Below are 58,506 nucleotides of genomic sequence, written 5' to 3' on the forward strand. Positions count from 1 at the left end.
GAACTTCATTAAAAGTTTATCTCAGCCTCTCATCATAACGGACATCATTGTTTATGTTGTGATGGGAAATTTCTCAATGTCAGTGCTAACAGTCACATTGTTGTAACTTGTTGTTACCCATTAAACCCAATACTGATGGATTTTCAATTCAGGTTGGATTACCATTACAGGTGACTAAGTAAAGGGTTTTAATCTCATCTCTTTGGTTGTCATTCTTACCAATTCTTTGGCCAAACCCTTGGTAAGAGGATCAACCAAGTTTTTACTTGACCTCACATAGGTTATAGTGATGACTCCATCTTAAATCAGTTGCCTAACAAATTCATGTCTTAGACTTATATGTCTAGACTTACCATTGTAGGTACCACTATAGGCCCTTGATAGAGTTGCCTCACTATCACAGTAAATGGAAATTTGAGGCATAAGACTAGGCCAAAGTTTTATATCCAATAATAAATTCCTAATCCATTCAGCCTCTTTTCCAACAGCCGCTAAGGCTATGAATTTGGATTCCATGGTCAAGTGAGATATACAAGTTTGTCTCTTGGATGCCCAAGAGACCACACCCCCACCAAGGACAAAAATCCATCCAGATGTGGACTTGTTATCTCCATTATCGGTAATCCAACTTGCATCAGTATACCCTTCTAGTACAACTAGATAATCATAATAAAACAAACCAAGTTCCAAGGTTCTCTTGAGATACCCAAGAACTCTCCCAATTGCCTTCCAGTGCTCTGCACCGGGATTACTTGTAAACCGACTGAGTTTACTTACTGCAAATGTAATATTAGGTCTGATACAAAGCATAGCATACATCAAGTTCCCTACTGCACTAGCATACTCAATTTGTGCAATTGCTCTACCAGTATTTTCTACTAGTTTTGTACTAGAATTATATGGGGTGCTATATTCTTTAAAACCTAAATGCTTAAATTTCTTAAGTACTTTCTCAATATAATGTGATTGGCTTAGTGCATAGCCCCTACTATGCTTTTTAACTTTTATTCCCAAGATGGTATCTACTTCTCCTAAATCTTTCATCTTGAAAACAGAGGATAAGTAGTTTTTAGTTTCATTTATGCCAACCATATTTGTACCCACAATAAGCATATCATCCACATAAAGACACACAATTACTCCATAATTTTCAGTGAATTTTGAGTAGATGCATCTATCAGCACTATTATGTTTAAAACCAAAAGCTAGAATGCAAGAATCAAATTTCTCATGCCACTGTTTAGGTGCTTGTTTTAATCCATATAGTGATTTAACCAGTTTACAGACTTTCTTCTCGTTTCTAGGAAGAACAAATCCTTCTGGTTGTTCCATGTAAACCTCTTCATTTAAATCACCATTTAAGAAAGCAGTTTTAACATCTATTTGGTGAACAGATAAGTGATAAATGGATGCTAATGCAATAAGTGTTCTAATAGAAGTTGTTCTAGCCACTGGTGCATAGGTGTCAAAGTAATCAATCCCTATTGTCTCTAATTCGAGACTCTTTTTCAATACGAAGGTGTTGCTGAATTTGCTCTAAGGTAAGTTCTTCAGCCTTGTGCAAAAGCTTCTTCCTGTGATCCTTCCAAGAGGGTGGAAGTTTGGCAATGATTACTCCCACTTGGAAAGATTCAGGAAGGATGATGTTAAGGGATCAAATTTTATTGACTATCACCTGTAGTTCATGAACTTGCTCTAGTATAGGTTTATGGTTGTTCATGGTGAAATCAAAGTATTCTGCAATAAGATACTTATTCGTACCTGCTTCTTGCACCTTGTATTTGAATTCTAGGGTCTTCCAGATTTCTTTTGGAGATGTAAGTTCCTTGTAGAAGTTGTAGAGCCGGTCTGATAAGGCATTCAGTATGTGTCCTCGGCACAGAAGTGAGTCCTCTTCCGTTTTGCTCTTTCCTTCTTTAGTTTATTAGAGTCTTTGTCAGTGGGTTCAGGAAGTGATTGCAGATTCGGGTCCAACAGATAGTATAACTTCAGTGTGGTCAGAAAGAAGATCATCTTGTCTTGCCATCGGTTGAAATTTGCTCCATCGAACTGGTCTAGTTGAACAAGATCTTGGTTCATCATTTTGATCGAAGTCATGCTTGCCTCCGCCTCCATTGCAGAATAACGTTCTAAAATGTTGGGGAAGATGGGGTCACTGTAACTTAGGAGGAGAAGCTCTGAGGCACGTCTGAAGACACTGTCTTTAGAACATTATTTGCCCCCACTCAGTATTACTGAGTTTGCTGTTGGGTTACAGGCAAATTTGTTCCCAGGATACAACAAAGCCTTGGGCGAGAATCTGCAACCAGCAAAGTTGAAGAGTCTCCAAAGAAACCTTCTGTGAGACTGTAGCAGACCGGACTGAGAGAGAGAGATAGTGAATTCAAAATTGTGTTTTTGAAGTCTGGTTCATGCTCCTTAAATAACTTGTGAAGAGGTATGAGGAAAAGGTAGGTGTTGGTTTAGAGAAGGCACCTTGAACAGTCACAATTTCAACCAATGTGACTGTTTAAAAAATTGTTAACAGTTGGTGACTGTTAACTTTGAATTGTGCCTCTTGATCACACCCAATTGAATCGTGACCGTTGATCTCATCAATGGTGATCAACGGTCATCAATGTACCAAAACTAGAGCCGCCCATCGCAAGCCATGCGGGTGCGCCTCATTGCGCCACACACACGCGTGCACACGCATGCGCACGCATTGCACGGTATCGAATCCCCATACTCTCCTCTACTAATTCTAAGGAGTGTAAATCAGCTCCTATTGAAATATTGAAAACAAAACTTATAATTTTCCAATGTGGGACAAGTTCAAAACTGAGTTTTTGTAAAAGAAAAACTGATTTTTTCAAACAAGTGTACAGGTGCAATTTCTCATGTAATTGACCAATCAAACCCATTGGATTTAATCTCTTATGAGATTAAAATCCAACACCTACAAGCAAAAACTCTGCTCACATAGCATCTGGCCACATGTTGGGAATATCTCTCATACATGTATGTTAAATTCAATGGGAGATTTTCCCACTGTGTGACTGGATTAATCCCATGCTTTCGAAGCGTGTGCAGAATTATTTCTTGTAATTACATGAAATGACATTGCCTCCCTAAACAATTGAACCTAAAATGGTAATGGTATCAAACATAACCCAAGTTAATAGTTTTTTTTTTTTTTGTAATATTGGTTTAGGTTGAAATATACTCAGAAATTAGTCTAGGTCACAAGTCAATCAATAAATTGTTTGGTTCAACTACAACTTGAAAAGGCAACAAATAATCCTTGAGTATACCATGATTAATTTGACTGTCATTGTTACATGGGTTCTAATTAAAACACTGAAATTATTATTGTTATTATTATTATTATTATTATTATTATTATTATTATTATTATTATTATTATTATTATTATTATTATTATTATTATTATTCCAATCAGTCCCTAGAGCATTTTTAAACAAATCTAGGAAAAATGGTGAAGAACAGTTCCTCAAAATTTTACTCCAAAGAAAAAGGACTTTGTTCATCTCAAAAGCACATCTCCCTAATGTAGGGATGAAATCTCTTAGAATTAAAATGTTTTTAGGAATCCAACAAACATTGTTTTCCATAATACTAGGCTCCGATAATGACCTATTTTTTATTATTTTTTCATGGCATTACACCAGCGTTTTAAAAATCGACCTAGAGGTTGAAATGTTTCTGCCTTTGGGTTATGGTTTACTAGTTTCACTATATGGGTCGAATGGGTTAGACCATGCCAGCAAATATAATACACACACATATATGTATGTATATAAATACACATATTTTATCAATAAAAAATGTATCATTATATTCTATGTTTAATTTTTAATTCACTTTTTTTATTATTTTTATTTGTAAACAAATGCTAGCTAAAAGTTACAATTTGAGGAAAAAAAATCACCCCAATCGTATTTTCTGGGTGCAAAGTTATGGCCACTGGAAGTTTGTAATGCAATGAGTGTGCAACTTGTGGTTCAATGATTAGATTAAATGGGTCAATGGTTCAATCGTCTGGGTTGAACGCGGTTTTTGGTTTTTGACCAAACCCTAGATTTTATCCAGCTCAAACCTAGAATCATGGTTAGATGACACAGTCAATTATCTCTAGTAGTATGGTGTGTGGTATTACAATCTCGTTAATCTGAGTCATGGAGCAGATGGAGCAGACCATGACATATGTAGCTAAACACACACACACACACACACACCCATCCAATATATATATATTAAAACCAACTATTCCAAGTTAGCACTTATCTTTTTCTCCAACATTTTTTTTTATTTTCTAATTTTAAAATTGAAGAAAATAACTTAAGTGACAAATCACCTTTAAGAATTTTAACACTCTTCATTAACTCACCATGAACTCTCTCTCTCCCCTTTTCCATTAACTCTTTTAATAATCTCTCCTCATTAATTAAGCCATTAACTATTTCCTTCAATAACTCATGCCACAAATAAAAAAATCACCACAATCGGATATCTGAGTGCGAGGTTATTGCCTCCAAAATTTACATTAAGTGTGCAACTCATGATTCAGTGACTAGGTTAAATGGGTCAATGGTTCAATCGCCCCAGTTGAACGGTTTTTGACCAAACCATAGGTTTTATCCAACCCAAACCTAGAATCATGGTTAGATGATGATTTAGATTGTTTGTCCATCTGGGTTAATGGTGGATTGAAAACACTAGGCTATATAATGGGTGTAACCCATCACCCCTAACCAGTGGAATTTGATCTCATGCATTCACTACAAACATCCAAAGAACCTACCAACTACCCTATACTTCTTTGTTTGAAAAAGGGTATAAAAGTTATTTTATTACAACTTTAATGCCATCTTTTACGGCTACTAAAATGCACATAATCGTGTATTTAGTCTATCTCTAATGGTGAGGTTGAAAATGTAACTTCAATTATTACTTCCCACCTCATTTAATCCCCTCTCATTAAGTCTTATACTTAAATTATTAACTCCCATTTTTTATTATTAAATTTGTTTGACACTTTTTCTCTTATTAATTAAATTAGATTTGTGTCAATATTTTTAACAATACAAACACATATATTTTAAAACTGACTCAAAAACAAAACCATTTTTAATCAAAGTGGTGGAAAAACAATTCAACCATCCAAACCAAATTGATCAACCAACGAAGTCATAATTAGATAATAAAATTTTGAAAATAGAAATAAATATAGAAACTTACAAAAATGTAGAAAAAATAACACATTTATGATATTTTTGTTAATCAAATTAAAAAAAAAATAAGTGTAATAAACAACAATTATGTTTATTGGTAATGAAAATGAAATACATAATTTAGAACTAACCAAAAATGAAATTATTTTACTGTTTGACAAAGATCAATAGTTCAAATTTTGGGTCAAACATGTTAACCTTTAATGTCATGAATAAATTATAAATGTTAATAAAATATAAAAATACAAAAGTGAAAAAAAATACATAAATTTAAAAACATTTAGGCACATGTATAATATCATATATTTATCATATTAAACAAAAAGCAAGTGTGACATATTAGAATTATTTTTACACTCAAAAATACAAAAAGTTTATAGAAAAAAGTGTACACATCTATAATTTTATATTTACACTATATTAAAAATATGAATAACATTGTGGAACTTTCTTTTGACTAAAATACTTATTTTTGGATTTGGCCAATACTTAACTATGAGGTTTAAATTGTAAATTAAACTACTACTTTTCACCCCATTCAATTTCCTCTATTTAAATCTTTTATTTTTTGATAAATGAACAAAAAACAGATACACCAAAAGATTAAATATTACAAAAAGAAGAATTCAGCCAAGCGATTAGGCCTATCAATGATACTTGAAACTTCATGACTCGATCCGATTATCACATATTTGCATGAGGTGTTTATGTAATCAGATTTGGATTTTCAATCCGCATCCGATTAATAATAATAAAACAAAAAATAAAAAATACATAAAGTTTATAGAAAATTTATACATATATATATATATATGCCAAGTTGGCATTTATCTTTTTTTTTTATATTTTTTAAAATCTTTTAACTTTAAAATTGAACAAAATAACTTAAGTGACCAATCACCTTTAAGACTTTTAACGCTCTTCATTAACTTGCCATTAAATTTCTTTCCTCTTTCCTATTAACTTTTTTAATAATTTCTCCTCATTAATTATGTCATTAACCCTTCCCTTTAATAACTCATGCCACTAATAAAAAGCCACCCCAATCGGATATCTTAGTGCAGAGTTATGGCCTCCGAAAGTTACACATACATTGAGTGTGCTACTTGTGATTCAGTGACTATGTTAAATAGGTCAGTGGTTCAACCACCTGGGTTGGACAATTTTTTACCAAACCCTAAATTATATCCAGCCCACACCTAGAATCATGGTTGGATGATGGTTCAGATGGACCATCTGGGTTAACGGTAGTTTGAAAACATTGGGATAAAGAATTGGAAAATATTGGGATAAAGAATTGGAGTAATCCCTCCCCCCAAACCCATAAACCCCAACCCTGGTGGCGGTATCATTTGATCTGCCATTAATGACCTAGTTGAAAAAACATTTAAATGTAAGATAGAAAATAGGAGAAAAACATTGTCAATTGTCTCTAGTAGTATGGTGCACGGTATTGCAATCTTGCTAATCTGGGTCATGGAGTAGACCATGACATATGTAGCTAAAAACACAAATATAACCAATTGTGCCAAGTTGGCACTTATTTTTTTTCTAGCTTTTTTTTTTTAATTTTCTAATTTTAAAATTGAACAAAATAACTTAAGTGACTAATCGCCTTTAACACTCCTCATTAACTCACCATTAACTCTCTCTCCTCTTTCCCATTAAATCTTTTAATAATCTCTCCTCGTTTATTATGCCATTAACTATTTCCTTCAGTAACTCATGCCACTAATTCTCTCTGATATCCATTTCTCCATTAAATTGCATAAAATTCATTAAACTTATCTATATCTATATCTATTTGAGTTTAACTATATATATATATATATTTACATTAAAATGTAATTATTAGTAAAGATTAACTATATTGAAATGGATATATTCAATGATGTATTATTGCGCTTAGACTTGCTTACAAGCCGGGGTGGGCCTAGTTCGGGTTTGGCTTTGTCTTTTATTAGCAGAACACATTCAGACCCAAGCCCAAATCTGGCCTGACCATTGGACCTAGGTATTGAGCCCAAGCCTACCCCTCATATAAAGCCTAGAACTCAGGCTTGAGCCTCTAGAAATTTAGGAAAGAAAGATTTTCTTTTCTTTTTTATTCAATAAAATAAAACTATTTTATTTTATATTTAAAGACCTCAAAACCCAAAAATAATGAAAGATCTCACTATGATTTGAAAAAAATACAGGAAAAACAAAGAAAAAAACATATTGTACATATATTTTTATTATATAAGATATTATTAAATCGGGCTTGGGCTCAGGCTGGGCTGTTTTGAGAAAGCTCGAGCCCGACCCATAACAAAGTCGATCCTGGTGTTTTGTGCCCAAGTTGACCCACATGCTTAAATTCATGTCCAAGCCCAACTTAGAATGGGTTGGGTTGGGCTGGCTCATTGGTCTACTTTGCCATTGAACACGTCTAATTACGCTAAATAATCTACTTTCATTTAAAATTATAATCCAATTATCTTCCATTTGAAAATAATAAAATCGATTAACCAAAATAAAAATAATTTAGTAAGCTACTTAAATAAAATAAAAATAATTATTAATTATTGTTATTGATATAAATACTTTTATTAATATAATATAAGGAATAATATCAATTAAAAACTAATACAAAATTATCTAACAATTATTAGTTTTTTAATTAATTTTTACTAATTTAAAACCAACTTAATTTCCTCAAAACAGCCCAGCCTTAGCCCAAGCCCGATTTAATAATATATTATATTATAAAATCAATTAAAAACTCCCTTATTGTTTTGAAAAAAGGTGCAAATATGTTCCTTTGTCAGCATTGCAAATAAAAAAAATATTGATGTGATGCATTAATTTTACTTCACTTCAGCCTTTTTACATTACTTGTCTAGGAGGAGTAAAGAGAAATACTCTTTGAAAGTTGTTGGCAAAATAAATTAATGGAGGGTAAAGTTGAAACTTTAAATTGTTATAAGAGGAAGTCTTTTATAATTTTACCAAAAAATAATAATAAATCAATACAAATTTTTCTAGAGAATAGGAAATTGATCACTCTCACTAGTTAAAGACTTAATAAATTTGAGAGAATCCAATCCCATGTATCAGCAAGGTTTCCTTAAAAGAAAGCTACACCAAAGGAACGTTTCTGTAAGTTAAAGTTTGATGGAATCGAATCCCAGATATTTGGCCTTCATTATTAATTAGTATAATAACAGCTGATATTTTTCTTAGGATCCGTTTGGTTTGCAGTCAAAATCGGAATCGGAGTCGGAATAAGGAATGGTCCATTCCCATAGCCTGTCTGTTTCAGACAGAAATGGGAATGGGAAATGGAATCAACAGGTATAGGATTTCATTCCCAAGGGAGGGGCAGGAAATGGGCATTCTCACAAATGGGGAAATACCAATGGAAATGGGATTTCGATTCCACCCAACCAAACGGGGCCTTAATTTCCCAAAAGCAATTGCACAACAAACGAAAGCCTTTTTCTCTCTTCCATTAATGCTAAGACTGGACAAAGTTGTGCTATTTAAACTGGGCAAGGTATGCACTCCATCGCAGTTCTAATTAAGAAACTTCAAATCAGCCATTGCCCAAGTCTTGTGTCCAAATTTCATCATCATGGTCTCCTCAAAAATTCTCATTTGCATGTTCTTCTTGCTTTCTGTTTCTCTAATGGAGGCCCAAGCAGCAACCAATCGCATACCAGTCCATTTGGACGACATTCCTGAGCTTCAACAAGTTGATCCCAGTAGTAAGCTCTCCATTTTAATTCTCTGTTTCTTATCCATCGATTTCATGTTTAATTAGTAGATTCATTTCTTGTTATTTTCTTCCATTACACAGAGTGCAGCTCCCAGTGTCCAAGCAAGAAGTGTTGTTTCTGCACGGTAAAGCAAATGAATCTGTTATGTCTGAGTTGCTGCTAAAATGATGAGGATACTTCTATGGCCTATGCATGCCTTCATTTGTTTATTATCATTACTTTGGTGATGGAGAAACAAAGCAAATGGAGGAGAATAAAATTTTAATCTCTCTCTGTGTAAATGAAATAAAAAATGCTTATGATTCATATGGTTTCAGGCCCAAAATATTAACGGAAAAGTACGGACAGACCCATTGCAGATTTCTGAATTAATGTCACATACCCACGCTCTATATACCAATGCCCCCATGTAAATTGACATCAATTCTGAACTGATACCTACCCCAACTGTACTTTAGGCCTAAGAATTATGACTCTGGGCTTAACCTTTGTTCTCCCAAAAATTAAACACTATGCATGCACTAATCACTGACCAATCAATCCACAATTAACAAATTTCAGTCGTTGGTTCAACATGAAAGGCTCGTGTTATATGTTCAATATAAGTTCATTTCTAAACAAATTTTAAATTAAACACTTTTTGGTTTAAATAGTTAAACTCAACTAAATCATCAACAATTTCAAAATTGACTTTGAGAATTCCCTTGACTGGGGGATTATATTCCATATAATCCACAATTTACATTTTTCTTTCTTTTCGAATAAGAATTCTTTATTTGCTTCTAGGTAATTTCTTAATTAACTTAAACATCTATTTTTCCAAATAAACCATTGAAGATAATATATTTTTTTTCCTAGAAATTGGGCCAAGACCTATAAATTTCAGATTCATCCAATCTAATTCACCATTTGTTATGATCCATTTGTCCCGTGTTGGTAGTATGGGATGCTAATGTGAAGTATCTCATATTGGTAGTATGAGATGTTGTAGAGTATATGTGTTTGGGTTCCTTCCCTCTAACAGCTAGCTTTTAGGGGTGAGTTCTCTTAAGGCACATATATAACAAATGGTATCAAAGCCTAAATTATGCCTTTCAGTTGCAATCGTGTGGCCTAGGTGGTGATGTTGGTATTGTAGTGTTCAACCGAGATTAGGTGGATTAGTGCAAAGCCAGCCTACATGGGCGCTAAGGCTGCAACTTGGGCCGGGTTGGCCCAAACCAAATCCTAACCCAACCCGAAAAAGTTGGGTTGGGTTGACATTCGGGTTAGGATTAGAGTTGACCCCTTAGCCAACCTGAACCCGACTCTGTAGTACATGTAATATATAAATAAATGTTATATGTAATATATAATATACATGGATTTGTTTAGATGCATGATATTTGTATAGCCCTCACCACATAGTATCATGTATTTCTTTTAAAATAATCAGTTCACTTAATCCTAATTAGAAAGACTAAAACCTTAATAACATTATTTTATGTTTTTATTTATTCTTCATCTCTTCTGTGTTGTTTCCCGCCCAAGGAAGATCTATCGTAAGTCATAACTCATAATAAACTATAGTCGTTTCTAACACTTGTTTTTCTGAATTTTGTACCAAAAGAACAAAAAAAAAACGTCAACAAACAAATACTAATGAAATATGGGATTATGTAGTGAAAGTTGAGTTAAGATCTAAAATCAAGAAATTCTACGAGGTTTTAAGGGATGGGAAGAAGGTTGGGTTGGGTTAGGGTTGAAGGAATTTAGTTAGGGTTAGGGTTGGGTTGGTCAGATCGAAAGTCGGGTTGGGTTGGGGTTTAGAACTTAGGGTTGGGCTAGGATTAGCCTCAACCTGACCTAACCCAGCCCGACTTGCAGCCCTAGTGGGCGCCGGGACTGTGGAGTGTGGTGGAATGTTTCAATCCATTTGTCCCATATTGATAATATGAGATTCTAATGTGAGGTATCCCACATCGGTAGTATGTGATGTTGTTGTGGGGTATCTTCTACTAAGGCACATAACACCATTCTAACAAGTTTTCATTACTATTCAAAGGATTCTGAATTGTTTTATCCACAATTATCCAGACCTGTTTAGCAACAGGGCAATCCCTAAAAATGTATCTACATTTAGTCCTATTCTTTTGAGCAAATCTTTAGTGGGAAGTTTTCCTTCTAAGATAACCACATGAAGAATTTGACTTTTGGGGATATTTTACACAGGATTTTCTTCCACATCCTAATTTTCTCCCTATTTGTATTTGTGGCTTTATAAAGCGCTTCATTAGCTGATTTCACAGTAAATTTTCCTTTCTCGGTCCAGTCATTTTTAAGTATCTACTTGATCACTTGATATTGGGATTGCCCTAATTTACTTCTTTATTTATTCCGGAATCCAGATACTGATTTGATCAAGATTCCATGTCCTTATGCTTTGATCAATCAAATCACTAACTTTCATTTTAAAAAAATCTTTTATTTAGGCTATGTTTGGTTTGAAGAAAAAGGTAGGAAAAGGAAGGGAAAGACAGGTAAACCGATACAAGGTTTGTAAAGATTTTCTTACCTTTCCCTTCCTTTCCTTACCTTTTCCTTCAAACCAAACATAAGCTCTCCTTGTTTATCTTGTCTATTATTGGTATCCTCGAAGCTTTTGTTTCTTAAATACTTTTTTCTCATAACTTCAGTCCATAGGCTATTCTCTTTGGATCCAAGCTTTGCTACATTAGCTAGGTTGGCTTTCTCCAAACGAGTTCACATTTGTGCCCCACAAGTGCATCCCCCAAATGCCCCACATGCATATCTCAGTGTGCATTGGGAACATCTGCCATACTTGTCAATGGAAAATGTTTCCAATACACGGTTGGGATGTGCTGTGGGGCATTTCTAGGGCACACTCTGTGGGGTGCAGATGTTAATTCTCTCCAAACCCCTCATTCCCAGTCCCTCTTGAAAACATTACTCCACTTGACCAATGCACAATTAATGATAATTAATTTGTATTTAATAAAGAGAGAATAAATGCAACATTTGAAAATGCACAATTAATGATAATTAATGGGCTTAAATTTGAAATTTGGAATAATTAATGAGGAGTGGGATTTTATTGGTTGGCATAATTAGTGAACATTCTAATTCAAATTTTTAAAGAATATGGTTTGTGTCAGCCAATACAGACCAATACTGTCTATACAATGGCCAATAGACTACCTATGCGACATGTTGGAAATCGGGATTTGCTCCTCACAGAGCACATCTCACACCAACCTCACAGCCCTATACCACTTATGTTGGGAATATTTCCCTATAAATAAGTCCCTTTCGAAACTCATAAGATACACCTTGCATATTGGAAATACCATATTCATATTTTAAACCATGTATCCTTACAGATCCTGTATAAGATTCAAGGGATGTTTTGGGAAATGAAGAATTTAAAAGTGACAAACTATGTATTGGCCTAGGGTAGAAGAATTTTAGGTCTGGTTGGGTTAGTGTTGATCACATTGGGTTAAAGGTCTGGTTAGGTTAAAGCTTGTACTTGGGTTGGGATTAGGGATAGTAATGGTTAGGTTAAAGCTTATATTATCTTTCATGTGAGTTCACTTCTCCACCCCACAACGCCTCACAGTACATCCCCGCCGTGTATTAGGAACATCTCCCGATGATAATACCAATCCTGATGATGTCATCATCAAGAGATGTTCCCAATACGTGGCATGTATGTGCTGTGGGGCGTTGTGGGGCGGAGATGTGATCTCCTTTCATGTAGCCTAGCCCATATATGGATGATGCGATGATTTTAAATTCAAAATTCAAATTCAATAACTTAATTAATGCCCATTAAACATTTAAACCTAGCTAACCCCATTTAATTAACTCCACGTTTACCATAATTAATTGTCTCTATCTTGTAATTAAATCATTTAATTCCATTTAAGGCTATTTAAAACCAAAAGCACATAAATTAATATATTGTTAGAAGAAATTTTAAACAAGGTTGGTTATTTCAAATATAAGCATTCTGAAGCATCAAAATTTATATTGAGAAGAAGTAAAAGAAGAAGAGAGAGCTTCAACAACATTTATCGTGGTCAAACCAATAGAGTACGCTTTAGCATCGAGCACATCCCCCAAATGGTTCTTGGCAATGCAAGCAATCGAGCAAATCCCATTATCATTTCTTGAAGCATCAAATTTTATTTTAATAACACACTCTCCTTGGACACTTCCAGCTCATGGGTTTCCACAATTTTCTTTTAATAAGATTTTGCTCACAAGCATCACCGGTTCTGAAACGTTTTTTCATTTCTATTCTTTCAAAGATACCAAACAGTAAAACTACACTTCTCATGAGCCATAGCCCCCCTCGTTCCAATACCACTCACTATTCAAATTATTCCACCATTCCAAGGTTGATAAATCACTCTCTCCTAGGCCTATAATGCTAAGATTTATGGCTAGTCAAACTTGCCTAGATAAGGTATAGATTTTAAAACTATGACCAATGTCTTCTCACCACAAATAGTACAATCCTCATCAATGGGAAATCTTTTAGGCCCAAAATATAAGGTATTGCACTCTACATATTTGCATTTGTACTCCTTCCAAACTCAACCTTGAAAACATGGAAGGCTTTAGTGGGCAAACGAGAACTCAACAGTAAGAACATAAATGTTTTAATTTTGGAAGGAATAGTAAGACTTCAAATCCTACTAAGAACCATGTTAGGACCTCTCGATCCCTTCTCAATCACACTAGCTTCTTTATAAGTAGACTTAATAGTAAACTTTCCTTTAGGCTATGTTTTGTTTGAAGGAAAATGTAGGGAAAGGAAGGGAAACCTTTACAAACCTTGTATAGATTTCCCTACCTTTCTCTTCATTTCCCTATTTTTTTTCCTTCAAACTAAACACAGCCTTAGGGTCAAATCTCCATATCATCTTGTTCTCATTTGACCGAAATGGGAAGAAGACGGGTCTAATTTTATCCCAAACATGCATAGGGACTAAGTTATGAATTTATCCTCCTTCCAAACCATCCTATCATGATTGATAAATTCACTCACATAGACTTCATTTTCCTCACTTGTGGTGGTTCTATTCAATATTTCATCTGTTGAATCTGAATCAATCCACCTATCTTTCCAAAAATTTATTTTATTACCATCACCTATAATCCACCCAATTCCCTTCTTTAATAAAGGTATATCCATTCCCAAGAGATTTCATTTTTTATTTTTGTATTCTAAAAATTTACAGATTTCAAATGTTTTTTTAGGAATCGCATGCACCCAAAGGTTTTGACTATCATTTAAGATTTTCCAACCTAATTTGGCAAGACAAGCCTCATTAACCCAATGAAAGTTTCTCTTGATCCCTTAAGAAATTTAAAAGACTTCATAAGAAATTGAGGCATGGAGCTGATAGGTGTGTGTTCACCTATAAGTTTATTAATTTTTTCACTAAGGTCTTCATAAGAATTTTCCTTGTTCCCTCCCATAAGTTTATTAATTTTTTCACTAAGGTCTTCTTGGAAACTCTACCATTGATGATAGGGGCACCAAGATAGGTGTGTGTCAGATTTAGAATCAAGGGGAATTCTCATTCGAAAAATTTAATATTTTTCTAAACACCAAACTACTACATGATATCTTTTAAAGTTGTAATCGATTAGCAAATTATATTATAGGGAATTTTATAAAAAAAAAAAGGGTAGAATACAAAATCCTCCCCTGAAATTTCTAACAATCATGAAAATATCTCCTCTAGTTTCATTTTAATAAATACATCCTTTGAATTTTTGAGAAACTCGACAAAAACCTCCCTTCTGTCACAGTTTTTTCCAAATATCCATTCTACCCTTTTAAGCAACCCGTATAATACACAGATTAGACATGTATGATGCACGGATTTGGTTGTACGGATCGGATTTCGTATTCAGGCTTTTCGAAAACAGGTCTCACTGACCCGCGTAGGTCGCCTTCTTCGCCCGAACAGTCAATCCCTCAATTTTGTAGGAGCAGTTTTTCCCAGCAGTAGAAGGAACAAGAAGATAGAGACTGCCTCCAGATCTCTGACTCCGATCCAAATTCTCTACGATACGCCGCTCAACGTGCACATTTTAACAAAAGATGATTCATACTTCTTTTCCGTCATCTTCCCGCTCCTTCTCTGCTCTGACCCTGATTGGAGAGAGGAAAACCCAACCTCTCTAACCATTGACGAATTCTTTGAACCCCTTCTCAATCTACAAATCTCTCTCTCTCCTCTGGCAGTCTGGTCACCCGCATGTGCAAATCGAAAACAGACATTGATGCAGTGGAACCGGCCAGAAACTCGCGAACCTCCCGGACCCCTCGAACGCCCAGAACCCCTCGGTGACCTTTCGACAGCCCTAGAACTACGAGATCCTCATTCACGAACCCTTCAAGCAATTATAACACTAGAGGCAATTACACGATCGGTTCCAGCTACAAAGCTTCATCGGAAACTTCGATTTCCAGTAGACCTTCCTTCTCAGGCCTCCGACATACCTTACCCGAGAAACCTCAGTTCTACGACTTGTCAGAAATCTACTCCGCCACCAACAATTTTGCCAAGCGCCTCTCCAACGCCACCTGGAGATGCAACCTGCGAGGCAAAGACGTCCTCATCTTCCAACGCAAGTTCCGCTGCCCAATCCGAACAACTGCAGCTCCGGGAATGGCTTGCCTCCATATGCAAAGGCCATCATGTCACAATCATCAAGCTTCTCAGAATTTCCATCTCCGACGACCACATCTACCTCGTCTACGAATACACCGAAGGCGCTAGCCTCGCCGATTGCCTCCGAAACCCTAAAAACCCTAACAACACGGTACTTTCTACCTGGCTCTCACGAATGCAGATCGCAACGAATCTCGCTGACAGTCTCGAGTACATTTACAGCAGCACTGGCTAAAATGTGTGTTTCGTTCACAACCACATCAAGAGTAGTAATGTAATCGTCACGGAGCCTTCACTCGACGCCAGAATCTGTCACTTCGGTACCGCTGAACTATGCGGAGAAATCCCTGAAGACGAGCCAAAAGAAGAACAGAGCGGGGATATTACGGTGGAGAAACCATCGTCAAAATACAAAAGATCAAACAGCTGGTGATGAAAATCGAAGGGAGGAGAGGGTACATGGCGCCAAAATTCCAAACAACGGGGATCCCAACGCAGAAATCCGATGTGTTCGCATTCGGAGTGGTGTTGCTGGAGCTTCTATCAGGAGCAGAGCCTCTCAAGTACATGGTGGATAGGGAGAGGGGTGATTACAAGAGAATCTCCATGATCGAGACGGCAACGGAAGCGGTGGCAATGGAGTCCGGCACCGACGGGGAGGGAAGAATATGGAGATGGATCGATAAAAGACTTAAGGATTCGTTCCCGGTGGACGTGTAGGAGAAGATAACACGCATCGCCGTAGATTGCATACTGGTGGAACCCAATAAACGACCCGACATGAATATAATGTCCGGCAAGATCTCGAAGCTTTATTTAGATTCGAAGACTTGGTCGGAGAAGATGAAAATTCCAACCGACATCACATTTTCATTGGCTCCTCAATAACCATTCAAGACTTCTAGTCCATTAAAATTGAAAATTTTTTATTCTTTTTTTTTTAATTTTAACTAGATTTTATTAATTTTTGGTTCTTTAAAACAAAATTGATTGAGATATATGATTAAATAAATAAACAATCTTGTTGTACATTCTGTAAATTTACACGAGATTCAAAATTCTTTTTTGAGTACCAAACAAATTCATTCGTTAAGCTCAGATCTGTTCTTGATAATAGTTCCTCTCCTTTCAAGTAAATCGTTTCAATCTCTGTATTACAGTTTGAATGTTCTCATGACCCGCCATTGCCTCTGCTTCTCGTTTCGAACGGGGAAGAAGATGAACAGTGTTCTAGAAAGGATAAATAGGTATTTTGAAAAAAAAATATCATCTCTTTAATTTTTTTTGGTCTTGATCATTGACGAAAGGGAGAGATTTATTAATTTTATCAAAAATAGAGAGGAGATTTTTATTAAAATGAAATTATAGGGGAGGTTTTTATGATGGTTAGAATTCAGGGGAGGTTATTATATTTTATCCAAAAAATAATATTTTACAAATTTATACAATCGGATATGTTTTGAAACATTAAGAAACAGTAAGAGGGATAAAAAACAATTTTGTTTGACAAAATTGCCCCTTCTTAAAAATATATACAAATCAAATGGAAGAAAAGACGAGAGGTAGAAGTTTCCATTTCTTCCAACTCCTCTAGATCGACAAACCTAGTAAGGAGGGGCAAGATTCCCATTTCCATCCTCACTTCCAACAACTAATTGAATAGTGACCTTATATAATATAAGGTCTCTAAGATTTGTTTGTGGTCTCTAAGATCATATCAGAGATCTTGGTCGCAACCCTTAGGCCCCGTTCGTTTCAAGTAAGTTGCTTACCCGGGTAAATGCAATTATCTGGGTAAATTTTTTTTGGGAAACACTTACCCGTGTAACTGAATTTATTCATTTTCTTTTATTTCTTATGTAAATAAGACAATGACCATTTTAGCCATAAAAATCCATTATTAAAAAGGGTATTTTTGTCCCATTCAATCGTTGACAACTTTCCTCCTAGGTGGGAGTGTTATTTACTCACCTAGGAGATGGGTATCACTTACCTAGTTAAATGATTCTTGATCCCCACATGAATCTAGAAAAAGAGCATGGGATTCTTGGTCAATGGGAACCAAAGTCCCATTTGACCAACTTCCCCCCCTCCCCCTCAAAATCCGAAAAAAGGACGCCCCCTTAGATACAATGAGTGGAAAATTGTTGAACATAAGCCAAGTTGGAAATACTAGAAAACCAACCAACTTGAATCAAGTTGGGTCAGGTTAATCAATTTGGTTGGTTTCATTAGTTTTAATAATTTTTTTTATAATACAAAAATAACAATAATTAATTTCAGTTAGGTTTATTCATCAAACTGAAGAAACCGACCAACCCAATCAACTCGATCCAAATTGGTTAGTTTTCTAGTATTTTAGGTCGGCTTTAGTTAAAAAATTTCCCAATTGACCAAGTTGGATCAATTTCACTTTGTCCATTTGTAAACCAACTAAAATCGAACGATCTAACTATGGATATATATTAATATTTTATATTTTAAATATAATTTTTAATATGAAAAAGTAAATTTCTCATATTTCTTAGTCGAAAATGTTCTATATCACAAATCTAATTTATTTATTTATTTTTTTAATAATTGCACAATAACTTTTATAGTTAAATTTAATTTTTAAGTTTAAATCTTTGGAATCGACTAACCAAAACAAAAAAATCGACCCAAACTAATAAAACTTGAGTGGGTCAATTTTCACAAAAGGTCAGTCGGTTTTAGTTGACCAACTCCCCAACCTAACTAGGTCAATTTGGTTGGCCAAATAGCCTACAATCGAACCGAAGCAACTCATTTACATTCATAATTTCAGCTAAATTAGTAGTCTCATCTCTAGTAAATTACAATAGTTTAATCTCCAATAATTTTTGAAAATTTATAGCAAAAATACATAATTATTGAAAATATATTGATAATGGAAAAAATACAATAAGTACTAAAAATATATTAACTTAGTCAATAAATACTATAATTTCAAATAATAGTTTAATCTCTAATAAATATTAATCAATAAGTTATAACAAAAATACAATAAATACAATAAGTACAAAAAATTAAATTTAAAAACTTCACTAATAGAAGTTTAATCTCCAATAATTATTGAAACTTTAATATTAAATAATAAAACAAAATAAATTTATACATAATCATTGAAAATAAATTTATCACAAAACAATAAATAATTACTGAAATATAATAAATTTTAATTTTAGTATATATAATTATATAATAAATACATATTAAGAGTTTAAAATTATTATTAATAAATATTAATTTTTTTGAAAGTTATTTTCTCGAATTATTACTTGATATAAGTTATATTATTTATTTACAATGTTATGTAAAAATATTAAATTATTATTAATTTCAATATTATGTTATAATTATTTTTCTACTTTTTAGAATTTTTTTTTTAAATTTATTACATTATTTCCTTATTTTAACTATTTAAAATCTAGTTATGTTAAATATTTTATTATTTAAAATACCCAGTTATTTAAATACTTAAATAATATGTAAAATATTTAAGTTTTAAAATATTATTCATTTATGGAATTTAATTATACATAAAATCATAATTTTTACTATTTTTACATAATTTCATTATTAATTTAGTTATTTTAACTATTTAAAATCTAGTTATGATAAATATCTAGTTATTTAAATATTTAAATAATCTATAAAAAAATTTGATTTTTTTATTTGAATTTTATTTATTTAAAGCTGTTACATACTATTAAATGTTTGAAAAACATTTAAATCAATGATTCGGAAAAACATAATTTAAATCGTTAGTACATAATTTCGTGATGTATTTTGTAAAAGTATAAAACTATTTATTAGATAATTTCATTATTTTAACTTATTAAAATATAGTTATGATAAATATTTAGTTATTTAAATATTATAATAATCTATAAAATATTTAACTTTTTTTGTTATATGAATTTTATTTATTTAAATCTATTGCATAATATTAAATATTTGAAAGGCATTTAAATTGATAATTCGGAAAAACATAATTTAAATTGTGAGTACATGATTTCTTGATATATTTTATAAAAATATAAAATTATTTTTTGTGTTTTTAATAAATATTTTAAAGTTATTATATAATTTTGTTAGAATATTTAAATATTTCTTGAATTTTTTAATCCAAACTTTCTTTAGATAGATATAGATAAAAAGAATGAGAGATGATAAATAGGAATTAGAGATAATTTAGAAGATAAATAGGAATTAGGGATAATTCTGGAGAAAGTGGGGGAGGTAGTTTAGGATAAATTTTAGAAGAAGAGATTATTTAAGTTATTGGGAAAGTACATCTCATTGGTTGTTTAAAAAATGACATGGAATAAAAAAACAAAAAATTCAAAAACAGGAGAAATTTTCTTAACCGTGGGTCCCATGAGAGAGAGAGAGAGAGAGAGAGAGAGGGACCGGGAAAAGCATAGGACGAAAAAGAAAAGTGGGTCCCATGAGGTGGGATTCTAGTGAAGGAAGTAGCTTGCCCTTTTGGTCAAATGGTTCAACATAGTCCCTTCTTCATCTGTTTATCTCTTGCCCACTGTCTAGAGGCTAGAGCTATCTGTTTTTCAAGTATGTAGTTTGAATTATTTAGAAATGCTTTAGGCTCCGTTTCAAAGGAGTACAAATACAAATATATAGAGCGCAAAATCTTTTATTTTGTATGTATTTGCAAGGTTTTTAAAACTGATCTGGAGGCTGAACCGGTTAGGGGTTAGGTTCGAACGATCAGACTATTCTGACAAAAAATAAAAACGGCCAAAACCGTTGAATGGTTCGAATGATTCAACCACCTGAGTCAACGATTTATTGATCAAATCAACGTTTTTTTTTGGAAAAATCCAATTTTGAGAAAAAAACAGAACCAAGCACCCGGTTTTTCCAGTCCAACTGTCTGGTCCAGTCCAGTTTTGAAACCCATGTGTATTTGTATGTATTCCTACTCTTACTAAACTGAGCCTTATTAATTGTTTTCCACTATGACTCAATTTTTTGATTTCCTATCCTTTGGTGGCTACAGGAGCAAGCTTAGGAGGTGTTGGAACCGCTTTGGATTCGGAATTGAGTGCACTTCTTAAAAGCGCTTCATTTTGCTGAGAAAGAAGGTTGGAAGGATTTAGTTATAATTTTTTATTAAAAAAATGACTTTTGATGGTTGTTGGGAAAATGGAAGAAGTTTCTTGGTCCTGTCAGGAATTATTTGATGTTATTTTGAGACTGTCAAACAATCCCTTGAGTATCTTTCACTCTATAGTGCAGATGGCTAAATTTGTTGATAAATGATGATTGGCTTGAACATCTTCCTTTATTTTGTTTTCTTGGTTTGGTAATAGACTTGTATCTTTCCAAAAAGAAAAATGTAGGGGTGGTTATTTGATTAGGGGTTTCAATGTATTCTAAAATCTGATTTTGAATTTGAAATTTGACATAATCAAATTGAATTTAGGTATGATCTGATTTGATTTGATAAATATTTGAATTCAATTGATTATTTAATTCTTATATATAATATATAAAATATTTAAGTATTTTATATATAATAATTATTTTATATAAATAAATATTTATTTTATATAATTTCATTCGAATCAAATCAAATATTCGAATTTGAATTCGTATATTGCCTGATTCGATTCAAAAATACAAGGCTGGAGAGAAAAAAAATCCGATTTATTTTGTGTAGGACATTGGAGTCTAAAGAAAAAATAGCAAGGCTAAAAGGGCTGTGAGGTGGGTGTGAAGACGAATTTTGTGATGAGGAAATCCGAATTCTTTACCAGAATAATGCTGGTGTGTAAAGCATGTGCTTCCCCATCCATACTATGGCGTAAGACCCCTTGATTTTTGGATTCAAAATTAAAAAAAAAAAAGAAAAACAAAGAAAAAACAATAATAATATGGCCTGAACATAATCACCCACGAGATCGGATCTGCTCCTTACATGACGCGTCTCACACCGATCTCACAGCCGTGCATCTGGAACATCTCCCCAGAATTAAAGTTTACAAGGTATCAGGTGCACGGCTGATACGTGCTGCTGTGAGGTCAGTGCGAGGCGCGTTCAGTGAGGAGCAGATCACGCACCAGTCCCCCACGGAACCCCATTAAACTAGTCGTTGCATAACGTTGCTCCCTTCAACGGTCATATTTTCGCTGCTCTCAAACTCTAAATATGACCGTTGCCCCACACATCCTCACTCGGGATTCAGAAAGCATTGCCTCAGAGTTCACTTGAAAACCGCTCTAAACCATCAACCTATCGCCGGAAAATTCCTTCCTGTGGCTTCCCATCGAATTTCTTGAAACCCAATTTCCGAATTTCTGACGCTACTTCTCGTCCTTTGCGTAGAAATCCTTCACAGGTACTCAACCGCTCAATAACCATAAACCTGTTGCAGGCCGGACTCAGGCGAATTCCGACATGGGGTTGGCTATCGACAGCGGGTCTTCGTCCACCGGTCAATCACACTACCACACTCACAAGGTCTTCCTTCTGTGCAATTACATCCTTCTTGGAGCAGCTTCCAGTTGCATCTTTCTGACCCTCTCCCTCCGGCTCGTGCCATCGCTATGTGGGTTCCTCCTCATTCTCCTCCACATCTTCACCATAGCAGGGGCTATCTCCGGCTGCGCAGCGGCATCAGAAGGGACCAGCCGATGGTACGCAGCCCACATGGTAGCAACAGTCCTCACTGCCATATTTCAAGGCTCTGTGTCGGTACTCATCTTTACAAGAAGCGGGGAGTTCTTGGGGGAATTGAAATCTTATGTTAGAGAAGAAGATGGAGTGATGATCTTGAGACTGGCAGGTGGGCTCTGCGTGTTGATCTTCTGCTTGGAATGGGTGGTCTTATCTCTGGCGTTTGCGTTGAGGTACTATGCTTATGTTGAAGGAGAAGGTGGAAATGGTGGTTCAGTGAAGAGGAGCGCAAAGGTTCATCAAGGGGAGGACATGAATGACTGGCCATGGCCTTTCCAGGTGTAGACAAGACTGTTGTTATCAGTGGCACGATGATATCCTTTCTAATTCTAAATCTCTTTTGAATTTCATCTGTGTAGAAACTGATGAAAGTATATTATTCAATTATATTCATTTCATTTTTTTTTTCTCTTTGGGAAGAATTATATTCATTTCATTTTGTGACTGATTGGTTGTAATTGATTTGCTGATATTCATTCATGCCTTCAATTGTTATTAGGCTTTTGTTTCTTCTCTTCTTTCCTTTTCCTTTTTTTTTTTTGAATTTCATGAAGAGAAGATAAGCAGATTGGTTAAAAGAGAGAATTAGAGAGAGAGAGAGAGAGATTTCAATTGAAAATAACGAAAACATCTCATTTTTGAAAATTTTTAGGCAGGGGCTTCAACAAGTAATTGTCTCTTTTAGGATGAATATATTTTCCTTGTGCTGTAATAGGATTTAATATGTAAGAAAAATAGTTTATATTGTTATATTATGTAATATGTAAGAGCCATTACTAGACCAGATTATCATAAAACACATCAAGATCAGAAATTTCTGAAAAGGATCGTGAGGCAAAATTGAAGTTACACACACAAGTGCTTAAGGGGGGAGACATAAAATTGTGTTAGGCTTTTACCCTACCAATTTGGGTTGGCCCATTCCAACAGGTTCAGATAAAGCCCAGCCCACTGGTGCAGTTAAGCCAACCCAGCTCATGTGCAGTCTGGATGGCAAATCCGTATTCATATTTTGTTGTTAGATTAAATTTTGTGTTACTTTTTATTATTTAACTTAATTTTTACTATTTTTATTGCATTTTATTATTCTTAAAACTTTGTTAAATGACATTTAGATGGGAATCTTATAACATTTGCACAAGGCCAAGCTGAACCCTATCCATTGGATCTTGTTAAACAACAAGGCCAACTGAAACAATAATACCTATAAGCAAATCAAAAGAATCAGAAGAAACGAACAAATTTTCAATAAATACACAACAAGTTTCAAATTTAAATGAACAAATTTCAATTAACCAACAATCATCTTAACGAATTTCAATAATTTTAAACTAGCAGTAGTCATCAACAATAATTACCAATAATTTTTGATAACTGATAATTTATGATAAATTGAAGTAATTACTAAAAATTTCTGGTAGTTGATCATTTTCATAAATAATTACAATTTACTATTTAATTCTTGTAATTTTGAATAGCTACATTTAAGTTCTGGTAATTACTAAATAATTTATTGATAATTTCTAACAATTTTCTATAATTACTAATAATTTACCAATTTTGATATTTTATAATTACCAATATAAACTCAATGTTAAATAATTTCTAGTAAATTTTGATAATCAATTGATAAATTTTTTATAATTATTTAATATAATAGCAATAATTTACTGATATTTATTTTGCTAATTTCTAGTAATTTTCAATAATTCCTAATAATTTATTCTTAAATAGTTAATGGAAAACTCAATGTTAATACTTTATGGTAATTTTCAATTGTTGAGTAATTTTCAAAAATTACTCAATTTATTTTGCTAATTTCCAAAAATTACCACAAAATTCTGATAATTTTTAATAATTAGTAATAACGGTTTAATGTTCAATGAAGAGAACAATTACTGATAATTTAAGTAATACATAAAAAATAAAATGACAACAACAATTTAGAGTTTAATTCTTGTAAATTTGAATAACTATTGTTAACAGTATTTTTTTTAAATAATTAATGATAATTTATTTTTGAAATTGATAAAATTTACAACTAGAAATTACTGTTAATAAGTAATTACTATTAATTAGTTGAAAATTTCATTAATTACAATTAGTAAAGAGATTAATAGTAATTCAAATTTCAACTAATATTAATAGTAATTAATTAATTAATCATAGTTTTAATTACTTTGCTGATTTTTGAAGTAGTTAATCATTATTAACAATAATATATCATAACAGTAATTAATGGGTCATTACAGTAATTTATCATAGTATTACTGTTATTTACTGTAACAAGTCATTAACACTATGGATGGGTTTTTACTTAACTAATTAGTGTTAACAGTAATTACCCATAATAATAATAATTAAAAGTATAAACATAGTGTTAATGACTTATTACATTAATTAAGAAATTAGGTTTTTGTTGGGAACGATGGCTTTAGCCAAGAGGGAGTGAATTTGGTAGACTCTAAAAACTCTAGTTGTGCTAGAATTAAATTTGAACTCACAAACTATTAAACAAACCCTAGCCCTCAAACTAAAATCTAAGCCTTTTCACATATAATATGCAATGGAAGGTTGAAGGCTTATTCAATTAGGTTCAACAATTAATCAAGATGGTAAATTTGAATTAACCAAATTATTGAGCTAGTGAACCTACAACTACAAAATAGATAAACAATATAGTAGCAAGAGTTACAGGGGGTAGCGTTTAAACAAAAGATCACAATAGTAAATATAAAGACTACTAAGAAGAAGATAACAACTAATAAAGAATTAAACAATTAAAGAGCTGTAGCATGGTTTTCAAAACCGGACTGGACCGAATGATCGAACTGGAAAAACCGGGAACTGGTTAGGTGACCGGTTCCGTTTTTCTCCAAAACCAGAATTTTGCCCAAAAAAAAGTGTTGATTTGGTCAACAAACTGTTGACCTAGGCGGTTGAACAGTTTGAACCATTCAACGGCTTTGATCATTTTTTTTATTTTTTATTTTTTTGTCAAAATGGGTTGAACCATTCAACGGCTTTGATCATTTTTTTTTATTTTTTATTTTTTTGTCAAAATGGGTCGTTCGTTCGATTCTAACAATCAGACCGTTAGACCTGGAAACCGGACCCCTAACCAATTTGTTGTCCAATTCGGTTTTAAAAACCTTGAGCATCCACAATTAAGAAATAAATGTAAATAATTTCAACCAATACGTTATCCAATATGTTATCCATTTAATAATTCTACAATTAAGAAATAAATGTAAATAATTATAGAAATGTAAAGGAGTACCTAAAATGTAAATGGTAGTTGCACCTAGTAGTGTATCCCATTGCAACTAGAGAGAGGAGCAGCCACAAACAAGTTAGGAGAGAAAAAGGACATACTACTCAAGATATTTGAGATGTTGACTAGCTAGCAAGATAATCTAAACTAATTGTAGAAAAGTAAACATTGTTGAAATATAAATGAACAATAAATGTAAGCAATAATAATAACAATAGATATAAAGACAAGCAGTAATATTAGTGATGTTAGTGCAATTGATTTGAATGCTTGTTTGTTTCCTCTTATCTCTTATTTCTTAAAGTGCAATCATACAATATTTTATTTTCCAATGATAGTCCCAAAAATACAAACAAAAACTCTCATACGTAGGATCAAAATAGATATTTGATATTTTCCAGAATTCAGAGGAAAGAAAAATTCATCAATACTAATATACCTCTTAATGTAATTATTGCACTTTCAGAAATCAGACTTCAGGACTTCAGAGCAACAAATAAGCCTTGAGTTAGTAAAGAAGACAACAAATAAAGAGCATATTTGCAAGACCTCAAGGTTTCAAGTATTGAAGTTGAGAGAAGTTAGCACAAGAAAAATAATCTTGAAAAAAAAAAAACAAAAACACAAAAAAGGCACATGGAAGTTTTTATAGAGGTTCAACAACCTTATCTCAAAACACCACTAAAGATTTTCTACTAATTGATTGGACTTCCCCAGTGCCAACCAAGCCTTTATGACTATTAAGACTTTACAATTAATTGCATACAATACCTTTCTAATTGGACTTATAGTAGGAACCAACAAGACCCAAACCAGTAGGGCTTCTAGGTGCCTGTAAGACCTTGTAGTTGGGCTTAGCAGAGATGCTAACAAGATCTTAATCGTCTTCCACTAACAAGATCTTGTTGAACACCTATCTACTTAAAGATCATCCATTAAGTATAGGAGAACGTTTACCTCTTAATAGGCATATATAAATAATTACAGCTCAAACTAATCAATTTCTAGAGTACACATAGATGCTTAGCTCAAGGAGGATGATGCCAACATATGGGTAAGAGCGAGCTCAATTGCTTCTCTACGAAGCTCACCTTAAAACCAAATAAAAGCTCAAGGATCTCCTCCGAAAGGACTCTAACTCTTAGCTTGCACTCTCTTTGAAAGACAATTATATACAATATGTATAAATGAAAGCACATGTTTTTTACAAACTTGATTCAAAACTTGGTTCTTGCTCTTTAGTCTTTGAATTAATGCTATAAACGCCGTCCATTTATTGAAAGATTGAGAGCAAGTAACCATTTTCTAGTTATTGGAGGGATTTTACCTCCTTGTGAAATTATTCGAATTTCCTTCAACTAATTAAAAGGCTTTCCAGATTTAGTAGTAGCTGTTAGAGCCTTTAAATGGTAGATGACTGCATTATTCTGATAGTTAACTACAACATGAAGGAAAAAATCTTTTTTCTCCTTCAGTCGACTGATAGGCTTGTGAATTCAGTCAATATGAGTAGTTGATACATCATTTTGGGTAGCAGACATCTTCTCAAACTAGGCACTTACATGCCTCAATTGTCACAATTAGTCAACACATCATTCTGGGTAATCGATACATTGTCATAGTCCTGGCAATGTAGATCTCAATTATCATAGTTAGTTGACACATCTTTTTAGGTAGTCAATACATTTTTGCAATCAATGCAAATTTTATTGATAGACAACCCTAAAAACTTAGAAACCTTGGCATATTTTTCTTATAGGTTTGGAAACTTTTCCTTTGACTTTCAAATATGTTTTTTAGACTTTTGTAATATGATTTACCTCAAAAAAACTAAGGAACCAAACCCAAAAGGATTGTGGTTTCTAAGGATGACTGAATTTAGTCTTGTTGAGAATCCATGAAATGCATCGTACAACTGATTTACATAAATATTCTAGAAGAGATAAAAAATAAATAAATAGAACTTGATGTATAATTTTGACTCCTTAATGAGTTATTGTAGCAGATCAATCTTTAGCAGTTCTAACGTTTTTATGTTCATGATAGCCTTAATGCTTGATTTGTTAGAGCTTCCTTTGTTTGAGAGATGTTGATGATGGTATAGAAACTCATTAAAGCACATGTAGCTACACACTACAACTTCCACTTCATCATATGTAGCTATCTTATTATTTTAATTAGGCATAAGAAAACTTACTAAAGATGTTATACACTTAAATAAATCATTAGTATTCTTAATGTGTTTGTTATCATCAAAATACATAGGGTAAACAGACCAATTTACCTTGTTTTCTTAGACCAATTTACCTTGTGTAGGATTCAAAATAGCAGTCTTATTTCATCTTAAAAGTTAAAATACAAATCAATGCATCTTTGAGTCTACAAAATTCGGTTTTTGATAAAAAGCTGGCTAAAATGACCACAAAAATAGTGGAATAAAAACCTAACCATTGTCAATGTTTCTTTGGTCTTTAACTTGCACTGAGAAACATTGGGCATACCTTGGAGAGAACTTTTTTATTCCCTTTGTTTTGTTTTGAGCATTACTTGGAGAGAAGCTCTTCTTCCCTTCAATTTGTTCTAGATCGACCGAATAAAGGAGAAATTTGTATGTGAATCAAAGCTTAGACAATTAGTAAGGTGAAGTTCTATGTATATTTCTGGAATTTTCATTGGACATGTTCTGCCCCCATCTCTATGCATATGTAGAGGCATATATGTCCTTTACTCTCACTGGATTAAAAACCGAAAAATAGTGTCCGTCTCTCCCACAAACTTAAACTGTTTATCTCCCACAAACTATTATTCCACTTCTGAGTGACTTCCTTGCAAGCGGTTTCATCTCCCACTTTTGAGTACCTTTCCTCCAAGCAATTTCATCTCCTACATTCAAAGAGATCAACACTTCCATGATGGTTTATCTATAAATGGTTACTATTCTACTTCTGCCATTCTTATAATAAGGATGGACAAGAAAGTGGAAAATCAGAGCATGTAGAGAAACCCAAGACAACTACCCAAGAGGGGAGTTAGCAACAAGAAGGTGTCATAGTTGTAGTGATGTCCGTCATTGTTAGAGAAGGTAGGAGTGGCTGGAAAAAAAAAACCCTTTTGGTTTTTAATTTAGTTGGTCTTTTTCAGTTCTTTTTGATTTTTTTTTTTCCTTCGTTTTCTTTTGGGTTCTGCTTGAAGGCCTGTAATTTCAAGATGCCGGCACACCAGCAGCAGCAAGCATGGAGGTGGAGGTGGAGGCTGAGAAGAAATGGTTGAGATTAGCAACGAGAACACTGATAGTTCTGGAAAATCCGATGAAGATGGCGATGTTGAGGGAGAGCAAAAATTTTTCAATGGTTTTATTACTATGTTCATTTATTCAAGTTCGTGCCTTCTTTGTTTATGGGCTTTCGGTTTCTTTTATGATTTGTAATGTTAAAACTTGTATTCTTTCAACCCTTCTAATTTACTAGATTTTTTTTAATCTCTCTATCTATTGATTTATTGATTTATGTATGTCTTGGATCTGTTTTATAGCTGGGTTTTCTTCCACTACAAGTATGTTTTGTTTGCTTTTCCTTCTTCCTTTTTGATCAAGTTTACTTTCAGATGGAGTCTTTGGCTTTCTTCCTTTTATGATTTATGTATAAGGTCATTTACAATTAAGTTTACCACCCTTTCAACCTGAAGCTGCTTTTGATGAAAAAATCCTGCTATTTTTCCTTGCATAGTGACCACAAAACTGTCAAAGGAATTGCTTTCTACAAGATCCTACCCTTTTTACTCATACTACCTGATGAATCAATGGCATCCTCCAGTAATGCCGAACAGAATGCTGAAATGAACGTCTCCGAAGAGCAACCCCAGGTCCCATCCGTGTGTATCGGAGAGTTTACTATGCCTCTCTTTGTAAATGGGGTTCTGACACTGAACGTGCCTCGAGTCATAGCACCGGTGAACGCCCCACTTCTTCCTGTAGCGGGTACGATGTTTGCTGAACCAACTGGTTCCCCCTGGAGTTGGACAGAATCAGCTCGACGACTTGGTACACTGTGTGCGGGCTATTCTGGTCCAAATGCAACAGGTCCAGCAATTCCAACACTACCAGCAGCAGGTCCTACATCACTTCTACCAGCAGCAGTTCCCACCACTGCAGCAGAATCAACAACCAATTCCACCTTGGCATCCGACGACACAGCAGAACAAGTCTCGCCATCAGGACAATCGCCCTCCTTGCTGGAGAGAGACATCCCAGATCCAAAATCCTCTCAGGAGCCAGGTCTTATCCCACAGCAGGAGGGAAAGGCAAGTCACTCCTCCCGCCTCGCAGCAAGTGAATAGGTCAGGAGACACTCAGCCCGCCAGAGCTACTTTACCTCGACCTTCGCAGTTTGAAGGTTCACTCGCAGGGAACCGGTTCGGGGTTCTGGCCACGGACTCTAGACAAGGCCCATCTATCCACAGCAGTCAGCGTTAGTAGTCCGAGCAACTCCATGCCAGAACAGTGCCCAGCAACACTGAAGTTGGCAACACAAATGTTGAACCGATCAAGAAGCAGCAGAAGCGGCGTCGTAAGACACGCCGAGCTATAGTCCCAAGCCAACTCTTTGGACCAAGTCAGCCCGAACAGCCAAAAGGTAAAGAAGAGGTGAGCTCGAGAACTACGAAGACCACTCCTCTCCTCTCTGTGCCATCTCCTTTGTCCTCCGAGCTCCTGGCCACCCCGATTATATATATCTATATATATATATATAATCGGGGTCGGGGCAGAGAGGGGACCCCAATCATCATCCCCGTCCCACCCCAACAAAACAATCCCCGTTCTCGACCCCATCGGGTTGGGGAAGTCGGATCCCCATCGGAAATGGGAAAAATTGCCATCCCTAAGTGGAGGAACTACATAATAGAAAGAAAGTCTCAACGTAACAGTTGACATGTTTCCCATGTTATGAGATTGAAAACAACACCAAACGCAATCTTCTCTTTACTCCATCTCTTTATGCCAAAGCTCAATGCATGGAAGCTTTATTTTGTTGTGGGGTGAGTGAGAGGAGGGACCAACGTGCATGCCCTCGTATAGAATAAACAAGAACCCAATTTCATTTATTTGCAGAAACTGTAAAAAAAAAAAAAACGTGATCATTACAGACCATAAAAATTGTGTAGATTCTTACATAATTCTATCTTATTTAAGCTGCATTTTGGCATTCCTTATTTGAAGGATTTATCTCTTTCTTACGGTTAAAAACTCAATTGACCTAAGTGAGTTATAGACCATATTATTAAAGCAATATAGTGGGTTACAACACCACACTTTCCACAATATTTAAGGTGTGTCAAACTCTAAATTATAAAACCAAATAGCTACATTGTCAATGTCATCTTTAGTCCAACAAAAGGAACAAGGGGACCATTTGATTTTCTCTATTTGTTTTCCCTCTAAAGCGACCAACCCATTTAATTTAATCCTCTTATCTTTTTCTTGGATCTTGAAGTGCAGGTTGAACTCCCAAGTTTTGGACTTTTGGTGAGTGATATATCCATATCCTCTATTCTTTTCTAATAGATAAAAAGACCAGTGCGAGAACTGAGACTGGGGGTAGCACGTCCCCACGGATTGAAAGGAGCTACACAAGACCAAGGGTAGCGCATCCCCACACATCACCTGAAACAATTATATCAAGATGCCAAAGAAGAGCCCTCGGGCTAAATGGACTAGCTAATCTGCAGCTTGATTGGCCTCATGGTAAGTGAGTCTGTAGATCACTTCAGCAGTTCAGCCACCCACAATCTTTTTATCTCTAAGTAGTAGCTGATGATGTTCTTTAGTCTCCATGATGGGTCGAGAACCTGTTGCTTGCAACAGATAACCAGTTTGGAGTCCCCTCAATAATGATGAGACACCCTTTGATGTTTAAATCCATATTATGGGCTTCCATATTAGCCCAAACTTCAGCCGTTTTTATCATAATTGTACCCAGACCATATGTTTTATGTAAATGATTCCTCGCAATTAGGGGTGTCAATAGTATTCGAAAATCTGATTTTGAATATGAAGTTTGACAAAATTGAATCGAATTTGAATTATTCGAATATCTAATCGATCGAATTTGGACATCCTATCCATATCAGATAGTTAATTGAATTTAAATTCAGATATGATACGATTCAATTCGATAAATATTCGAACTCAACTAATTATTTAATTCGTATATATAATGTAAAATATTTAAGTGTTTTATATAACTATATACTTTATATAAATAAAATATTTATTTTATATATTTATTGATTATCTAAAATAATTAATTGATCGAATTTGAATGGAATCAAATATTTGAATATTTAGTTGGATTCAAATTCGAATATTAATCTTCAATATCTATTGGATATCGGGTTTTCTAATCAGATTCGAACTTGGATATTGCCTGATTTGATTCAAATTTGATCCGTTTACACCCTACTCGCAATGCTTGCAATTGAGCATTTCCCATGCATCAAAGTTACTTGTAATCTCTCCTTCACTTTGGGGATGCCATATGATAGCCTCCACACTTTTTTTTTCCTCTCTGTTCTCTTGGGTATTAGATAGTGTCATGAATTCCCCAAAGGCCCTTCTTACATATGATATGAGATGGTATGGTGGTTTGGTTTTGTCCATTTCTTAATGCTTGTTTGTATTGCTTGGATAAGATAGATGAAGGACAGTATTCTTTCACATTTTGAGGGTACATTGTCTTCCAAGCCTAAGATTTCACAATTTTACAATTCTACATCCTAGGATGATAGAAAGAAGTGCAAAGAGAAAAGAACAAAATTCACTATTTCAATCATAGCAAAGAAACTAGCATTTATATCACTAAATCAGGCTTTTCAAGATTTCCTAATATGAATACCACTGAAAACATACAAAAAAAATAGTAAAAATACCATGTATATATTATATAAAGCAATATCAAAGAACTCTTCAACCCTTATCTCTGCCTTTTCTTGTAACTCATCCCTTTAATGCAGGAAATCTTTCACTAGAATCAATACCAACTTGGACTACAGGTCTAAATGCATTAGCATGGGAGTTTTAAGTGTCAATGTTTGTATTGAACATGTATTGAGAGTCTTTTGACACACTGTACAATTAACGCACAATAGCTTTCATTGTAGTTTGGTGCCAAACATTTGAAATTAAAGCCATCCATCCAAACATGATTTTGGTACACCTAATGGTGCTTATATGGAATGTAAATAGAAATGTAACACCCTCCCAACATTATCTGACTAGGATCTTAAATAGGACGAGTGGGGACGGGAAAAATACTTTTGCCCTGAATTGGGAACGGGATAGAGAGGAAACGGATTTTGCATATAATTCCCTGAACTGGTCCTGAACCCAGTGGTAAATTATTAAAATAAGCCTATGTTTAATATTAATTTCTAAAATATCTTTAAATTTCCCCCAAATTCCTAAAATCTTTAGCATCCCATAATCTAATGTTTAAAATATTGCTAAATTCATATAATTTAATTTTTAAAATACCCCAAATATAATATATTTTTAAACTACCCCAAATAAGGGATTTTGGCTTTGAGATGGGAAGAGGGGATGCCCCCCCCCCAAACTCGCCCCGTTGCCATTAATGATCCTAGCCATGGTTCCACACCCCAAGTTGAGATCACCTGCCACTAAAATACATTCCAACACCCTACCAACATAATCTGACACCCCACATCTCATACATGACAGACCCATTTGTTTTAAGGTGTGTCCCAATTTCATGGTGATATGTGCGGTATCAGCTCATATTGGGAGGGTGTTGGAATATATTTCGTTGGCAGGTGACCCCAACTCCCACGTACCAGGCTTAAGTCAACAGCTTGCCTCAATTGAGACGGTTATATATATAAATAGCTAAATGGACTAACTACATAATTGTGGATAGTTAGGTAATAGAATCTTAATGGTCTGTAGTCTACCAAATTCTTCTTATAAAATAGTCATGCTAACATGGAGGCCTCTGGATAAAATGAGAGCAAAAACCGACTCGAACAATGAACTGGTCAAGGGTCTGGTTCCTGGGTTGAATGGTCGAAAACCGAATAGATACCCGTTCTGACAAAAAAAAAGGGTAAAATTATTGAACGGTTCGAACACCAGGATCAGTGGTTTTCTAACAAAATCAACGTTTTTTGTCAAAAATCCGGTTTTAGGGAAAACAAGAAACAATCACCTGACTGGTTTCCTATTTTTCCTATCCAACCATCTGGTCAGATCCAGTTTTGAAAACCATGATTAAACAAATCACCTTTAAAGCTTTGTTTGGTTTTACAGAAAAATAAGAGAAACAAAAAAGATTGAGAGGTATTTATTCCACAAAATTTCTTAATGACTTTCCCTCAACTTTTTTGTTTCTCCCTTATTTGTATATCAAACTAAATACAGCCTTAACTTATACCTTCCACTTGAATTTTGCCTGTCACCATCTTCCACGTGCTTTCTCATTGTGTCTAGAGAGTAGAGACCTCCATTACCTAATCCTCCACATTAATTTAATAAGCCGTTTCTTTATTAAATTAAGTATGCTAAAAAAATGTCAACAACTGAAGACAGAGAGTCAGCAACCACGTTTGGGTCACTTTTCTTCTTCATTTAAATAAAGAAATAAAATAATGATTAATGAATTAGAAAAAATGCACGAATCTCAAGTAGGTTTTTTTTACGCCCAAAGCCAAGCTAATTAATAAATGTTCAGGTTACAAAGTGGAATGTAGAAAAAGTAACAAAAATACAAAAAAAAAAAAAAAAACATGTTAAGCATGATCAGATAAAAACAGATGAGCACCATGAGAAAAACGATTTGAATCAATTACGCAAAACCCTCAAGGGGTATAGAGAAAGCAGATACTATGGCACCTAATTCATGGCAATATCGAAAACTGACAACGGGAGAGGCCGAAGATTGCCTCTGTTATAGAACTCTCTCTAACGTTTCACCGTTCAAACATTCAAGGAATAGGCTTCACAGAAAGTCAAAAGTGTACAAAAGAAATTGTAACTTGTAACTGTAGGCTCGTAAAATGTGCAATTAAACCATCCATCCATGTCGTATAGAAACCAAAACAGTTGGAGCAGGAATGTCGCTGGAGAGAACTCAAACATCATCGGAAAAAGGCTTGTTAGGAACAATAACATCGTTACAAAACAGATGGATAACCATAGCAGACCCCAAAGGCACACCACACATGAATTCGACCAAGACACAACAGAAATAAGAAAAAGAGCATAGGGAAAACAAAGATTAGAATGAATAGAACCAAAGATCCCGAGTCTGCTCCATAGGCCTGGATCAAAACCGTCGTCTCTCAAATCTGTCCAAAGAACCCCTCCAACAAACACCAAAATGAAGAGAAAAAAATGAAAACTCACATCCATAGATGTGAAAGAAAAACTCTCATGAAGAGTGTGAGAGACAAAAACTCACTTCCATAGATGTGAGAGAAATATAAGTCATTAATTGAGACCAGCTTATGAAGTTTGTTATTTTATGCAATAACCAGATTTCAACTTTTAAGAATCACCCTAGAATCAATACTTTTAATGGAGACATATTCCCAATGCAAGGTTGCAAGAGGTTGTTCAAACAGTGTGAGCACGGGCTTACACTGACCGAAGCAGAATTCGAATTCGCTCATTAATACATGTATGAATCCATACATCTTATACACTTAAATTACAGTTTTTACAATAATCTCATGCTCTATTTGTTTGCACTTTGCAGTGCAAATATTAATCAAAATACAAATTTTGCATCTATTTGTTTGTAATCATAGTTTGCATTCTTATATGATATAAAAGTCATATTATTTTGTCTCATTAATTTATATTCCTTGGCAATAAAAATTTTGTATTTCAAAAACTGAAGTAAAATTTACACCACCTTCTTCTTCCTATCTCCATTCTCTTGTATAAAGTGATAATGCATCATCTTGCCTCCTACCTCATTTCCAAACAAATAACCCTTCAGCTACCTCCATTCTCTTATATAAGGTAAGGACAATATAATTTTATTTCCAATTTTATTTCTCACAAACAAATAAGACTAAAATCAACTGTGAAGCAAAAAATTAACAATAAAAATAAACCAAACGCATTTTCACCAATTAACTGAGCATTATAGTTTTGGCTGTCTGCATTCAACAGCTTTGGCTGTCAATAGCTCTCTCTCTCTCTCATGAGAGGAGAGCCCTAATGACAAACCAGAGGAAAAACTTTTTAGAAACAGCCTGAACTGTTTTAGGAGAATGACATCTTTTAATGAGTATGGGCAAAACAGTACTTTACATTGAATTCTTTTTTAGTTGAAAAGACAAGTGAGGAGGACCTGAAATAGCTAATTAAGGTATAATACGTAGAGGCTCCCAAAAACAGCCCAGCCAAAGTGATCTCCACTCCAGACCGTCAAATTTAGACAGCCAGATTTCCTGTCTCCTAATGGCCTGAGTTGGACTACATGAGAAAAGTGAATTATTTTGAACACCATCCTGCACATTATCATGAGCATGAATAAAAGAATATTTGCAATCAATATGTGTTTGGTTTGAAGGAAAAAGTAGGGAAAAGAGGGGACATAAACCTTTACAAATCTTATATAAGTTTTTCTATATATACTTCCCTTTCTTTTCCTATCTTTTCTTTCAAATCAAATATAGCCTTAATTGCGACCCCAAATTAAATTGGGACACGTTGGAAGAGAAAAATATGCAGCTTTGAATCTTAAGAGCCGACTGTCCATATTTAACTGGAATATCACACTCATTATAATCCTTCAACAAGATTTTCCACACGTTTTTAATGAAAAATGAATATAAAAGGCCCAATTTGGACTGTCATCGCAAGATGCCAACTGACTGATTGGTGAGGTTTCCTGCTAGTTGTATGGAAGACTTGGGATTGATGGGAAAATGTCATTTCTTAAGGTGTTTTTTCCCTTGTTTGGCACATAAAATACTTAGCTGTCAAAAATCCTTAATAAATGTTTCTCAAAACTTCTCTAATTTTTTAAGGAAATTACAGTACAAAACATTTATAAGATAAACAGCAATAGAACTAAACAACCACCTGAATTCAGCCTACACCAGAGTTTGGGGGTCATGGGCTCGGGATGGGCGATGGACCACCCCTTGTGTGTATAACCACATAGAAAAAGAGGAACTTGATTGATTGGTCATGACTCATAAGTTCAGATCTGCTACCAATAATGCGCTATACCAACACATCCCAACTGGCAACTATAATCGCACATTGGGAACATCTCCCTAGCAACAATGCGCTATATGAACACGTCCTAATGTACAGCTGCAATGGCCTGTTGGGACACCATTGCTAGCAGATCCCTACCCCTCAATCATAGTACTTAGATTCTAGAATTATATAATGATTCAGTAGGAGGGGTCACTCTGTAAACCGTGTGAGCCCCATGGTTGCCATGAACCAAAGTCTGAAAGCATTTAATAAGTTGGGAAATTTTGGGCCAGTGTATGTTGAACACGATAGGGATCACACCATCTTGTTGGGGTGGGTTAGCCCGAAGCCAATTAGGGTTGAGTCCAGGTCTAACAAGTAACAACTCGGGTTGGATTTTATCTCAACTCAACCTAATTTAGTTTCAATTTTTTTGGTATTTGGTGTGATGTGCACCACCAACGACTTTCATCCCCAAAGCCGGTGATTGCAGGAATGGAATCTATGTCAATACTACACCAAACCAGCTAATATATCAATTAAGTCACCCCTCAGTTTGGCTAATTTAGCCAACTTGCAAACATAGATACGACGGTCTAACAGGACTATATGTAGAACTTCTTTGTTATGTCATAGTACCACTATTCTCATCCCACCTGAAAAATTGCCATGTGGCAACACTGATACCCTATTTTTAGTTAGGGCAAATGGAGCAAACCAATCTGAGATTCTCTGGTCCATATTTCTATTTTAGTGGAGAAAACGAATCTGGATGCATAAACGAATCCATCCGATGAGATCTGATGAATTAGGAATGGCAATGGGGCGGGGTGGGGACGGGGAGTTTCTCCCCATCCTCACTCCCATGAAAATCCCCATCCCCGTCTCCGTTCCTACAAACGGGGATGAAAATTTCTTCATCTCCATTTTTATGAGAAAATAAATCCCCATTTCATTCGGGGCGAATCCCCACAAAGATTAGGGAAATGAGAAAAATTGCCATCTCTATGACGAATAATAAATCATGCACCGGCTCCCAGTTTCTCATTGAATGTGGACATGAATTTGGTTGAACCCACTAAGATCTGCCCCGTTTCATGTCGTATCTTTTAATAATTAAATTTATAATATAAAATGGTACGCTTCAATAAATGAATTTACAAGGTTGACATGGATGATAGAAGTTTCCATATGGTCAGTAAACTAGAGGGTCCATCTGGTTTGATTGACCATTCAATTCTCCTCGCGATGAAAGGAAAAAAAAATAACAAGTGCAAATATTATAATCGGTGTACCATAGCTCTATAGACAATCGCTGTTACAATTCATATGCTTTGACTACTTCACCCTCCTTTAATTTAATTTGCCACAACACTTGCTCTTATTTTATGGGGAAATTTTTCAATTAGTATCCTATATTTTGGGTTTAGTGTCATTTTGGTCTTTGAACTTTAAAATGCATCAATTTAGCACCTGAATTTTCAAAATGTGTTAATCCAGTACCTACCATTAATTAGTTGTTAATGAGCTGTTAAGTGGCATTTGAAAAGACACAAATGCCTTTTAAATGTCACTTAATTTTCTTTATAAATCATCCAAACATTGAAAAATAAATAAAAGTCTCAAATCCTCGCTTATTCTATTCAAGAAAGTTAGGGTCATGTCTCAATGGGCATTCTACTGACCCAAACTTTCTTGAATAGAAGAGGCAAATATTTGGGACTGTTAATTTTTTGTTAATATTTGGAGGATTTATAAAGAAAGCTAGATGAAACTCAAAGGGTATTTGTATCTTTTTCAAATGCTACTTAATGACTGGTTAACAGCTAGTTAACGGTAAGTACTAAATTGACATGTTTTAAAAGTTCATGTACTGAATTATCACATTTTAAAGTTTGAAGGACCAAAATAGCACTAGGCCCAAAATACATGATACTAATTGGGATTTTTCCCTATTTTATACATCTATATATACGGTGTTGTTTTGCAATTTGTCTCAATAAGGTTTGATCATCATTTCTATGCAATGGAATCAAAAGAACTTGAGGTTTCCTTCCCCTCAGACAGGTCAATAAGTTCTTCTCTTCATCTCTCCACAACCAGGTGAGACACCTCTCTCTCTCTCTAGATTTCTTGTATATTCTTCTGTAATGTAACATGAGATGATATGGGGCTTGCAGATGGTGGTCTGAAGATACGGTAGCTGTTGTGACCGGGGCAAACAAGGGCATTGGTTTTGCAATGGTTAAGAGACTCGCAGAGATGGGACTAACAGTGATCCTTACATCCAGAGATTTGTCTAAGGGTCAGCAGGCAGTTGAGTCACTTAGAGCTGAAGGACTTTATGTAGAATTCTCTCAGTTGGATGTATCAGACCCCGGTTCCATCTACGCCTTTGTCTCATGGCTGAACAAACAATTTGGAGGGTTGGATATTCTTGTAAGTATATGCAAACATCTCTCTTTAGATAGATACCTAGAGAGAGAATTTAAGGTTCAAATATTTGATACATATTGGGCTGTATCGGGACCTTTTTGATACACCGCCCTACAGAAGGTGTTTTGGATCAGATCACAGTTCAGAGGGTAGACAGGCCTTAAACTGACCCCTCTGAATCAAATTCAGAAAAAATAAGAAAACAACACACACATAGAAAAAAAGCACCAATATAAGCCGAGATATCGACCTGTATCGATATTTTGAACCTTAATAAAAACTGATAATCAATCAACATAACTAATGCAACTGCTATTCATCAAAATTCATGTGAGCTCAGTTGGTCAAATTTCTACTGATATTGGATTTGGGTATCATTCCTCTCTCTGTCTCTCTCTCTATCAATCCTTTAAAATAATGGAGAAAACATGTAACCTTAACAAGAAATTAAAGAAGCCATCTGTATTTCTTCATTTTTTTTCTTTGTACAATTTAATACTGAAACTTACAATATGTAGCATGGGTGGCGACACGTTTTTCCCTTTATTTAATTAATTAATGTAATCCTTCTTTGATTAGAAAACTCACCAACTCGTTTCCCCGTCAACTTCATACATGAGGTTGGCAGCCTGGCATAGACAAAAATGTAAATATGTTTATGGTCTATTTGGTTTGGGTGGTTCTGGGAAATGCTGGCTTGGAAAGTGTGATTACTCTCTAATATTTATTGTTTTAAGATTAATTATTTTCATCTAAAACAAATAGCTTTAAAAGATAATTAAAATTTAAAAATAGCCATCTTCTACTATCTTCTTTTTTTATATATTTTTAATTAGAACAGGTTCAATGATTGAACCGGGCAGCTGAATCATTTGACCCATAATGGTTCTGTCCGGTCCGAGTCTGACAAAATTGCTTGTAACATCTACAGGTAAACAATGCAGCTGTATCCTTCAATGACATTGGGGAGAACTCAGTGGAGCATGCTCAGACTGTAATTAGGACCAACTTTTATGGGCCCAAGTTGCTGACAGAGGCCCTTCTGCCACTGTTCCGTCGATCGCCTTCCATAAGCCGGATACTGAACGTTAGCTCACAACTCGGTCTACTGAACGTAAGTTAATTTGGCTCCGTTTGGAGCTTTTATTTTTGAGCTTTGAACTGTGAAAAACAAAGTTGAGCCAAAAAGTGTTTTTGGGTGTTTGGCAAGACTAATAGCTGCTTTTATAAACATAATAACCTGAAGCCAAAACACAAATGGAAAAGCTTATCCAAAAGCAACCTTAAGCCATTTTGGGTTTTCGCTATCACCAAGACCTACACTCTTTTGTTATTGCCATGAACATTAGCTCACAACTCTTACTAAACATAAGTTGATTAGGCTCAGTTTAAACAAATTTTGAGCCAAAAAGTGTTTTAAGCATTCGGTGAGAATTGCTTTTATAAATATGAATAAATTTAGGGGAAATTTCCGATTAGTACCTTGTACTTTGGGCCTAATGTCATTTTGGTCCCTCAATTTTAAAATGCGACAATTCAATATTTGAACTTTCAAAACGTGTCAATCCAGTACCTGTCGTTAATCAATTGTTAATCAGCCGTTAAGTGGCATTTGAAAAAAACACAAATGCCCTTTAAGTGTCGTATAATTTTCTTGATCAACTATCCAAATGTTGACAAAAAATTAACAGTCCCAAATCCTTGCCTCTTCTGTTCTACAAAATTGGGTCTGTTAATTTTTTGTCAACATTCTTGAATAGAAAAGATAAGGATTTGCGACTGTTAATTTTTTGTCATCTTTTGAATGGTTGATAAAGAAAATTAGATGACACTTGAAGGGTATTTGTATCTTTTTAAATGCCACTTAACGGCTGGTTATCGACGAATAATGGATTGACACGTTTTGAAATTTTGAGTACAGAATTTTTGCATTTTAAAGTTCGGGGACCAAAGTGGCATTAGGCCCAAAATACAAGGTACTAATCAGGAATTTTCCCATAAATTTATGATGCAAGAAAAGTATGATACAGGAAGAGTTTTGATCAATCAAACCTCCACCACCAATCCTGGTAAATTTTGATGAACCACCTGATTGGTTAACCGCTTCTATCATACCAGTTGATTGGTTATAAGTTTTCTGGCATCATAGTCCAACCCTTTACCTAAAGCCAAGGAGTTCATATTAATTGGTGCATCACAGAGTGCACCCCACATGCACATCTCACCGTATATTGAAAATACCTTTATGGAAGATGCTCCCAATAGACGGATCTGCTGGCCACACGCGTATACATCGAGAATATATATCGGTGTTTTGAAGTACAACCAATGTTCCTGATGTGTGGTAAGAATAAGATGTGCGTGGCTAGCAATGTGTCATAGTCAGTAGATCCGAACTCCTGTGGCCTGAGGGAACCCATGCGAAGCGAAACTAGGGTTCAAAAGAATAATTCCCAAAGCTTAAGTCATTTGGGGTTTTTTCATGTTTCAAGTGGAAGTGGAATTAAGCTAACAACCAGGGCTACCTTCATTTGTTATTGCCATGTAGAAGGTGAGAAATCCTGCTGTAAGAGAGAGTTTGCAAGAAGAAGAGCTGTCAGAGGAGCGAATCGAGAGAATGTTGAGAGAGTTCCTTGAGAACGTGAAGAAGGGGACATGGATGGAGCAAGGGTGGCCTGAGAAATGGACTGACTACTCTGTGTCTAAGCTTGCTCTGAATGCGTATTCCAGGCTTCAGGCAAAGCGTTACGAGGGACGTGGTTTAAGTGTGAATTGCTTCTGTCCGGGATTCACTAGAACATCTATGACACGTGGCAAGGGATTTCACTCGGCTCATGTGGCAGCCCACATTGGAACTAGGATCGCTCTTCTCCCACCTGATGAACTCCCCACTGGAAAATTCTTCATTCAATCCACCCCTTCTATATATTCAAAGCTCTAGCGTTGTTCAAAGATATATATAATTAATGTAGATTGTTTGGCTTGAAGTGGGCCTTGGTGTTGGTGTTTCATTATGGACAAATTAATTAAAGGGCCATCTGAAGATTGTATGGTTAAGGCGTGTCTTTCTGCATGAAAATGAATTAAGAAAAAAAAAACAAAAACTTTATTTGGAACTTTCTGAAAATAGCCTAAAATGGGCTTTCCATGTTTTTTTCGGACTGCGACTTTCGACAATTAGATTTTTTTCCCAATCAAATGGGAAAAAACCAAAATACAAACTGTCAGACTTTTAAAAAGCCAACAACTCACACACAAAGTACACCAAACAAGGCTTAAAATGAAACCATTCATCTTGGGTTCTGCTGTCCATATTCAATTAGATGTAAAAAACCAAATAAAAAAAAAAACACAGAAAATTGGGTAGTTGGTATTGAAGAAATCTCATCACATGGAAGCAAATCTTTATTTGATTAAAAAACTGGCCGATGTCAATGCAATAGGAAAATACAACCAAGAATCGTTATTTTATGCAGTCAAACAAGCTCTATATATAATTTTAAGATGTACGTATTACAAGGTCATTATATTTAATTCATTTTTCTTTAGAATAAAGTAATGTGATGGTGAGAATTGGATTTTGTTTTCTTCATATAAACAGAACAACTTTGTACAAGTTGGATGGAGAACCCAAGAAAGATATGAGAGAGAGAGATTGTTCAATTCAGTTTCTTTTGCATGCGTTTTTTTTTTTTAAGAAAAACATTTTAGTCTTACTTTGAAAAAAGAGTATAAATACAAATATGTACAGTGTAAAAATATACAAAATAATATAAAATATAAGGTTTTGCACTCTACACATTTGCATTTTACTCCATCCAAATTAAGCCTTATGTTAATAAATTGAAACTAAGGTTTTTAAAACTGAATTAGACAATGAATTGGTCAGGATTCTGGTTCTCATGTCGAACAGTCCGACTGTTCAAACTGAATGGATGGCCTATTTTGACAAAAAAATTAAAAATTTTAACAAAAAATAAAAACCGCCAAAACCGTTGGACAGTTCGAACAGTTTGACTGCTCGGGTCAGTAATTTATTGACCAAATCAATAGTTTTTGGCAAAATAATGGTTTTGACATAAAACAAAATGGATCAACTAATCATTTCCCAGTTTTTCCAGTCTGACTGTCCGATCCAGTCCGATTTTGAAAACCATAATTGAAACAAATCATCTATAGACCTCTGAGAAAATCAGGAATTTGATTAAGTTGAAAACTGTGGGTCATTAGGGTTCAATGACCCACGTTAGACCAACCCAACAAGTTAGACTCCAACTTACAATTTGAGAAAGATTTTGGTGAAAAAGAAGGGGGAAATGGAAAGATGATTAAATAGAAAAAAATGCCAAAAATAATTTCATGGAAGAAGTAATTTCAAAGATAAGATGATACGTATATCCCTTGCAAGTTTTAACCTTTCGGAAGGTGGAAGGCATATCAAGATGAAAATATATCCCCGTAAATAAAAAGATGCAACTACGAAGATAATTCCAATGCATGCTAATAAGAATCATGGTTTTGAAAAACGAATCGGTGATTAAACCGGTCAGTGTTATTGGTTCGAATGGTTCGACTGTTTAACCCAAACAGCCAGCCCATTCTAATTAAAAAAATAAAAAATTAAAAAAAAAATTAGAAAATGGTCAGAATCGTTCGAACGGTTCAAATGGTTCGAATGGTTAACCATCCGGTTTAGCAGTTTGCTGACCAAAATCAATGATTTTGGAGAAAAAGCGATTTTAGAGGAAAATGGATCCAGTCAGGTGACCGGTTTTTGGTTTTTCCAGTCCAACCGTCCAGTCCAGTCCGATTTTAAAAACTGTGGTAAGAACAATGTGAACACAATTTTGTGAGTATCGAATCCACCCTCTATCAAGATTGGACAGGTAAAATTGACATCACCATCTTAGATTTTAATACTACTAATGTTCTCTTAAGTGTGGGACTCCTAATTATAGTGAGAAGTTTTCGTCCTTCCTATGTGAATAGGGGTGATTATGGGCTGGGCCCGGGCCAGGCTTTGCACTTATGATAAGGGTTATAGCTTAGGCCCAAGCCCAGCCTGACCTAGGGTTCTGGGCCTGAAACATAAGCCCTAGTTAGGGGTGATCATTTCAGTCCAGCCCAACCCGGCCCGCACAAGCCCAGCTCGAAAATTCTAGGCTTGGGCCTGCATTTTGTGTTTAGGCATGGCTTGGGCCCGGGCCCACATCAGGCCACAAATGTTAGGGCCGACCTTGGGCTTAATACTTCAAGCCCAACTCGAGCCCATCGCATATATTTAAACTTACACATTTTGTGTATAATATATACATGTTATTTTACATTATATTATATATTTTATATATAAATATTATAACATGACAAGTATAATTTATATTATATAATGTATAAAATAAGTTTATATGTATGTTATGTCATTTAATACAAAATATTATAGATATGTCATGTTTTATATATGAAAGACATTGGCCTAGAATCTGGCCTAGCCCAGCCCGGGCTCATGTAGACCTGGCCTAGGGCTTATGTTTCAAGCTCAGAACCCCGGGCCAGACCGGGCCCGGGCCCGAGCCTAAGCTATAGCCCTTACCATTAGTGCAAAGCCCAGGTCATGCCGCACACCAAGCCAAGCTCAAGCCAAGGCACCCACTCCCCGTCCAAGGTTTTTAAGATTGGACCGAATAGGGAACCGTTCTAGGGTTGAACGATCTGACCATCCGGTCCAAATGGATGACCCACTCTAACAAAAAATAAAAAATTAGAAAAACAAAAACGGCCAAAAAATGTTGTCCGAGTTGACGGTTCGACCGCCCAAGTTAGCAGTTCGCTAATCAAATAAATGGTTTTTGGACAAAAAGCAGTTTTGAGGTGAACCGATGTCCAGTTCCCAATTTTTCCGATCTAACCATCTAGTTTGATATGATTTTGAAAACACTGTCCCAATCAACCCAATATTCAACTTGATGATAGAAATAATCAAAAGGATATATTGAGTATCAACCACATGGTAAATTTATAAAAGTACACTAAATTGTCTTTAATATTAAAAAATGTAATTTTATGAAAACATTGGAAATTTTATTTAAATTTTTATTAAATAATTTATTTTCTTTTTAAATGGTTTGCTTACAGAATTATACTAATTTATCTTATAATTTCTAATATAAACTAACCAATAATTTCCTTTTTTTATTTGATAGTTTACTAACAAAATTACACTAATTTATCTTTTACTTTTCAATATAAATTATTTAATAATTTCATTTTCTAACATTATAATATTTTGTTCCCCATTTGTATTTGGTTATTAATTATAATAATAACAATAACTAAAATTTTATACTTTTTGATAATTGTTAAATATAATTCAATTTTATAGAAATTAGTTAAAGAGTTTTCAATTTCTATAAAATGTTGTTAATGAGTTAATTATAACAATATTTATTAACTTTTGGTAATTTACTAACCATACTTATTAACTTTTGGTAATAACATTATTTAATACTCATTAAATATGGGTGGGATTAAATATTAATCATATTTAACTATTTATTAATTAATATAAATATTTTAAATGAGAGAAATTAGATATAGATTGGGGGGGTGCATTTTAGGAATTGAGTAGGGAATGGGGCAACATAATACTTTCCTATTAGTTTAAATGAGATACAGTGGGAGAGAGATTATAGGAATATTTTTAGGTAGTTGGGTGACATGGCTTAATGGGAGTGGTGGGAAGGGAAGCGAAGAGAAAGTCAAATAGAATGCAAGGTGGGGATAATGGAGCAAGGAGAGGCATGGTGACGGGGACCCGTGCGATGCACCGGCTTCGTTAAGCGAAAGTTAAATAATAGAGATACATAAGAGTATATAATTGTTTTATATTTTAATTTTTTAATAATCAACCCGATCAAACTCAACCCAAGTTGGTCAGTTTTCTAGTATTTCAGATCGGCTTCGGTTTAAAAACTATATATTAATATTTTATATTTTATATTTTAAAATTAAATTTTTAATACAAGAAAGTACAAAAAAATCCCATATTTCTTAGTCTAAAATATTTTATATCATAGATTTAATTTTTGTAATTTAATTTGAATAATATCATTGTAATTTATGAAATTTAAAGTTAATTTTTAAGTTTAAATCTTTTGAACAAACAAACTAAACCGAAAATAGACCCAAATTGATACAACCCGAGTTGGTGGGTTTTCATCAATGGTCAATCAGTTTCGAGTGACAAACTACAGACTTGACCAAATAGATTTGGTTGGTGAAACAGCCTACAACTAAACTTAACCAATCATTGAACACTCCTAATTTCAACTAAATTTATAGTCTAATCTATAATAAATAACAATAGTTTAATCTCCAATAATTATTGAAAATGTATAGAAAACGTACACAATCATTGAAAATAAGTTTATAATGAAAATATAATAATATATAATAAAAAAATAACTACAAAAATATAATAAATACTGAAAATATACTAAATTAGTCAATAAATAGTGTAATCTCAAATAATAGTTTAATCTCTAATAAGTAATAATCTATAAATTATAAAGAATTTATGATTACTAAAAATAAATTTATAAAAAAATACAATAAATAGGATAAATTAAAATTCAAAATTTAAATAATAGTTTTTTAATCTCCAATACCTACTGATAATTTTCTATTAAATAAAAAATAAGAATACATTTATAAATAATTATTGAAAGAATATTTATAGAAAAACAATAAATAATTACTGAAAATAAAATAAATATTAATTATAGTATATATAAATATATACTGAATATACACTATTATTGTAAAATTATTACTAACAAATATAATTTTGTTGATAGTTATTTTCTATAATTATTAATTTTTATAAGTAAAATTAGTTATTTACAGTATTATTTAGTTATAGAAATAATATTCGTACTTAAATTCTCAAAATATTAATTATTTATTGAATTTAATAATCCTTAAAATTATAATTGTATAATCATTCCATTATTCGTTATTAATTTTGTAAAATATTAAATTATTATTAATATGAATATTATGAATTCTATTATAATTATTTTTCTACTTTTAAGAATTTTTTTAAATTTATTACAGAAATTTTTTATTTTAACTATTTAAAATTTTTTCATGTTAAATGTTTTGTTATTTAAATATTATGTAAAATATTTAAAATGTTTCATTATTTGAATTATATTTATTTTAATCTTATTACGTAATATTAAATATTTTGCTATATTATTTAGCTATTTTTAATGTTTAATTTAAGATTTCTAGTTTTTGAAATATTTAAATTATATTTTATTTTTTAATGTTAATTTTTTATTATTTGAATAACATTTAAATCGAATAATTCATAAAATTATAATTTATATTGTTACTACATAATTTCTTGATGACTTTTGTAAAAATATTGAATTATTAATAATATGAATATTATTAAATCTATTATTTTTTTTTGTGTTTTGAATAAATATTTTGAATTTAGTATATAATTTCTTTATAACATTTAAATAGTTCTGAATTTTTTAAATTGAAACTTTCTTTAGATAGATATACATAAAAAGTGGGGGAGAGGATACATTGGAATTAGTGATAGTTTATGAGAGAATTACTCTAGTAAATTAGAGATAATTTAAAAGATAAATAGGAGTTAGAGATAACTTAGGAGATAAATAGGAATTAGAGACGATTTAGGTGGAAGTGAGGGAAAGTGGTGCAACTTGGCTAAACATTAGAAAAGAAAATCCCTCTTTCTTTATGGTAGTTAGAAATAGTTAAGCCTATGTGATTTCCTTATTGGTTTAATGGGTAATTATATGGAATTAAAAAATAAAAAAATTCAAAAAAATAGAAAATTAGGAAGGGGTTTGAAGCAAGGAGAGGTATGGTGACATGGACAGACAGACTAGTTTAAATATATACTACTAGGGACACGTGCGATGCACGGGAAAATTTAAAAGATTTAATAATTTTATTTTTCATTTAATGTTAATTTATAAAAAATAACTACTGTTTTTTAATAAATTTAGTTTTATTAATAATTTGTAGTAATTTTCATAATTTTTATTCTTTTTATTATTTTTAAATGAAATTTTGATTAATTTTAAATAAATAGAAATAATTATAAAAGCTAACATTTTTGTTAATTTCACTAATAATTAGCAATTATATAGGAATGACAACGGGGTGGGTTCAAGGCAAGGCACCCCATCCCTTTTCCTACCCCATCCCCTCCCTGTCCCAAGTGTCACACGAGTATAGGGCAATCTAACCACTCCTCAATGTCGGGCGAGTTCAGGGGAAAGACACCCCACCCCTCATCAAGGATGGAGAATCCTCGAATTTCTCTGCCACATCCCCAATATTGGGTGGGTTCAAGTGGAGGTGTAAATTGGGTAGTGTTGGGTCGGCACCAAGGTTTTAAAAACTAACCTGAAAACAGAACCATTCTGGCTACTAGTTTCCAGGTCAGCAGTTCGACCGTCTGGGTCAAACGGTTTGGATGGTTTGAATTGGGGCAAAATAGAAAATAGATATATATACTTATATATGAGAAAAGAGAAGTGGAAAAGAGAGTTTTTGTCGGCTAAGAAAGAAGAAAAGAAGGAAAGAAAGAGGGAAAGAGGGAAGAAGAAGGAAGAGGAGGATAATGATTTGATGTTCACCGGTGACGGTGACAACGACAACGACGATGAAATGTCAACGACAGTACTAGCGCGGATGACAAATCAGAGATCTGAGATCTATTTTTCATATCTCAGATCTCAATAATGAAACTATGCAACTTCTTCTTCTTCTTCTTCTTCTTAAACCGTGAACCGCTGTCCGGGTCAAATGAATCGACGGTTCAACCACCTGGGTCAGCGGTTTTTTGATGAAGTCAACGGTTTATTACCCAAGAACGGGTCAAGGGTGAAATGGATCTGGTTGCTTGGATGGTTTTCGGGCCGAACAGTCCGACTGTCTACGTCAACAACAGTTCAAAAGCATTGGTCAGCACAACATAACCCACATGTGGCCTGCACAAAGTGCGAGTCATGTCGTGTTGGCCTACAAGGCATCCTGGACAGTGCCTCCCTCCTCTAGGATAATTTGGGAGGTCGGCTCGACACAACCCACAACTCGAGCCCGCACAGGCCCGTGCTATGCCATGGGCTGGGCTGGTCCATGGGTTGGGCCTTGGGCCAAGCCATGCCGCAGACCAAGCCAAGCTCAAGGTAAGGCAACCACTCCCCATCCAAGGTTTTTAAAATTAGACCAGATAGGGAACCGCTCTATGGTCTAATGGTCTAACTGTTCGGTCCAAACGAACGAACCGCTCTAACAAAAAAATAATAAAATAGAAAAACAAAAAAATGCCAAAAACTATTGTCCGAGTTGACAGTTCTACCACCTAGGTCAGCGGTTCACTAACCAAATAAATGGTCTTTGGACAAAAAGCAGTTTGAGGTGAAATGGTGTCCGATTCCCAATTTTCCAGTCTAACCATCTGGTTTGATCCAGTTTTGAAAACGCTTTCCCCATCAACCCAATATTCAATTTGATGATAGAAATGATCAAAAGGATATATTAAGTATCAACCACATGGTAAATTTCTAAAATTATACTAAATTGTCTTTAATATTCAAAAATGTAATTTTATGAAAATTTTGGAAATTTATTGTACTTGTGTAATTTTGAAATTTTGTTTCATTTTTTATTAAATAATTTATTTTCTTTGTAAATGGTTTACTTACAAAATTATACTAATTTATCTTATAATTTCTAATATAAACTTGTTAGACAGTGTATGCCCTTAGCTCCAATCAGAATGATGTACCTTATGACATTTAATGTAAATGAATAAAGTACATATTTGATTCATGTTATTATGGTGTATTTATGTGTAATACCCTTAAACTTGACATATATGAGACACGTGTTAGTTTAGAATCTTCACAACCATTAGATAGATCTAGGGAGATTTATCATGCCAAGGCTGACACTGATGTATCACCACGTTGGTTGGGGCGGTTTGTCTCAGCTACTAAGGTGAGACCTGAGGTACATACAATGTGGGTTTTCTTGAAACCTTGAACCAGACTAGAATTTCAGTGTTGTCGTAGACCTTGTAGATAGATGGGCAAAACTGAAATGTTTCACCTAACCCCTAGACTCAATTATGATACTACACTAGGTGTCGGATTGGGCTGTCTTTGATATGCTAATCAATGAGATCCTTAGAGGGGGTCAAAACCTGGGTACGTTGGAACGGCTTGAGAATTCATCTAAGTAGGTGATCATAGTGACAGGATCAGCCCCTTTGTCGGACAAAGTGAATGATTGGGGATGCACTTTCTCTTATGGAAATCAAAGCTGCCAACAACCAATTTCAACCGTTGAAATTTGTTTTGCAAAATATATTTATATAGAGATATACATACATACAATATATATATATATATATATATATATATATATATATATATTTTTCAAAATGTTTGCAAAAGGTTTTGATTCCCAAGATCCATGTGAATAGAGAGTGCAGCATTGTACCTTGCAGCCAAGGGAGAGGTCCCCTCTTGTCGGGCAGTGTTTGATCATTATGGGCTGAGAGGTTAAGTGTAAGACCATTAAGGTGGCTTGACCCAATGACCATTTAGTGTAAATGTTGCGCCTATTAAGAGCCCATGGTGATGGACTCAGGGGTTCACTGTCTTCTACAGTGAATTCGGCCAGGCCTTATAACAGAGGCTGGGCTGAACCCATGTGGTTGATGTGTAGATCAATGTTTGGGTCCCACTCCATATAAGGATATCCAACTGGGCAATAGTTTGGAGGATAAGTGAGCACATGGACTTAATGGGCCTAAAGCTCAATTCAAACTGGCTTGATTAGATTAATTAAAAAGGGGTGGTTCTGGGATTTAAATCAGTAGATAGGATAAGGGATTGTCCCTATCCACTCAGAGAGTCCAAATCCAAATAGAGATTTAGATCTGGAAACTCCTAATTAGAGTAGGAGGGTTGATCTTTATTTGCAGATAAGATAAGGGATTATCCTTATCTCTTAAAGAAAGTCCAGATCCAAATACAAGATTTGGATTAGGAAACTCCTATGGGATTAGGAGATGCTCTCTTTAAGGCTATAAATAGAGGAGCAGGGTGAACCTCCAATTCATCCTTCAGTTTTACTGATACAAGAGAGAAGATAGCATACAGTTGGACTGACGCCATCTTCTACTCTTGCCTTCTCTTGCTATTGCCGCCATTACCAGTTCGATCTCCACCAGTAGGAGCGATCAATAAAGGGTTCTTGATATCACCTTTTGGCAGAAAAGGTGATCTAAAGTCGTGCTCACTCGCCCTCCATCAGATTCTTGGTGAAGAATCAAGTTCTTGTTGAAGAGCCATCCTATTGATTCTGCTCCACCCTACGCTGTGTCACCTTCAGTGGGAGTAGTCTTTGGTAATCTCCTTGGGCGTGAACACCTTCGTTGGGGGTTATTACTACTCCGTATCAGGTATATCCCTCTCCTACCTTTTGGTTTCAGATCTGCTCTGGTTTAGGTTCAAGATTGATCCTTGAAAATGCAATTTTCTAAAATAGGGAATGTGATTCCCACATGGGAGAGAGAGAGAGAAATTTTTGAAATTTCGCGCAACTTACTTGCAGGGTTTGGTTATCCATATGATGGATCTCTCGTCCCTTCAAAGCTAACCACTAATTTCCTTTTTCCAATATTATACTAATTTATCTTAATTATTTGTTCAAATTATAGTTTTCCATTTCCCATAGGTATTTATCTTTAATAATTTTCAATAATTTGCAATGAAAACTAAATAATTTTTCAATGGTTTTCCAAAATCTATCATATGTAATAAATTTTCATAAAATTTCCAAAAATATTCTAATAATTCTCAATAATTATTTAATTCATTTTAAATAAACCTTCAAATACTTTATATCTTTTAATTTCAAAAATGTTATTTTACAAAAATGTAGTTTTATGAAAATTTATTACATTTGTGTAACAGTGGGGATTTATTGAAATTTTTTTAAAGTGTTATTAAATATGTTTTTTTATTTGGTAGTTTACTAACAAAGCTACACTAATTTATCTTTTATTTTTCAATATAAATTAATTAATAATTTTATTTTCTAACATTATAATATTGTGTTCCCCCATTTGTATTTGGTTATTAATTATAATAATAACAATAACTTAAATTTTATACTTTTTGATAATTGTTAAATATAATTCTCAATTTTATAGAAATTAGTCAAAGAGTCTTCAATTTCTATAAAATGTTGTTAATGAGTTAATTAATAACAAGATTTCTTAATTTTTGATAATTTACTAAACATACTAATAAGAATATTTAATTTTTGGTAATTTACTAACTGTATTTATTAACTTTTGGTAGTAACACTATTTAATACTCATTGAATATACGTGGGATTAAATATTAACCATATTTAACTATTTATTAATTAATATAAATATTTTAAATGAGGGAGAGTGGATATAGATTGGGGGGATGCATTTTAGGATTTTATTAGGGAGTGGGGTAACACGATACTTTCCTATTGGTTTAAATGTGATACCTTGGGAGAGAGATTATAGCAATATTCTTAGGTAGTTGGGTGACATGGCTTAATGGGAGTGGTGGGAAGGGAAGGGGAGAGAAAGTGAAAGATAATGCAGGGTGGGGATAATGGAGCAAGGAGAGGCATGGTGATGGGGACCCATGCTTTGTTAAGCGAAAGTTAAACAATAGAAATACATAAGAGTATATAGTTATTTTATATTTTAACTTTTTAATAAACAATTAGATCAAACACAACCCAAGTTGGTCGGTTTTCTAGTATTTCAGTTCGGCTTGGTTTAATAAATATATATAAATATTTTATATTTAAAATTTCTTTTTTTAATACAAAAAAGTAGGAAAAATTCCATATTTGTTAGTCTAAAATATTTTATATCATAGATTTAATTTTTGTAATTTATTTTTTAATATATCATTCTAATTTATGAAATTTAAAATTAATTTTCAAGTTTAAATATTTTGAACAAACAAATAAACCGAAAATACACCCAAATCGATACAACCCAAGTTGGTGGGTTTTTGCTAATGGTTAATCAGGTTCAAGTGACAAACTAGGGGCTTGAGAAGATCAATTTGGTTAGCAAAAAAGCCTATAAATGAACTCAGTCAATCATTGAACAATCCTTATTTCAACTAATTTTATAGTCTAATCTCTAATAAATAACAATATATTAATCTCCAACAATTATTGAAAATTTATAACAAACATACACAATCATTGAAAATAAGTTTATAATGAAAATATAATAGATATATAATAAAAATACAAAAATTAAAAAAATATAATAAATACTAAAAATATACTAAATTAGTCAATAAATAGTGTAATATTAAATAACAGTTTAATATATAATAAGTATTAATCTATAAATTATAAAAAATATATAATTACTAAAAATAAATTTATAACAAAAATACAATAAATTAAATTTCAAAAGTTAAATAATAGTTGTTTAATCTCCAATAATTATTGATAATTTTCTATTAAATAAAAAAATTATAAATACATTTATAAATAATTATTGAAAGCATATATATAAAAAATAATAAATAATTAATGAAAATAAAATAAATATTATTTATGTATATAAATATATAACGAATATACATTGTTATTGTAAAATTATTACTAATAAATATAAGTTTGTTGATAGTTATTTTCTATAATTATTAATTGATATAACTGAAATTAGTTATTTACAATATTATTTAGTTATTGAAATAATAATTTTATTTAGATTCTTAAAATATTAATTATTTATTAATTTTAATAGTCCATAAAATTATAATTGTACTATTATTACATAATTCGTTATTAATTTTGTAAAATATTAAATTATTACTAATATGAATATTATCAATTCTATTGTAATTATTTTTCTACTTTTAAGATTTTTTTAAAATTTATTACATAATTTTGTTATTTTAACTATTTAAAATTTTGTCATGTTAAATATTTTGTTATTTAAATATTTAAATAATATGTAAAATATTTAAAACTTTTCATATTTTGATTTTATTTATTTTAATGTTATTACGTAATATTAAATATTTTGTTATATTATATAGCTACTTTTAATGTTTTTTTATTTAAGATTTTTAGTTATTGAAATATTTAAATAATGTTGTAATTTTTAATGTTACATTTTTATTATTTGAATAACATTTAAATTGAATAATTCATAAAATTATAATTTATATTGTTACTTCATAATTTTATGATGAATTTTGTAAAAATATTGAATTATTAATAATATGAATATTATTAAATCCATAAATTTTTTGTGTTTGAATAAATAATTTAAATTTAGTATATAATTTCATTATAACATTTAAATAGTTATGAATTTTTTTAATTGAAACTTTCTTTAGATAGATAAAGATAAAAAGTGGGGGAGAGGATAAATATGAATTAGAGATTGTTTAGGAGAGAATCTTTCTACTATATTTGAGTTAATTTAAGAGATAAATAAGAGTTAGAGACAATTTAGGAGGAAGTGGGGGGAAAGTGGTGCCACTTGGCTAAACATTAGAAAAGAAAATCCCTCCACCCCATAGGGATCCTTCCCACAATGCCCACAGCACATCCTCACCGTATATTGGAGCATCTCCCGATGATAGTAACAGTCCTAATGATGTCATCATCGAGAGATGTTGCCAATACATGGTGGGGATGTGTTGTGGGGCATTGTGGGGCAGCTCTTTGTGGAGCATAGATGTGATTTCCTTTTCTTTATGGTTGTTAGAAATAATTAAGCATATGTGATTTCATTATTGGTTTAGTGGGTAATTATGTGGAATTAAAAAAATAAAAAAAAATCAAAAAAGACAAAAAATTAGAAAGGAAGATTTTTTGTACTGCTCGCTTCTTTGGAAGCAATGAGGTAGATGTATGTGCATGTAGAGAGAGGAGGGGGGAGGTTGTAGAAAGCAAAATGTAGCGACAGTTATTAATTATTATTATTATTATTATTATTATTATTATAGTAGTTATTATTATTAGGGTAAAATATAAAAACCTCCTCTAAACTTTCTTACAATCATAAAAACCTCCTCCATAGTTTTACTTTATCAAAAAAACTCGTGCTATTTTCAAAAAAAAATTGGCAAAAACCTCCGTTCCATCAATAATCATAACGGAAAATGTTAAACCGATGATTAAATTTTTGCAAATACCTATTTTACCCTTTCCAAATACGCCTTGGCGATTTCCATCTGTTGGAACATTCCGCCATTGATCATCATATAGTTTCTCAGTGCACTATAATTGCCTCCTAATGCTTCCAGCAGAGTCCGCAGATAAACACCTTGTGCCTGTGCAAGCACCATTATTCCCTCGGCCTCTTTCTTCTTTGCATATAGTTTTGCGTCTGCAACTTGTTGGCGAGCATAAAAAAATGCCTCTGCAATTGCTTTCTATGCCTCAGAAATCATAGAAATTTCATCAAGAACAGTTGGATTTATTTAGAAAAAAAGAAAAAAAAAAAAAACAGAAAGAACATGACTGGATTAATCGGCAATGCTCCAAACCCGGGTTTCATACTCCACACTGGCCTTGCTCAGTAGCTCGGCTTCTCTGTGTGGGTCAATGTGGTCATCCTCTCAACTTCTCTCTGCAACTCAGCCTCTCGGATGGTCACCGCCTTTGCTGACTCCACTTCCGCCATCTGAGCCTGGCAAGTCCACCCCGCTTTCTTTGCCGCCAAATCCACGTTGGCCTCTACAACATCGGCCTCCTTCTGGTTCTCATATATCCTGACATTTGTCTTCACCTTAATCTCTTCCCTTCTCCTTGGCTTTGGGTTGATATGATCCTCGTCTGCCCTTCATGAAGCTTTGCTCCGATTTCACCTTTCATCTTGGCCTCAGCCACATCGATCTGAGCCTAGTTGGTAGCCTCCATCTGAGTCTTCTGACCAAGGTACGAGAAGTACTCATGACCAGGCATGTCGACCAGCTGCTTAACGTTGGCGTTGTAGATCAGAAGGCCGAACTGGTTGAGTTCTAGTTGAACTTTCTCGAACACTTTTTGCTTGAACTCCTTGGTTCCTCTGAAGATTTCCTCCATGGTCACCAACATTGCTAGAACTTGAGTCTCACCCTTGATGATCCCTTGAACAAGCTCCTTAACGTGGCTAGAAGGATGGGATTGAAATTGTGGTTTTAGCCATTTATGACTTGCCAGTTATATGTGCAATACTTCCTTTTTCAGTCAGTTTGTTTTCCTCCTATAAGCCATGGCAATTTCTCTTCTACAGGGATTGAAATTGATGATGAAGAACTTGCCCGTTTTGTGGAACATGTGGACAAAGATAACAATGGAATTATAACATTTGAAGAATGGAGAGATTTTCTTCTATTCTATCCCCATGAGGCTACTATTGAGAATATTTATCATTACCTGGAGAGGGTATATGCATGCCTTGTAGATATTGGGGAGTAGACTGTTATTCCAGAAGGCATCATCAGCAAGCATGTCCATGCAAGCAGATAATTAATAGCAGGAGGTGTTACAGGAGCAACATCCCGTACTGCGACAGCTCCTCTTGATCGCTTAAACGTGGTTTTGCAAGTCCAGACAACACGTGCTTGCATTATGCATGCCATAAGGACATATGGCGGAAATATATTATTATTATTATTATTATTATTATTATTTGGATCTATATATGTATATTATAATATGTGAAAATATGTATAAATAAAGTAAGGATTAAAATTGTTATTGATTTTCAATATACACTTGGGGTAAATCAACTTAGCATATATTCTCACCTCAATAAATACTTAAAAATATAATAAATGATTTGAAAAATAGGTTACCAAACAACGTAAATATTTGTAAATTTTTAACAAATATTTAATCATCAAACGGAACCTTGAATAATTCAATGGCTGTATTAATTGAACCACCCATTGAGAGTCCGTCGCAGTTAGTCCGTGCATCGCACTGTTCTGACTAGTCATTTAATCGATAAATAATAAAGCTTTCCGTGAGACCCTCGGCTTTATTGGGAAGGGCCTTCACTGTTCTGACTAGTCACCAAAGCTTTCAGGATACAGCTTCTGCGATTCTGCTGAGTCCCACACAAGAACGCCAAAAGCTGTGTTTGGAGAAATTCAGAAAGCCCTTCACTGTGTTCTAAACTCCAAAAACACTACTGAAAAAAGAATAAAAAGCTACTCCATATAGCTTTTGGGGAACACAGGTGCTCAATCACCTCCCAAACGGGCACTTAAATTTAGTGGCTTTTTGACTGCAGCTCAATCAAATGGGTTGTTGAGTACATCAAAGTTCTAAAACCCCTTTAAATGCATTGAAACTCACGCATTGGATATCACATGTTAACACAGTGAATTGTCTGGTGAAGCGTTGGCTTCTATAGAACTTCGGCTGTCCACGTGTTCCTTTCATCAGACACGTTAATCTCTAGAGCACTGGTACTACTGTTATATGAAGCTCATGTTCAGAGAACCATGTGGAAAGCACAGGCTATGCAGAGTACAAAGCTAAAGGTTTTTTTATTCTTCTGGCCTGAATTTCAAGCTTCTAAGGAGATCCCGACTCACGAACTACTTAAGCTGCTACCCAACTGGTATTTAGGCCTACTTGAGGGGCCTCAGCAGCTTTGATTGAGCTGCTTAAGGAAAGCAGCTTTGAGAAGCTATTAAAACATTTTTTATCAGAAAATCTCTTTTTTGGTATAATGAAATTATGGTTTTAAAAAACAACCCAGAAATGGAATCATTCTGTTCACCAGTTTCTGAGTTGATGGTTCGACCATCCAGTTCGAATGAATGGCCAGTTCTAACAAAAAAAATAAAAAAAAAATATATATATATATATATAATATATAATTAAAAATAAAAACAGCCAAAAACCGTTGAATGAGTCAACGGTTCAGCCGCCCAGTTCAATGGGTTATTGACCGATTCAATAGTATTTAGCCAAGGATCGGATTTGGGGTAAAATAGAACCGGTTGCCTGGACAGTTCCTAGGCCAAATGGTCCAACCATCCGGGTCAATGGCAGTTGGAACATATCTTC

The 58,506-nt window shown here is 33.8% G+C and overlaps 2 protein-coding genes, 2 long non-coding RNA genes and 2 pseudogenes across 4 annotated transcripts; 5 read left to right on the forward strand and 1 right to left on the reverse strand.

Moving 5' to 3' along the window:
• The first annotated feature begins 8,786 nt into the window (after positions 1-8,786).
• LOC148845941 (uncharacterized) lies at positions 8,787-9,301 on the forward strand. The gene is made up of 2 exons (XR_016102367.1): positions 8,787-8,983; positions 9,076-9,301. It is a non-coding gene; the product is annotated as an uncharacterized LOC148845941 (long non-coding RNA).
• A 6,068-nt stretch (positions 9,302-15,369) lies between these two features.
• Positions 15,370-16,588, forward strand: LOC148845942 (lysM domain receptor-like kinase 3; annotated as a pseudogene).
• A 5,311-nt stretch (positions 16,589-21,899) lies between these two features.
• On the forward strand, positions 21,900-22,909 carry LOC148845943 (uncharacterized). The gene has a single exon (XM_088954976.1). It carries the CDS (start codon positions 22,133-22,135, stop codon positions 22,694-22,696), a length of 564 nt encoding a protein of 187 aa, XP_088811102.1. The 5' UTR covers positions 21,900-22,132; the 3' UTR covers positions 22,697-22,909.
• Positions 22,910-24,577: 1,668 nt separating this feature from the next.
• On the forward strand, positions 24,578-31,673 carry LOC148845944 (uncharacterized). The gene is made up of 3 exons (XR_016102222.1): positions 24,578-28,767; positions 28,878-30,327; positions 31,180-31,673. It is a non-coding gene; the product is annotated as an uncharacterized LOC148845944 (long non-coding RNA).
• Positions 31,674-38,936: 7,263 nt separating this feature from the next.
• On the forward strand, positions 38,937-42,399 carry LOC148845945 (short-chain dehydrogenase/reductase 2-like). The gene is made up of 4 exons (XM_088955542.1): positions 38,937-39,018; positions 39,096-39,354; positions 40,283-40,465; positions 41,900-42,399. The coding sequence occupies exons 1-4, from the start codon at positions 38,942-38,944 to the stop codon at positions 42,290-42,292; spliced, it is 912 nt and encodes a 303-aa protein (XP_088811668.1). The 5' UTR covers positions 38,937-38,941; the 3' UTR covers positions 42,293-42,399.
• A 13,235-nt stretch (positions 42,400-55,634) lies between these two features.
• Positions 55,635-57,065, reverse strand: LOC148845946 (flotillin-like protein 4 pseudogene; annotated as a pseudogene).
• Positions 57,066-58,506: the final 1,441 nt, after the last annotated feature.

Source organism: Nelumbo lutea, chromosome 7, assembly GCF_056320005.1.
Source record: "Nelumbo lutea isolate HS-2025 chromosome 7, American lotus-T2T, whole genome shotgun sequence".
Taxonomy (NCBI): Eukaryota; Viridiplantae; Streptophyta; class Magnoliopsida; order Proteales; family Nelumbonaceae; genus Nelumbo; species Nelumbo lutea.

Bases quoted from the DNA above. Each gene is read 5' to 3' on its own strand.
- LOC148845943 (XM_088954976.1), top strand. From the start codon at position 22,133: ATGGGGTTGGCTATCGACAGCGGGTCTTCGTCCACCGGTCAATCACAC.
- LOC148845945 (XM_088955542.1), top strand. From the start codon at position 38,942: ATGGAATCAAAAGAACTTGAGGTTTCCTTCCCCTCAGACAGGTCAATA. The intron at 39,355-40,282 runs GTAAGTATATGC...TAACATCTACAG, and splicing joins TTGGAGGGTTGGATATTCTT to GTAAACAATGCAGCTGTATC. The intron at 40,466-41,899 runs GTAAGTTAATTT...ATTGCCATGTAG, and splicing joins CACAACTCGGTCTACTGAAC to AAGGTGAGAAATCCTGCTGT.